The sequence below is a fragment of the Carassius auratus genome, chromosome 17 (genome assembly GCF_003368295.1).
Source record: "Carassius auratus strain Wakin chromosome 17, ASM336829v1, whole genome shotgun sequence".
In the NCBI taxonomy this organism is placed as follows: Eukaryota; Metazoa; Chordata; class Actinopteri; order Cypriniformes; family Cyprinidae; genus Carassius; species Carassius auratus.
In genome coordinates, this window is record NC_039259.1 from 21,643,110 (window position 1) to 21,715,198 (window position 72,089).

At 39.3% G+C, this 72,089-nt stretch overlaps 1 protein-coding gene and 3 long non-coding RNA genes across 5 annotated transcripts in view; 3 read left to right on the forward strand and 1 right to left on the reverse strand.

The window, feature by feature from the left end:
- The first annotated feature begins 17,112 nt into the window (after window positions 1-17,112).
- On the forward strand, window positions 17,113-19,741 carry LOC113117929 (uncharacterized). 2 transcript variants are annotated; one of them, XR_003294236.1, is made up of 2 exons: window positions 17,113-18,540; window positions 19,370-19,741. It is a non-coding gene; the product is annotated as an uncharacterized LOC113117929 (long non-coding RNA). The 2 variants fall into 2 exon arrangements; XR_003294235.1 differs by having other exon boundaries at window positions 17,113-18,451.
- Window positions 19,742-21,590: 1,849 nt separating this feature from the next.
- Window positions 21,591-23,502, reverse strand: LOC113117930 (uncharacterized). The gene is made up of 4 exons (XR_003294237.1): window positions 22,891-23,502; window positions 22,546-22,810; window positions 22,207-22,441; window positions 21,591-22,114 (listed from the first exon to the last, which is right to left on the reverse strand). It is a non-coding gene; the product is annotated as an uncharacterized LOC113117930 (long non-coding RNA).
- Window positions 23,503-43,790: 20,288 nt separating this feature from the next.
- LOC113117595 (uncharacterized) lies at window positions 43,791-48,018 on the forward strand. The gene is made up of 2 exons (XR_003294186.1): window positions 43,791-44,864; window positions 44,994-48,018. It is a non-coding gene; the product is annotated as an uncharacterized LOC113117595 (long non-coding RNA).
- Window positions 48,019-61,546: 13,528 nt separating this feature from the next.
- Window positions 61,547-72,089, forward strand: part of pdcd5 (programmed cell death 5) — a 35,654-nt gene continuing 25,111 nt past the window's right edge. The window contains exon 1 of the mRNA XM_026286376.1: window positions 61,547-61,803. Within this exon, the coding sequence (XP_026142161.1) occupies window positions 61,738-61,803 (66 nt within the window). The 5' untranslated portion in view covers window positions 61,547-61,737. The remainder of the gene's footprint in view (window positions 61,804-72,089) is intronic.

Consider the following 72,089-nt stretch of genomic DNA (forward strand, 5'->3'; position numbering starts at 1 on the left):
GTTGGCTGTGGGAAGAGTAAAAAAGGGTTTGTAACATTTGATGGGCAAGCTAAAAATGAATGGGTAGCCTACTGTGTTACCAGCTTAGCAATTGGTTGCCTGATTTGACAATTCCTCAAGCCTTGTCCACATTATTATGTTGCTGTTGGAAAAGCATTTTTCCTCTCATTTGGTCTCTGGGCTCTTTAGACGGATACGTTTGGAACGCTGTTTTCACCTTGTAGTAAGGACTGTGGAAACAGAGGCTTTTGGAAACGATGAAGCATGTTTAGTCTTGTAAGACGTTGTACCGAAAGACATGATTATAGCAGTAACGTTAAGTCACCCCCCATTTTTGGCATGGAGACAGAAATACATACCCAAAATAAAGAGGTTTCTGCTCATGATTCTTTCTGACTAGATCCATGATCAACATTTGTCCACAAGCTAACACTTTCGACGTTTACCGTTCAGGAATAGGAATCGTTTTCCTGACATAATTACGAAATAACTGTCGCTGAAATGATGTTTTATCTAAATATTGGTCAAATATCAAAGCCAAAGTCTTTAGACTTTCAATTGATGCACGGTTTATCCAGATCGAGTAAGAGAGTGATGTTTAACGTGCTATGAAAGTGAAACGATAATAAACTGGGGCCGTAGGCGATGCTTGCAAGCAAATGGGTTAATAGCAGTTATATGCTATTCGCTTCCAAGTGGTTTCTAAAGATATTTACTTGCCAGTTTTTTTGTTTTGTTTTTTTGTATTACGGTCCTTAAAAGGCGACAGTAATTTTACTCACACTTGCTATACTGCGTCAAAACATGAGGGTAGATGCGTTTTAGATGAATTTTGAGTGATCACGCCGGTGAAAGGTGAAATAGGTCCCTGAATGATTTGGTCCTACAAGAAAACTTTCATGGAGATTAAAATTTTAAATTAAATTAAGCATTTAGCAGACGCTTTTATCCAGAGATTTACAACCAATTTTATTTTTTTTTTAATCATGGAACATAAAACTGTATCGTTTCAGTGAGGTTTAAACGTGCGCGGTAAGGCGAATGTAATGAAACGCTGTATCTGTATTCCAAATCTATGTGCAATCCACACTCCAGATCAGCAGGTGGCGGTAGTAAATGCACCTTTACGCTGGTTTGCCAAAACCGTCATAAAACACTAGTAGAAGAAGACGGAACTGCGTCATGACGTCATTTAACAAACTTTAGCCGCAAACCTGCTTTTAGATGCAACACTTTGGATGTCAACTGCCGTAAAATCCAATGAAGAAAAAGGAGAACCTGTTTTTAGCGTTTTCGCCTGAAAATGTATTGGTTAACGTCGCACGGTCTGCGCCGCTAGAGGAGGCGGCCTCAAACTGCCACTCGTCCGCAACGCCGTGGTTAAAGGCTGAGGCCGTGGTGAGAACTGGGGTTCGGCCCGGGCTGATTGGATTCTTTCTGCTGCAATCCAGAGCTCGGGGAGAGCTCGGTCACGATCGTTGTGTCGAGTGAGGCGAGCTCGGAGCTTGCACGGTCTATTGGCCACGACGTGTGGCTTGGCGAGGAGAGCAGCTGTCGAGATGACGCTTAATGCTGCTCAGTATAAACCAGGTGAGTTTGCAAGTTTACCTAGCATGATGGCTGGTTAGCTTTACTAGCGATTAGCAAGCAAATAATATAATACACATTCATTCATGAATACGAGTGCTATTTTTTAATGTTTAATCTTCAGTGATACTGAACTTGCTCAGCCAGCTGTGTGTCATCATCTTACCCAAACATTGGAGTGTCCGTGCTCAACTTAACTAGCCATAAGGCAGAGTGAACCGAACAATGGTGTAATGATTCAGTTCGACTCCCAAGACAAGACGATGCTCACCCGACTGGCCAATAGGAACGTGGCCCCGCCCATGACACAATTCTCACAGTGAAAGCAAAATCCTGACACGAGAGCAAGAAATTGCATCAAGAGTAAAGAAAAGCGTTTCGAGAGAAACACTTTTTTTAGAGAAAATATTTTCACACTGATAGCAAAAAATATATATTTGAGAGTTTTTTTCAAAGTATTTTGAGAGAGATTTTTTTTCTCAGAAATAATAAAAAAAAATTCAAATGTGTATTTTTTTATGTTCTATGAGAAAATACTTTCTCTCAAACCTTTTTTTAGTCTCAAATATAATTATTTTTTGCTATTGGCATGAAAACTTTTTCTCTCAAATATTCTTTTTTCTCTCATGAAATGTTTTTTTGTTATCAGTGTGATAACTTTTTCTCTCAAACTTTTTTTTCCTCTCAGATCTTTTATTTTCTCGCATGTAATAAAGAACCAAAACTCATTCCATAGAGGAGTTACAAACTTTGGAAGCTGTAAGACAAGATGTCGAAGGGAGAATCAGAACGAACACAGACTGATGCTGTAAATGTGGAACATGCCAACCTATGCCGACAGAACCGAGTGCCTTTGTTGTAATGAATGAGACCAGGTATTGCCATCAATGTCAAGGCTTGATGACAACCAAAATATTTGCATCACTACCACGGAAGATTTCTTTGCCCTAATACATCCGGCAGTTGTCGTTTTTTTTCCCCCATGATGACAAGATCAACTGGAAGAAACGCCCAATGCCGAGTGAACCTAATTGTCAGCTGTCCACCAATTAAGTGATTTTGTTATAATGATCACGAGCAGTGTGTTCATGAAAACACAATAATAACAATAAAGGGGATACACGGAGCCCCTGTTCACGTAATAGTGTCACTACTAAGGTTATATTACATTAGCATGGCACTGTTACAGTATGGCAAATGTTAGTCATCTCAAAACATAACCGAACACTTACCGCAGCAACAGGTGATCCAATCTGTCCTGTCTTTATTATCGATGGGATGGCTGTATCCTTTAGCACATGTTTCATGGTCCGTGTGGCAACTTGCATTTTTTCAAAATAGTTGTCTACAGTAAAATGTTCAGAGCAAACAAAATACTTTGTGATGGTGTTTACAGGTGTGTTTGGATCTATTTCCAGAGCAAGTAGCCATCGATTCACCAGGTCAGCGTTTTGGGTTGGAATTCTATGAAACATCATAGTATTTCCTGGTCTTCCCTGTTTATTGTCACAGCTCTTTACAATACAGCAAAAACCCATGATTGTACATTATAAATGTACTATCTAGTAATTGCTGACTCTATTACTCCAACTCTGAGTGAACACTCTGCTCATCACCACGGCGCATCTCGGGTACTGCGCTAATCACTCTGCCCAAGTAACGTTAGCTGTGCTCCTACGCCTAGTGAGAATATAGTTCCCAGTATTTATACGATTAAAAATGGGCTCTGTCTCATATAGCCTTGTTATTTGTACACGCTGTGACTATACAGATCGCAACATGTAAATAGGAAAATGTTTGCATTATTTTGTCACTTATTGGGATTACTACGCTAACAGTATCCATTTACATCCAGTCTTTGTGCTAAGCTAGGCTAGCGGTGGGTGCGTCAGATAACACTTACAGAACGCACAGAAATGAAAAAGGTATGTATGGACTTAACTCTGGGGGATACTGTGAATAAGCTAAAGTCCCAAAAAGTCGGAGCGTTCCTTTAAGAGAGCTGAAAGTCCGATGCTAGCACTGCTTCAGGAAAGCTATGTTTCCTGCTAACGGAGCATGTCTGCTGGTCTGATTTGATTAAACAGAGAAAAAGCAGGCCACTGTCCTCCCAGTCCAAATGTGGTAGGTACAATCCCTGAAAAGACATGTAAAGTGTTTATGTAGGGCAGTGGTTCTCAAACATTTTTACATCAAGGACCTGGACCACATTTTATAACATTTTGTAACAAACTCCAGAAATACACAAGATATGCAGGTAATCGATTCATGGGTTGAATTCAGGCATATAAAATGAAAACTTTCTAAACTAAATGCCTGGCCTGGCACCAGCCTGGCTGGATTTAAATTTACGATACCCGTGCGAGCCTCAAAGGAGAAACGAAACACATTCCACAACACACACACACATAAGCACACACACACACAAACAAACCTTTCTTAACGCTCTTTACCTTCGTCATTTTATTAATAAGATGTATTTTGAATAGGTTTGTGTATTGCATAAAAATGGTTTATCCTGTGTAAATGGTTGCTGAATTGTAAATTGGAAATGTTTTAAGCATGAATGTTCTCAAAAAGAACCATGGGTTGTAACCCTACCCCTGACCAGCTCATAAAACTTTATGATGCCACTGGGCAACAGGACAGGAAAAAGCCCGTTCACCGGTACCTTTTTCTCAATGTATCCTAAACTATTACTTTTTTCAATGTGGCCTAAATGTATTAAGTATTGCTTTTTGGTGCATTAGATGTTCCCCATATAAAGTATCTGCAGTTTTATCATGTGTTAATCAAACTTTAAATGTGTGTAATTCTGCATTGGAATGTAACTTCATGTTTTGATCATTTATATATGTTATTTTTGGTACCTGTTTAATCGTCATGTTTTGACGGAGGCACTTATATAAAGGAAATTAATGAAAAATGTATTAATCTCTATTTACGAACTTGTTAGAATATCACTGTTGAAATCTGATAAGCCTTAATTTATTAGGGTGGGTGTTTCCACAGAGACGAAGGAACTTTTTCCTTCTTCAGATCGCGGACGTTCATTGGTTGTTCACGCGAACAGAGGCGTGAACCATTTCAGGCCATAAGAGCTGACCCAGGAAGCTCTTGCCTCTCTTCCTCTTCGACACTCTTAGCTCTTCGCTGTTTTTGTTTCTTTTCTTTACTAAGTTTATTCGCCTGTTCGCCTCTCCACACGAGGAAGACGAATTCCGAAACATTGCTTTGTTGGACATTTCAAATACTGCGCGATTCCGCAGCAACCCCCGGAAGACACGACAGAACAGAACCACGCTCACGCTGTTCAAAACGCACAAAACATCACAAGAGACACCTGCAAGTATCATTTTCTATGGTGATTTAAATGCTGCTTAAAGTTTGTCTACGATTTGATTCGTTGTTGTCTTTCAAGGTTTACTGTCTGTGAGTTTGCATAACTGAGCTTAGTCTGTGATCATGCTCTCTCTCTGTCTCACCTCTCTCTCGTCCTTTCTCTCTCATTCATTCTCTCTCTCTCTCTCTCCCTCTCCCTCTCCCTTATTTGGATTCCGTTATGTCTTGTACAAAGTTTACTGTCTGTATTGTCGTATGCGTATTTACTCCGTGTGATTTGTAGTTTGATGTATTATTAGTTCAATTATAACCCAATATATATTCATGATTGCCTCTGAACCGCTCACATTAGTCAATGAAATTTCTGATCTACACGCTGTTTACTTTGAGTAATTAAATTCATCATAATAATAGGATAATGATTTCATGGCCAGAGAATATTTTTCCTTGAATTATAAGAAGTGATAACTTTATTGAAAATTGATTAGTTAATCTTACGGCCGTTTGCTGGACAAACCACTGTTTGATTTGCGGTAATTTACAGTAAGAGTTATCACCATAATTGATATGAAGAATGGAATATTGACATATTAATGAGTAAATTACAGTGCCCTGTAATGAGTTATTGATATATGCAATTTAGCTATTTTTCATCTTCAATAATTTTAATGTTACTGTCATATGAGATATATATATTAATAATATTGCTGATTAATTATTCAAATTCCCTACATATCATTTGAGTTAATAATTATGTACAACCCAGTGCGGCTACAACAATATTAATTCTGAGAATGAATAACATTACTTTCTTTGTCAATGTATGTTCAAATTAATGTCAATGGGATGCATTTTTGGCAAAATTTATAAAGAAATTTGTGGAAAAATAGTCTATTTCTATAAAAAGTCAGAATTAAAAAGTTGTGTGTGTGTGTGTGTATTTATATATACCCCCCCTTGAACCTCCCTAAAGGACCAGAGCCAAACCCATTGCCAAGTTAATTCTTAAAACTGATTGAATATACTTTAATTCAAATAAAATCTTTGCACATACTTCATGCATATAGTTCTTTTTAGCAAGGGTTAAACAAGCAGGTTATGTCCTAATTTTCAGCTTTAAAAAAATGCAGCACCCATGTATGCTGACAGCCTGCTGGTGTGATATGGATGCAGAAAATGAGTTTATAATACCCTCAGTATCAGGGGTTTAGCCATTTACCCAAATCTAGGGCCTTGTAGAATCTCAATAGGCATGCAGTACAAACTTTGGTTCAGTTATACTAAGAACATGTTTGTCTTCCATTCTGCAAAGTTTGGTGAGGCTATGAATAACACTTTAAGATATTAATGCTCAAACATGGTTCACTGATAGTGTTTTAGATGCTATAAAAATGACAATCTCAAGGACTGACAAAAATATTCATATTTTTACAGGCCTTGGTTTTGGGACCCAAATATAATATAGAAAAACTCTTCATCTGAGATGTTGCTGCAACCACTTTCCTGGATTCTGACTGATTTGACATGGAATGAAGCCTCTATATTCTATTAGACACTAGCAGGAGAAGACCAGGGTTGATTTGGAGGTCCAAACACACCCTTGCCATGAAAAACAGGCCGTTGATATGGACGCAGAACAGACTATTTTCTTTAGCGGAAGCAATACAATCGTTTTTAAAATCAATAAACTCATTTTTAAATCAATATTTTGTCAAATTATTTATTCATTTTGTAGGTAGCAATGTAATTAAGTGGGATCATGTATAGCGAGGCGGTTGTTATAGTGAATAACAACCCCTTCAGGCTGATTTTTCACCAGCAATGACTGGAAACTCACCTGTTGGCCGCTCATCGTGTTCCCTCACTCACGCTAGCGTTTCTTCTTCTCTTCTGTTTCCACTAACAGCGCCACCTGCTGTTGTGGAGTGCGAATTACATGACAGTTTACTAGCATGTGTGTGGATCTGAAGGCATTTGCGTGTGGATCAGCAAGGCCAAAAGTCACGTGACAGTTTTTCGTACTTGCAGAATTTTGTTTTGTACTTGAAGGATTTTTTTTTTAATTGAAGGATTTTTTTTTTGTACTTGAAAGATTTTAGTTTGTACTTGGAGGATATTTTTGTCATTGAAGAAATACGTTTCTTTATATATGTAAAATGTACTGTATTTGTTTGATAGCTACGTTTTTTATTTGCAGAACAAAATGCATTCGTTTGTGAGTGATGTTTTGTTAATTGTTTTTGTTTGTGAATCGTTGGGTGTGAGTAAAACACATTTTGTGTGTGTGTGTGTGAGGTTTTGGCATGATTCTCACTCCATACTTGGCACCACCCTTACGCACGTGCCCGCATCATATACCTGGGTGCCGCGTGCTATTTCGCTCAGATTTCATTCCTTCAGGGATGCGAATCATCTGTGCCCTAGGAATCATCTCGCGTTCTCAGTGGTTTGTACGAGCAGTGCTAACTCCTTTTTCGCGGACGCAATTAATTTTTGAAAATGTAAGGAACAGTGTACCAGGTTCATCACAAAGGGAGACTCACATGAAAGGTGCGTAGAATGTTTAGGTTTACATCACACTCAGGCGGCGTTTAGCGGCCTTTCTTCTTGTCCCCACTGTGATGGCCTGTGGCTCAGAGTACTGCGCTCGAGGGTGGAAGTATTTTCTAATGTAGCCCCCGTGTCTAACCCCCGTCATGTCACTTCTGCGACTGCCGAGGCACCGCACGAGGCGATAGCTTGGGGTGACACGTGCGACATGGTTTTTGAGGACAGCGCAGCGCTGGAATTTTCTCCATGTCGCTCGCTCTCCCCTACCCTGGTGTAGGAAAAGAGCTTTATTGAACCAGTCATCTTCTCTAACGAGGATTTTCAGCCCACACCGGAGGCATGCATATTCCATCTCCTTTGGTTGTGGACGTTATGACGACGACATTTTATACACTGGGGTCTGTGGACTTCGCGGCCGACGCTAGCTCTCTCCCTCCTAGTGGACAGGAGAAGTGCGTTTCCCCCTCCTACAGCGAGCTGTTGGATGTGGTTTCTCGCGCGGTGGGTAAACTGAGACTGGATTGGGAGGTTGAGAGGACCAAGGCCCAACCTTCATCTAAGCTGGACGACCGTTTCTTAACCAGTCGTACACCTGTGCAGCCCCGAAGGCCCTTGCCTTTTTCTCCGGACCTCCATCAAGAAGTTTCGAGGTCCTGGAAACAGCCGTACTCGGCGCGTATTATGGCTGCAGATTTTGCCACCATTTCTGATATGGCGAACCATGGCTATGCAGCGATGCCTCCGGTGGAAGAGACTCTCGCTGAACATCTCGCACCTAATTCGGCCGCAGCATGGAAGTCTCGCCCCCTTCTTCCTTCTAAGGCGTGAGTCACGTCCAGCCTCATTGGAAAATCCTTCATGGCCGCTGGCCAGGCGGCTGCTTCGCTCCAATCTATGGCGATCCTTCAGGCCTACCAAGCAGAGCTCGATGAAGGGGAGGGTATCACACCCGAGGCCGTGAAGGAGTTACGACCAGCAACGGATTTGGCGCTACATGCTACCAAACACACTGCTCGAGTGGTGGGCCGTTCCATGGCTGGTTTAATTATGGTCGAGCTTAATTTCACCGATATCAAAGAAAAGGACATGTCTTTTCTTACACGTATGAAAGCGTTGCAGGAAGCGGAAATCTTGGGACCGCTAATGTTGTTGACATCTCGCAATGGGTGTTACGCACAATTCGTCAAGGATACACCATTCAGTTTCGAAAAGGCCCGCCTCCTTTCCATGGAATTCTTCCCACGGTTGTGAAACCGAAGGAAATAGCGGTGCTGCGACAGAAGATGTCAACTCTGCTGAGCAAAGGGGCTATAGAGGACGTACACCCCTCTCAGATGGAGTCAGGGTTTTACAGCCGCTATTTTGTGGTACCAAAAAAGATGGCAGGTTGAGACCCATTCTGGATTTACGCCATTTGAATCTTGCACTCAGGACGAGCAAGTTCAAGATGTTAACGGTAAAGTCTATTTTGTCTCAGATTCAACCAAATGACTGGTTTGTCACGATCGATCTGAAGGATGCATACTTTCATATTCAGATCATCAAGAGACACAGGAAGTTCCTCAAATTCGCTTTAGAGGGCAAACCGTATCAGTACCACATTCTTCCCTTTGGTTTAGCTTTGGCTCCCCGTACTTTTTCAAAATGCATGGACGCAGCTCTGGCCCCGTTGCGGCTCCAAGGCGTTCGCGTTTTGAGCTACTTAGACAATTGGCTGGTGATAGCACAATCGCAGACTCAAGCACACTCTCATCTGGATCTTGTGCTGAATCATTTAAACAACCTGGGCTTACGCACAAATTTGCAGAAGAGTGTTTTGAGTCCCTCTCAATGGATAACCTTTCTGGGAATAGATTTGGACTCTCGCACGATGACAACAAAGCTATCTCTCCCACGCGCTCAGTCGATCGTGTCATGTGTGCATCGCTTCAAAGCGGGTCGCACAGTGACGGTGAGCTTGTGCCTCAGACTTTTAGGTCTAATGGCAGCGGCATCCCCCGTAATCCGTCTCGGATTACTTCACATGCGGCCTTTTCAGTGGTGGATGAAAAGACGGAACATTTCACCCCGTTGTCTTTCTCATCGGACGATTTCGGTGACACGGAGGTGTGTTATGTCAATAAAACTGTGGATGTCAATCTAATTTCTTCTAGCCGGAGTTTGGCTGCGGATTTGCGCTTTCCGACAGATGGTCACGACGGACGCGTCTTTGACGTTTTTTATGTTTTGGACATAAGAATAAAGGCCATGCTGTCACAATACAACGCATGTCCCATTGGCTGGTGGAAGCAATATATTTAGCCTATGAGGCACGCGGACTCACTTCGCCCTTAGGAATTAGAGCTCATTCCATGAGAGCAGTGGCTTCTTCAAGAGCTTTTCTCAGTGGATCCTCTATGGATGATATCTGTGCTGCGGCAGGATGGTCCTCTCCGAGCACTTTTATCAAGTCCTACAGTCTGGATGTGAGGATGGCTCCTAGCACCCGGGTTCTCTCCGCTTGAGCAGATGCTTCCTTGGATCCCAGCTATCAGGTACGTCAGGCGTTATGGTATAGCGTTCCCATACCGGTGACGTCACAGCAGCATCGAAGTGACCTATGAAAGGGAACATCTCGGTTACGTATGTAACCATAGTTCCCTGAATAGGGAACGACATGCTGCGGTCCTGGCCGTTCCATACCTTGATAGCATTCTTCTTTTTCAGTTCATGAAATCTGAGTGAAATAGCACGCGGCACCCAGGTATATGATGTGTGCGCATGCGTAAGGGTGGTGCCAAGCACTATTTGGCCAATAAGATTGGCGGGATGGTGTAGGGCTTCAGACATTTGTCACACCGAGGGGTGTTCCCATACCGGTGACGTCACCGCAGCATCTCATTCCCTATTCAGGGAACCATGGTTACATACGTAACCGAGATGGTGGCAAACATGTCTACATATGATCACCATGGTCAAGACAATAAATTACATAAAGTCGCACCTTTGTAAGATATCAGTAAGCATTAATGGACGCAGCAAACCAGTGTAACTTGGCCTCGGTCTTGGTTATGCTTGGTTATGGTTAAGCTTCTCCACTTTGACGTAAAATATAAAAACAAAAACCGCTCTGGCTCCACCTCTCAGGGCAGGATTGTCCTCTTATCAGTGCTCCACTCGCACCATTGCTATGCGACAGAGCGCTAATCGGAAACACCAGGTGGAGGAATTAGGAAATCCTGCGAAGGCGGAGCATCCACACACTTCGGAGGGCCCTTCGTGCACTTCGGAGACCGGTCTTCGAAGTCCGTGACCTTCGAAGTGCGTACACTCAACTTTGGGACACAGCTTCAACTTGCATTCTCAGACTTGCACTCTCAGACACTTGTGCTTCCGCTAGCGACGTCACTTGCGGTCTTTATTTATTTATTTATTTTTCTGTTTATTGATAACTTTTTGTTTGAATCTTTCAACATTTTACAACAGTAGCCAGGTGGTGAAGACAAGGAAAAAGAAACTAAATTACAATGTCACTTGCAATCGCTACTTGCATTCTCAGACTTGCATTCTCAGACACTTGTGCTTCCGCTAGCGACGTCACTTGCAGTCTTTTTTTTTTTTTTTTTGTTCTATTTATTTATAACTTTTTGTTTGAATCTCTCAACATTTTACAACAGTAGCCAGGGGGTGAAGACAAGAAAAAAGAAACTAAATTACAATGTCACTTGCAATCGCTACTTGCACTCTCCGCTACCTGTGACGTCACTTGCAATCAACACAAATCGTGCATGTTGCCAATGGAGACAAGAGGCTGTGGTGGTGATTAAATGATTAAAACTAAATCAGTAGGCCTACTAGTATAATGTACAGGGTCCTGCAAGAAAAAGACAAGACCGGCAAATCCGTGGCCACAGAACAGCAGAATATGAACGCACAAATCTTTCGTTTAGCGTTTTCCTCCTGTAGAAAAAACAAACACTTAATATGGCATAATGTATTAGAATATGTTAAGTTCAATTAAAAGACCAAATTCGATATATAGTTATTATTTAATGTACTACAAGGCAAGGAGATGGCTATGAACACAATGCGAACTCTTAATGTGGCCTAATAACAGACTAAGATGATAAAGACAATTCAGTAGGCCTAGCCTATATGTCTTGTTGTTGACTCAACGTATATACAGTACAGACCAGCAAATATGAACGTGCATTATGAAATGCATTAAGTGATTTTAAATGGATCAACTCCGTACAGACAAGCAGACGAGTACAGAGTGCGTTAAATTGTACATTAAACGTTTTTCTCCTATAGAAAATCATTATAAATAAAACACATAATGTAGCTTAATGGACAAAGACAATGATATAAATGAGTTGTAGACAGTTTATTCTATATGGAAAAATGCTTAACACGAAACTTTGGACGTTTTGTTTATTCACCACCATAGCTTCTTGTCTCTATTGGCAACAAGCACGATTTGTGTCGAATGCAAGTGTCGCAGGTAGCAGAGAGTGCAAGTAGCGATTGCAAGTGACACTGTAATTTAGTTTATTTTTTCTTGTCTTCGCCACCTGGCTACTGTTATAAAATGTTTGCAATGAATTACAAGCTGAGCAGAGTGGCTTACGAGCACTTCCCAACCTCCCGATCATTTTTAAACATGTCTTAAAAGTTTGTGAGCTATCGGTTTGAATTCGTGACATGTGTGCGGTTGAACGAGCCGAATTGTTGATTTATCTGAAGTTGGCCAATCACGAACTAGGAAAACCACAGAAGAAGAAAGACGAAGACGGCAGCGCCACACCGAATGTGGACTCAGGAGGATAAACTCGCTGAAGTCTGACAGGAACAGCGAGCGCTGTATGATGTTTCTAGCAACGTGGACCATGCTTTTTAGTTCTCTCTCTCGCTCTCTCGCTCTCGCTCTCTTTACAGGGACTCTCCATAGACGTAACGGTATTCTATACTGTATATCCCCATACACTACCTCTATCCATTACAGAAAATGCATGTTTAAAATTTCTATTAAACACCGTATAGTATTTTTTTAAAGCCATTTGGTTTACGAGGGCACAGGAATTGACCTCACAAACCATGTTTTCATTGTAATACCTATTTCAGATATTTATAAACCATATACAAGAACACACACACACAAGGTGACCAAACATCCCGGTTTCCTATTGCTGAAAAATAACATGTACGTGTAGGAAACAGTCATGGCTCGTATCAATATTTTATATGTAGTTATGAGAGAGGGAGAGCAGTTATATTAGGCGCGTTCGACTTGAAGCAGCGCTGCACAGAATGATCACCTGTATGACATCAAAGTACCGCGAGAGCGATTCGTATGCATTGGATATGTGTGCTCTCTTAGTGCTCTCGCAGTACATTTTAATGTCATACCTTCTGTGCGTGCAGCGGTGCTTCAAGTCGAATGCGTCTCTCAACTTTGTGCGATTGCTTCTGGAATTCGCAGGTTGTAAAATCGTGTCGTATATCATCTCGTCTGTACGATTTTCAGATAAACTCACTCGTGCCGTGTGCGTGGACATACGATCTTACGACCATCCAAATTCGCACAGTGTACGCCCGCCTTAAAGCCGGTTCTCTAATCAGCGGTAAATTCCCTCAGGTGCGTGATATCACATAGAGACGTTGGCAGTACACCTGGCAGTACACCTGCAAAGCGTTAGCACTCGTTAGCTTGTCATTAGCGTTTTCTTTTCTCCTCTCCTCTCTCACGCTACAGTTTCCCACAAGTTCATCAAACAACCGCAGTAAGAATATTTCATCAAGCACGGTGAGTAATGGCTTCTCCTGCAATTGTTATTTGCACCTCTTGCCACATGTACAGTTTATCTATCTCTGTCGCTGATGAGGGATTCACATGTGATAAATGCAGGGAAATCGCTAGGCTGACAGAGAAGGTTTCAGAATTAGAGACACGCATCGACTATGCACACGCATAGTCGATATAAAAAATTGGATGACGAGTAATTTCTTACTGCTAAATTCAGAAAAAACAGAGGTGTTAATCATAGGGCCTAAAAACTCTGCTTGTAATAACCTAGAACACTGTCTAAGACTTGATGGTTGCTCTGTCAATTCTTCGTCATCAGTTAGGAACCTAGGTGTGCTACTTGATCGCAATCTTTCCTTAGAAAGCCACGTTTCTAGCATTTGTAAAACTGCATTTTTCCATCTCAAAAATATATCTAAATTACGGCCTATGCTCTCAATGTCAAATGCAGAAATGTTAATCCATGCATTTATGACTTCAAGGTTAGACTATTGTAATGCTTTATTGGGTGGTTGTTCTGCACGCTTGGTAAACAAACTACAGCTAGTCCAAAATGCAGCAGCAAGAGTTCTTACTAGAACCAGGAAGTATGACCATATTAGCCAGGTCCTGTCCACACTGCACTAGCTCCCTATCAAACATCGTATAGATTTTAAAATATTGCTTATTACTTATAAAGCCCTGAATGGTTTAGCACCTCAGTATTTGAATGAGCTCCTTTTACATTATACTCCTCTACGTCTGCATTATTTGCATTATTGAGACACTGTTTTCCAAATGAATGTTGTTCAGTGCTTTGACGCAATGTATTTTGTTTAAAGCACTATATAAATAAAGGTGATTGACTACACAGAGCCATTGTTAACTGAGAAGCAGCGCAAATCCATGTTCATTTTCAGCGTTTATTTGCACATCTTCTTGGTTAACAATGGCTCTGTGTAGTAACAGCAGCTCTATGTGAAATCATGCACCTGAGGGAATTTACCGCTGATTAGAGAACCGGCTTTACTGACGTGATGCATTGGCCGATCGTGATCGGAGCAGCCCTATAATGACTTTTTTACATTTGTCAGCTACCTTTTCAATATGATTATGCCATGTAAGCTTAGAATCAAAATGTATACCTAAAAATCTCATACAATTTACTCTTTCTAAAGCTCTACCTTACATTTGAAATTTAAACCTTTCTTCAATTTTTTTTTAAATGAGAAAAATACTACTGTAGTTTTCTCAACAGAGAACCTGAATCCCCATTTCCCAGCCCATTCTTCAACAGAGTCGATAGCTTTTTGCTAATTTTTAAAAGTGATTTGAACATTTTTACCCTTTTTCCAAAGAGAGCCGTCATCTGCAAACAATGATTTACCTATGCTATAATCAAGTGTATCATATATATCATTTATCATAATAGAGAACAGAATTGGTGAAATAACACTTCCTTGGGGTACACCATTTTCCACAAATACGCAATCAGAGAAGCTACTGTTTATCCTCACCTGAATTTGTCTATTGCTTAAAAAATCCTTAATCGAGTAATACATTTTCCCGTCTATTCCAATCCTTCGGATTTTAATTAACACACCATCCTTCCAAAGCATATCATACATTTTTTTCCACATCATAAAATATAGCAGCAACTACTTCTTTACACACTTGGGCCTTCCTTATATCACTCTCAATTTTAATAAATGGGTCCATCGTTGACATTCCTTTCCTGAAGCCGCTTTGGAACGGCGTTATTAAATTTCAAGACTCAACATAAAAAGTAATTCTCTCCACAATCATTCTCTCCATTACCTTACCCAGGTGGGATGACAAAGCAATTGGCCTATAGCTTGAAGCCACAGTAGAATCTTTCCCCAGCTTTCTAATTGGAATAATAACAGCCATCTTCCAGCTCTTTGGAATTTTCCCTTGATCCCACACCTTATTAAATAACTCCAACACAGTATTAAGAGCCTCGTTACTAAGATGTTTCAACATTGCATAACTTATTCTATTTTTTCCCGTAGTTGTTATCTTCGCCTTGCTAATAGCCTTTTTTAGTTCACTCACTGAAAAACTTCATAGCTTGCGTTCAAGCTATCATCTTGATCCTCTATCAATCAATCAATCACCTTTATTTATATAGTGCTTTAAACAAAATACATTGCGTCAAAGCACTGAACAACATTCATTTGGAAAACAGTGTCTCAATAATGCAAAATGATAGTTAAAGGCAGTTCATCATTGAATTCAGTTATGTCATCTCTGTTCAGTTGAAATAGTGTCTGTTTTTATTTGCAATCAAGTCAATGATATCGCTGTAGATGAAGTGACCCCAACTAAGCAAGCCAGAGGCGACAGCGGCAAGGAACCGAAACTCCATCGGTGACAGAATGGAGAAAAAAACCTTGGGAGAAACCAGGCTCAGTTGGGGGGTCAGTTCTCCTCTGACCAGACGAAAACCAGTAGTTCAATTCCAGGCTGCAGCAAAGTCAGATTGTGCAGAAGAATCATCTGTTTCCTGTGGTCTTGTCCTGGTGCTCCTCTGAGACAAGGTCTTTACAGGGGATCTGTATCTGGGGCTATAGTTGTCCTGGTCTCCGCTGTCTTTCAGGGCAGTAGAGGTCCTTTCTAGGTGCTGATCCACCATCTGGTCTGGATACGTACTGGATCCGGGTGACTGCAGTGACCCTCTGATCTGGACACAGACTGGATCTCGTGGCCACGGTGACCTCGGAACAAGAGAGAAACAGACAAATATTAGCGTAGATGCCATTCTTCTAATGATGTAGAAGGTACGGTGTTATGTGAAGTGTTTCCTCTACATTTGTAGTATATACATTTGTACATTTGTAGTATCCTCTACATTTTCTAAAAGATATTGATACTGTCTTTTTGTTGCTGCTCTTTTATGTCTTTCATCATCAGTTAAGTTAGCAATAACTTTGACCATAAACGCTGCTTTATCTTCATCCTTCACTGCCACTGTGTCACCATTCTTAAGGACTGGATAACTCCAAGATTGCCACACCCAACACATTTTTTTTAACAACTCTCCATACCTCATTTATGGAGGTTTGCCTTCCTATAGTGTTACAATACTTTATCCAGTAATCATTTTTAACTTCCCTTATTACTTTCCTCACCTTAGCCTGCTCTCTTTTATATTCCAGATACTTTTGAAAGCTTAAGCTATTTTTAAAATCTTTAAACGCTTTATTTCTACTGTTTATTGTTTGTGTGCATTCATCTGTCCACCAGGGTACCAATTTCCGCTTCTTACTTCCAGGCCTCGACTCAGCAATAGAAGCTTTTGCAGCCTCCACCATAGCTATACTAACATTTTCTGTAAATTCATCCACATCATCTATCACCTCAAATTGACCTATATTCCTATCACTTATAAATGTAAACATTGTCGAATCAGCTTTATTAAAATTCCATCTCTCAGAGAAACACTAGGTCACATTGCAGCTCCTGCTACCTATCCTACACATAATCAGATAGTGGTCACTTCCAATCGTTGACTCACTATAGACTTCCCATATTATTTGACCTGCAAGAGACTGAGAAACTAAAGTCAGATCTAATACAGACTGCACCCTCATCCCAATACGAGTAGGTGACCCATCATTTAAACAAACCAACCCTTTCCGATCCATAAGCTCTTCTTAAACCAAGCCATTGTGATCCATTTTATCCCCTCCCCACAGGGAACTATCTGCGTTAAAATCTCCTAGCCATAATATTTTGCCAACTTCTTGCCCTTCAACCATCTCTAGTGCTTCAATATCAAGTCTTTTACAGGGATTATAAAAGTTTACAACATTTAAACTACCATTATCACACCAAACATCAGTAACTAAATACTCTAATCCTTTACCCTTACCTAAAACTCTGTAGGGAACCCCCACACTAAAAGTAGCACACCCACCCCCACTACTATCACTCTTATCATTTTGCTCACACACATAGCTGTCTGTCCAATCCTGAACAATAGAAGTTCAGCCCTAACCCCGATTAGATTTGAGGGAGAAAGGGACCGACCGCCGAGGCCCAGAGGGGACACCACTGGAATCAGAAAAGAACCTGGGTGGCAACAGAACTCTCGGGTAAGAGACAGTTCATAATCTTCTAAAATGTGGATTTTCAGAAATAAGAATTGGGCAGGGGAAGTCGGATCTGTTAGAGACGTCTGAGAGATTATAGGCGCACCGAAGGAATAGACACAGAGAAGGAAACCAGCAAATATGGGAAAGTCTCAGCGCAAGCTTGTTGAATATGATACACCGGTATATTGGCAAATGAAAAAGGTATATGGCCAAAAATGTATGTAAGATATGGGGAAATTAAATAAATACCATGGTTTTCCAAAAGAGGGAACGTTGAGTGTTAAGAAATTAAAAGCTGTGAAGGAATCAGTAGAAGAGGGAAGCGAGAGACAAAAAGGGTGTTGTCCGAGACGTGTGAGAAATGTGAACGAACTGTGAATTGTTGGATAGCAGAAGCAGATAGGAGAGAAAGAAGAGTGATGCAGAAAGAATTAGCAAGTAGAAAGGAGGAAAATAAAGTTGAAGAATGCGAAGAAAATTTAAATGCCTCACATAGACCTACTAACCGCTCTGATGTTTGTGTTTCTAAACATGTAACTCCGCCCTGTGCACACTTTCCTGTGGTCGAGCTGAAAGCCGTGAAACTGGACCCTGACCTTGACTGCTCTCCGCCAAGAAGACCAACAGCACAGTGGCTAGATCCAGAATGGAGAAAAGAAACAGTGGAAGACCCAGGAATCATTCCTGAAACCCCCAAACAAAGAAATCGAAGAGGAAATAGTGCGCAGAGCACCCCCGACAAAGAAAATAAAAACAAGACAAACAGCGAAAGAAGAAAAAAGTTTCTGGTCCCGACGGGCCTATTATGGACTTTAGACCATGGACTATAGCTGTGTCCCAAAGTTGAGTGTATGCACTTCGAAGGCCACGGACCTCGAAGACCGGTCTCCAAAGTGCGCGAATGGCACTCCGAAGTGCGTGAGATGCTCTGCCTTCGCAGGATTTCCTAATTCCGCCACCAGGTGTTTCCGATTAGCGCTCTGTCGCATAGCAACGGTGCGAGAGAGCTGACGAGAGGACAATCCTGTCAGGATAGGTGGAGCCAGAACTGCTAATTTTTGCTTTTATGTTTTACGTCAAAGTGGAGAAGGTGATGTACCTCAGGCTTAGCCAAGACCGAGGCCAGATAAATTACACTGGTTTACTGCGTCCTTTGTTTGATTACAACTTTAAATGCAGGTACTGATTCGGAGCTTACTTGAATAATGTAATGATACATATGAAAAACTACAAAATACTACAACACACACATAGCAGTTAAAATGCTGACTGATATCTTACAAAGGTGCGATTTTATGTAGTTTATTGTCTTGACCAAGGTGATCATATGTAGACCGGTTTGCAACCCAGATTTTTTAAGGTAGTTAACCATGAAAATAAAACGGAATAAACTGATTATAATTGTTTTTTATAATTGTTTAAGCATAGTACAGCTTAATATTCAATGGCATCTGTGACAGCTGACAGTGCTCTGTTTGACCGGTCCCAGTCCTGCAAATGCAGTCTTTCATATAGTTAGCAATAATGTATTAATATTCTCACAAGAAATGTTGTTACTTTAATTTTGTAAGAAAGTACATTCTTAAAGTATACTCGTACAAATATAAAGTACTACGTTTTTTTTTCTTTCTCACAGGACAGCGGCACTACAAAAATATGGTCTTTTACAGCATGATGCATTGTTGTAGATTAAACTACCCAACCGTTTTACTCTCAATAACTTAAATGTATTAGAGTATGCAAAATAATACTTTTACTTAAAGGACAGTTCAGCCAAAAATGAAAATTCTGTAATCATTTATTTACACTTAAGTTGTTCCAGATTTGGAATTTTTATTTCTGGGTGAACTGTCCCTTTAGCAAAGGTTTCAAATATGACAACTAGTAGTTTTTCCCCAATATGGTATTAGTAGTTATTATAGTTTACTAAAGTATCTCAATATTTTGTGTACTAATTATGTTGTCATAGTTCTAAACAATTTCTCTTTTCCTTCCTTCCCTAAATCAGACCAGACCCCTGTACTGAAGGATAGAGCTGAATGTACCAGCACTGGACAGGTTTTAAAGGTTTTGTGCTGAGCAGTGAGGCCCTGACAGAGCTGCTGGATCTTCTGGGAAGTGAACGCCAACAGTGATGGGTGCCACAATCCAGACCCTGGTGTTTCTGATCTGTTTGCCAGTGGTACATCATAAAGATGCTCTCCAGAGAGTTTGACATGTGCCTCGTTCCACTGTCACCCCATTATCCTCCGAGTAGCTGAGGACCATTCACCAAGAGACTGACCGCCTGAAGACCCCAGAACACATGGAGGCAGTGCTGGGCTCAACTGATGTTGTTTTTCTGATGTTAAACCTAAGCTATGCAGTAAATTGTTGTAAATAGTACTTTCAGTTATGTATAGAACAATTTGTTTTAATGTGTAAAAATAAATTACAAGACAAAAAAATAAACACATAACAGATTGTTTTGTGGAAAAAATAAGCTGCAATAAAAAAAATTTGCAATGTACATGAGTACTTCTCTTTTATTTACACGTGAATATGAAAAACAAAAATACAAAATGTACAGAGAGTACCCAGGCTTATTTATGAATAAATTTCACACTAAAAAAGAAAAATGTATACAACTTATGCATTTCATTTTTAACTTGCATCACAAAAATAAACTAGAGAAATTAGGTTATTCCATTGACAATATGACATTAAAAGGGGGGGTGAAATGCTCGTTTTCACTCAATCTCCTATTAATCTTGAGTACCTATAGAGTAGTACTGCATCCTTCATATCTCCAAAAATTCTTTAGTTTTATTATATTTATAAGAGAAAGATAGTCTGTACCATTTTTTTACGGAAAAACACGAGCGGCTGGAGGCGTGACGTGTGGGCGGAGCTAAAGAATCACGAGCGCGCGTAAGCTTTTGCGTTGAGAGCGTCTGGAAGCTGTGACATTACCGTGAGGAAAAAAACATCTTCCAAAACAAACCATGGCTAACAGTCAGATTCAGCCGTATATTTATTATCCAGAATCAGATCCCGAGGCTGAAATTGAACAAGAGCAGCAGCAGCAACGACTACAGCAGGACGTCTCTATGTATTATGTATTGAAACTGTATATATTTGCTTAGCGGTTTTGGAAAATGACTAAGTTCCACTTTATGTCATCTTCTTTTTTTTTTTTGAAAGGTGTACATGTGGGAAGTGCAGTTTGATGCCAACATCGCATGTTGTTTACTTGAGGTGCTTACGCACCGATAGTTAAGTTAACAGCACAGAGATATTTGAAGCAGTTTTACTCACCGCCTGCGGTTCCAACACATGATCGTGACCCTTTTTTGTTGGGACTGCATCATCCTTAAGAAATAAACAATATGCAAATCCGGCATCAAACTGGGCCTTGTTTGTAAAACAAGCATCTTTGAAATGCAGGGAACAAACAAAAACACTCGCACAACTTCGTTGATGCTCTGTAAAAATAAACGTAATCCACTGGTCCCTTAATGCTTTTTGTTTTTTTGTTTTTTTTTTGTAATTATGCAGGGTTGTCTTGCCCTGGCAACCAAAAACACACTTCAGTGTGACATTTCGCTCTCTCGCTCTGGTCAGTGAATGTCTCTGCTCTGCTCTGCTCTACAGGCACGCGCGCGCTCTTCCGGGAGAAGTGCCTTTAGGACCCATATAAGGAAATTCCGCTCCATCTAACGTTAAACAGACCCATACTAGAAAAAACTTTCTGAAACTTGTGACACATAATTGGGGATTCTGCCTACCCTTTGTTGCCTCAACTTATGAAGCCTTACAGAGACAATGGCCACTTGTCTGCTAGGCAAAAATATTTTAACAGAAAGCTCAATGCAGCTCGCGTGGTCATTGAGCATGCATTTGGCATTCTAAAATCTAAGTTTAGGAGGCTCCATTACCTGCAAACGAGAAGCATTTCTAATATCAGCTCAGCAGTCTCAGCCTGCTGCATTTTGCATAATCTTTGTTTATAGCCCAGTGATCAAGTTGTTGTGGTAGGTGATGGTGTTGATGATGAACCCCAGCAACCCCACAACACTAATGTATGTCATTATAGAGACCAGATTTGTGGCCAGATCTAACTTGTATGTTTATACTTAACATACAAAACAAAAGATGAAAATTAAATATTTGAATGTTCAGAAATATTCAACAAATGATAAAACAAACAAACCGATTTTGTGTTGAAATAAAAAAAATATATTTTATTGAACAAAATTAGTTTGTCATTAGAAATTGTTATTTGGGAAAAAAAAAAACATATGACATTTTGGGGAAAGGTGTAAATCAAAAGAGATAACATCTTTAGATTATAATTTTATTGGGGTTCATGTGGGTTCTGTAATAGATGCATAATTTGCTCCTCCACAATTGATCCCAAGCTGGTCACCATCTTTTTTTTTTGAAGGACCTTCTCCGCCTCTCCTTAAGTCGCCGCCATCTCTCCAGATCTGGCCTTACCAGGGACTCAAGCACAGCAGTCCTTCTCTCTGCATGCTCTTCATAAGCGTCCAGGAATTGTAAGTGGTCGTCTTTGCCTTCTTGTGATGTTTGCATTTTGTATGGTAGCAGTTCCTGGCTGTTCATCCATACTAGCACCTACCGGCTGGTCTTGAAGAGAAGACGTTGTGGGCCTGCTTGTGGAAGAGGTCTCTTCCAAACCCAGAGGTATGGAGTGAATGGTGCCAGGTGGTGCAGTACCGATCCCCGATGACCCAAATAACTCATCCATTAGCTGGTGGGGGTGGATGTAAAATGAAAATGACCATTGTTTCAGTCTTGTAACACATGACAATGTTATTTCGGAAACAAAGTAAAGCAACTTACTGTATAGTACTCCCAGGTGATCTTCCCTTCCCCAGTTGCACGGCGCCTGTCTTTCACTCTCTTATAAGTAGTTAACATGTTTGCTAACATGAATTTTCTCACTTGACAAGTTGTAGCCCTTTAGTGAGAATAAGTTTTGTATTTTTTTTATAGAATGCCATTTTGTTCCGAAAATAAAGGTGCTGGTGAGTTTTTGTAAGGTCCAGTAGAAATAGTGTCATTGTATGTGTTATTTCTGTAAAATGGAGGGGATAAGGAGAGAAATAGATCAACAAAGAAAATTATGTAATTTAACAACAGTATTGCCATTGATCTTCCTTACAGTATTTGATGCAATACCTTGAGATTCATGCCTGTCTGACTGGAAGGAAGGGGATGAAGGTTGAATGGATGCTGAAGGGTTTCCACACACTGCACCAGGTTGCAGAGTGGAAGGTGGTGGGTCCTTGACAGTGGAGGTAAGTAGTACAGGGGGCCTAGTGGTAGTAATGGGGCACTGGATGGTGGTTTCACAAAACTGAGGTTTAGGGGTGCTGGCGACCTAATGGAGGTAGTGGGACATGGAATAGGAGGTTGGAGAAGCTTTGCAGCACAAGCTGGAGAGCTGTTTGGAGATTGTAGATGTGGTCAGTGTCACTCAAGAATTATTTCCTGTATATTCTTGTTCATTAAGTAAATGTGTACCTTTTGTTTCAACAGCTTTCTCCATGACATAGGAAAGGAACATTTGATCTGGGGGAATAAATGATAAATAAAACACTTGCACAAATCATTGGTGACTTGTAATTATTTCACAGTCATGTGGTTTACTTACCATTTTGCATTCTTTCAGCGATGTCCTTGGAAACCGTTAGCATGACAACATTGCCTTTGCTGTCTAACACATTAATGGTTACGTTGTCTATTTTGTTGTGTGTTACACAGGGTTATGCAGGTTCTTTATATATCCTAAGAAACAATGGCACCATACCCCACACCTTTTCCATTCATTATTACTTATAGTTAGCAACAATTGCAATTACCATTTTAAGTCCACTTTCAGTTTTGGCTCAACATTTGTACCATTGTTTTCATGATTTAGTGATTAAGTAACTCTATGTATTAATGGTATTAACACGCGCTTAAGATGTGTGTATAAGTGGTGTTTTGGAAGGGTGTCTTCCAAAACAAGGTAACATATTGGATATATACTTTAGCAGTATGACATGGGTGTTTCTGCTAATACAAAATGATAAAAGTAACCTATTAAAAAATTCCCTGGTGGGTATGTGTTTTTAAGAAGGTTTCAGCAACAAGATTTACAGTACCCTCCAGCTGAGCTCTTTTTAACATTTTAAACAACACCAATGATTTTCATATACAGAAAAGCACAATTCTGTTGGATTTATATTGTGATTTAGACCAACTATTTGAAAGTGAACAGAATGTTGTCAAGTTGTTAAGTTGAAGTTACAGCAAGTTGTTAGCAGTTTGCTAACCACATGCAGGTGAAGTATAAACACAGCAAAATAAACTAGAGAATATGAAGAAACCAAACAAATGGAGGAACATAATGTATTATGTATCATTTGTATAGGAGCATACATTTATGACCACATTAGATTGTATGTTTTTAAGATTAACATTTTAGTTATTAAAAATGCTCATTTGAATAGGTTATGTTGCAGAATACTGTAAAAGGTCTGTATAAAAAAGAAAGTCATGCAAAATTAACATACACAAACTCTATATTAACAATAAAGTAAATACAGTAAAACAATATTTAATATATATGATTTATAAGATGAAGACGACATAAAAACGTATTGAACTGTTTTAAAAGTCCATATGAGAATTTCTTAAACTGAAGTCCCCGACTCACAATAAACTTGAAATGCACGTCATCGGTGTCATCCGTGAATACAGCCAATCGTGGATCAGTTGTGTCATCATCAGAAACTGTGCAGCCGCTCTTCAGAAGCTGCGCTGGCTGAGTTCTCCGGCTACTCTCGAATAGCTCTCGCGGTACTTTGATGGCACACGTCACAGTCACGTGGTATCAGCGCTGTATCAAGTCGGACAAAATTTCTAACCGGCATGCACTGCTTCAAGTTGTTACGGTTTACGCTGCCAGAAGAAACACAGAGCAGAGGATAAATGAAATAAGGCTTTTAATATATCCAACACGTGGAGCACAGAGGTAGACACACGTAAATAGCAAGTGAGTAGACCCGACAAAACAGAACTGAAAGGACAAGGCTTATGTACCTGGGATAATGGGGAAACACAGGTGGATGGAATCACTAAATTAACAGGGAAATGGAATACATGGGGAATTGAATAGACACACCTGGGAACTAATCAAACCAAACACGGAAGACAGAAACTGGGTCACAGGGGCAAAAACACACTAAATGAGTCCAGGTATGTAACAGTACTCCCCCCTCCCGGTAGGTGCGTCCTCGCACCGTAGAAACAACCGAGGGAGGCGTGGGTGGGAACTTGGGAGGAGGTTCCGGTGGAGGACAGACTCCCAGGAGGAGGCCAGCAGACAGGGCCTTAACGCGCCAAGGTGGAGCTGGAGACTGGCAGTCCAGCGGCAAACCATCGCGCCCAGATGGTGCGGACTGAGGGTGAGCTGCGGGACTGACTGGCACCAGCAGGGATGACGAGGAACTGGCTGGTCTAGGAGGAGGAGGAGAGAGAGGAAGGATGAGAGGAAAGACAAGAGGATCAGGGTTGGACGGAGCCAGCGGAAGTGGAGCAGATGGACCGGCAGGTCCAGGAGGAGGTGGGAGAGGGAGGCCGGGAGGGAACACAGGATACACAGAAGATTCAGAGCTGGGCGGAACCAGCGGAGACACAGGAAACTCGGGGCTGGGCGGAACCAACTGAGACACAGAAAATTCAGGGCTGGGCGGAACCAGTTGAGAAACAGAAAATTCATAGTTGGGCAAAACCAGCGGAGAAACAGAAAATTCAGGGCTGGGTGGAACCAGCGGAGAAACAGAAAACTCAGGGCTGGGCGGAACCAGTGGAGAAAAAGAAAATTCATGGCTGGGCGGAACCAGCGGAGAAACAGAAAATTCATGGCTGGGCGGAACCAGTGGAGAAACAGAAAACTCAGGGCTGGGCGGAACCAGCGGAGAAACAGAAAATTCATGGCTGGATGGAACCAGCGGAAATGGAGCAGAGGAAATGACTGGAGGAGGTAGGAGTGGGAGATTGAGAGGGTATACAGGGGAATCAGGTCTGGACGGAACCAGCGGAGAAACAGGAATATTAGGGATTACCTCCATAGACCAGTCCATTAGATCCAAAAGTTGCTCCATGTTACCCGAGACCGGATGTAGCTCACCCACAGTTGTGGATGTGTGGGCAGGGCTTTCCTCCATGCCCTCGATCTCCACTAGGACTCCCACGATGCACGGTGTTGCCGGCTCACACACCTGGTCAGTCGCGCTCTCGAGATCCTGCTCCATGTCACTGGATGGCTCGGGCTCTGCGGCTGCAGTGGGCTCTGGCTCCGTGTGGTGGGATGGTGGCTGGCTGGTCTCTGGGTCGGGAGTGGGACTGGCGAGATCCTCTATGGGGCAGAAAGTGAGAGGTGAGCCATTTCTCGCCAGAGTCCACTCCACAAATGCGGCGAATTCCTCCCGAGGACCATCTTCGGGCGACAACGCACTGCACTTGGAGTTCAGGCTGGTGTTGTAGAAGGTGCAGAGCACGTAGTCCGGGTAGCTGATGGCATTAGCTAACAGAAGAAACCGTCTGGTATGGTCCTCGAGAGAACGTCCTTCCTGCTCCTGCTTCCTGCGAAGGAGGAATTCGGGGCTATAGAGGGGTTCCATCGACACTACGAAATGAAAAGACTGTGAAAAAACTAAAACAAAACGGAGTGAAAAACACAGTTTTAGACTCTCTTTTTGGGTCGGGTCTTCTGTTACGGTTTACGCTGCCAGAAGAAACACGGAGCAGAGGATAAATGAAATAAGGCTTTTAATATATCCAACACGTGGAGCACAGAGGTAGACACACGTAAATAGCAAGTGAGTAGACCCGACAAAACAGAACTGAAAGGACAAGGCTTATGTACCTGGGATAATGGGGAAACACAGGTGGATGGAATCACTAAATTAACAGGGACATGGAACACATGGGGAATAGAATAGACACACCTGGGAACTAATCAAACCAAACACGGAAGACAGAAACTGGGTCACAGGGGCAAAAACACACTAAATGAGTCCAGGTACGTAACACACATCAGCCGACGATCGGTTTGCGCAGAGCTGCGTGAAGTCGAACAAGCCTTTTGGGACAGCTTACGTCTTGACGCTGTGACGCACTCGCACTTCACATCCGCACTTCGGAGTCCACACACTTCAGATCCAGTCGGCAAGATGGCGAACTGAGCACACATACTTTGTTGTGACTCTGATCATTAGTCCCAAATTTTTGCATTGAATGACCTTCAGGTTTAGTTTATTTAGTTGATTCGGCTGCATGTGTAATTAAGGTGCATAACTGCACACTGTTGGGTGGTTTTTTAGGACTCTTTAAGCAAAAGATATGCCGAAACCGAAGACAGCTGCAGCAGGTGATGATTCTTTGGGTGCACACGCATTAATGTCTCATGACTATCAGTGAGTATAAGGAGACCGCTGGAATCTACACCTACTAAAATTCCAGTACCTCAAAAAAAAGTAAAAGGGGATGGTCAGCCTGAGGTTTCCAACGCCGCCATTCTTGACACCATAAATAATCTGACAGCCATGATGGAGACGCTTTCGGGACGCAACTAAAGCAGAATACGGTAATGATTGCTGAACTGGCAAAAGGTGTTGAATTTAATGCAAAGGAGATCAAAGACTGCAAATCTGCGTCGAGTAACCTTGGAAAAGAAGTGTCTAAGATGGCAAAGGATAATGCGGAGCTTAAGGAGCGGGTTCAGGAACTGGAGCGTTATAAGCGACGCTGGAATCTCAAGCTTCGCGGTTTAAAAGAGAAAACAGAAGAAAGAATACGGGACGAGGTACTTGGTATCATGGTGAAGATCAAGCCACAGTGGTCCACAAAATTCGAAAGTATGGTGGATTCGGTACATCGCGTAGGAAAGTTGGATATGGGGCGAAACCGACAGGTGGTTATCCAATTCACAATGAGGCACTACAGAGATGAGTTCTGGCGTCTTACGAAGAATTGCTCAGTATGTAAAGATCTGAGCATCAGTTTCGCCGAGCACATCCTTCCAGTCGACAGGGAGGCAAGAGCACTACTGTGGCCGCAGATAAAGCAGGCAAGAGAAGCAGGTCACCGAGCTTATTTTAGAGGTCCATATGGCTACATCGACGGCAAAAGAATCTCTACTACTTAAGATTTTCGCGGCAGTCCTATGTCTTTAATAAGGAACTTAAGAAGGACTCTATAATGTCTGTTTAAGGGACGTTAAGCATTTCTTTCACAGCAAAGTTAATTCGTTCCAATTTACTTTATTCTTGTTCAAATGTTCTCTTTAAAATCAGATTTCTGTTTTTCTTCTTTCAACGTTAGGGGTCTTCGAGATAGCGTGAAACGCAAAGCTCTTTTCTTATTCTGTAAAGGTAAAAAGGCACACTGTTATATGTTGCAAGAAACTCACTCAAGTGTTTTAGATGAGAAATTTTGGACTAATCAGTCATGGAACTAATCGTTCAGCGGGAGTTGCCATTTTGTTTTATAATTGCCCCGGAAAAGTAATTGTATATAAATCCAGTGACAATGGTCACTGGCTCATTTGTGTGCTTTCCATTGATGACATGTTTACTATAATAGGGAACATATATGGTTACAATAATACTAATCAAAACAGGGAAATGCTATCAGAAGTTTCTGAAGTTATAATGGGCCTGAAACTTGCATATTCCACAGACAATATTATATTAGGAGGGGATTTTAACATGGTGCAGGATGATTGGTTCGACCGTTTTCCATCTAAATTTAAAAGCCATCACTATAATCCTATTTTATGTAATTTTTGTAATTCTTTTGACCTGTTTGACTTGGTTAAAACCAGATGGGTCAAGCAAATCAAGATTGGACTTCTGGATTATCTCATTCCACATTAAGGAACATATTTTAGATTGTTTCGTATCCTCCACACCAATTTCTGATCATTGCATGATTGGTTTAAATTTAAAGTCTCTGACTGCACGGCGTCGTAATAAGGGATATTGGAAATTTAACACCAATCTTCTTAATTCGGAGGCCTTTTGTCAAGGAGTTAAAAATATTGTTACAGAAGTGACTGAAGATTCTTCATTCTCCTCAAATATTAGTTAAATGGGAATATTTGAAATTTAGAGTTCGTAGTTATTCTATTTCCTTTGGTAAACAGCTAAAAAAATCGACCCATTTAGAAGAAGTTAATCTTATTAGAGAGATAAGTGAATGTTGCAGTAATAGTCAGTCTACTGATTCAGATAGAACAAAGCTTTTATTCTTACAATCCAAACTTGATACTATCTATGTTGAAAAGGTGAAAGGTGCTTATATTCGTTCAAGGGCCAAATGGATAGAAGAGGGGGAGAGAAATTCAGTGTACTTCTGCAGATTGGAAAAGAGCAGGCAGGAGAAAAATAATATACAATCCTTAATTATCGATGGCAATGAATCTTCGAACGCTCATGATATTGCACAAAAAATATTTTCCTTTTATAGTAACTTATATAAATCGAAATTTTCTAAAATTAATGCAGATACATTTTTTGAGAGTATTAAGCCATTTATTCCACAAATCAGTTCAGAGTTTAAAGAGATTTGTGATGCAAAAATCTTGTTACAGGAGTTGGAGAATGCTTTGCAATCTTTACCCTCTGACAAATCTCCTGGCTCCGATGGTTTAATGGCCAACTTTTACAAAAATTTTTGGGATTCTATAAAATGTATTTTATTCAAGGCTTTAACAGAGGTTACTGAATGTCTTTCACTTTCCCATACTATGAAGCAAGGGGTTATAATTCTCATTCCTAAACCAGGCTAAGATCCTAAATTTTTTGATAATTTGCGGCCCATTACATTATTAAATAATGATTATAAATTGTTAGCACACATTTATTCTAATCGTTTGAAAACCGGATTATCACAGATTATAAGTAATACGCAGTCAGGGTTTTTGTGGGGTAGATCGATTCATAATAATTTACGTTTGGTCCTTGATTTGATTGATTATATAGACAAAATTAACGCTGACGGTATCATGTTTTTTCTTGATTTCTACAAAGCGTTCGACACAGTCGAACACCCTTTTATCTTTGCAGATTTAGAATTGTATGGGTTTGGGAAACAATTTAGAAGTATAATTGGTAGTTTATATCGGGATACAAATTGTTCTGTTTCATTGACTTAAGGGACCACTCCACGCTTTAATATAAGTCGAGGTATTAAACAAGGCTGTCCAATTTCGCCTTTACTTTTTATTTTGGCTGCTGAAATGCTTGCTCTTGCAATTAAAAATTTTAACATTGAGCATTTGAAGGTTTTTGATGATTCCATAGTGATCAGTCAATTAGCTGATGACACAGTCTTATTTCTAAAGAATTCTGATCAGGTTCCAAAAACTCTCAAAGTTATTAATAATTTTTCTAATGCCTCAGGCTTATGTCTTAATCTAAGTAAATGTGAAATATTTTGACATTGAAAGAATCTCAGCTCACACAAATTTGCAATGTACCAGTTAAATCTAGGATCAAATATCTTGGTATTCTAATTACCAAAGATAAAGAACTAAGTGAATCACTTAATATATCTAATAGAATTGATGAAGGTAAGGCCAGATTGGATAGATGGATGCAGAGAGATATTTCTATATTTGGAAGAATTTATTGACAAAAGTGGAATCTCTATCTAGATGTATTTACCCTGCAGGATCCCTTCCCATTTCTAATAAGAAAATTAAGTTAATTAATCAAATGAATTTTAATTACATTTGGAAGAGGAAAGCTCATTATGTTAAAAAAGGGACACTAGTGAAGGATTACAAAGAAGGGGGTTTGCAGGCCATAGACTTTGACTGTATGAATGGAACTTCTCAAAAATTTTCTAACAAATAATGACAGTTTCTGGTTCTGCGCCCCTAGAAATATCTTTGAAAGTGTTGGTGGAATAGAATTCTTATTACGATGTGATTTTTCAAAGCCAAAACTTCCTCTCAAATTATCAGAATATCACACACAGGTTCTTTTATATTGGAAGATGATTTATAAACATAATTTTTCCCCACATAATTCACCTATTTGGAATAATAGGTACATTTTATTTAGGAATAAGTCACTTTTTATAAGTGATTGGTGGAAAAGAGGTGTCTGGGCTGTTGTTCATCTGCTAGGGAAAGATGGTTATATTTTTGGATCACAGTACTTTCTGTGAAAAATATAGTATACATTGTGATGGCAAGCAATATAACAGAGTATTGAACTGTATTCCAAAGGCCTTTGTAATGTTGGTAAGTAACACATTGCCTAATGTAACCGAAGCTCTTCATTTACCTTCTTTGATAATAAATGGGCAAGATTTCATTAGTAACCGCCTGCCAAATAAGTTAATAAGGACTTTATTGACCCAAGATAAATTTCCAAATCAAGCTAGTCAATAATCTTTTTTTAATCTTCTTGTTAATAATCTTTTTCCCAAGAGCTCTATTGTTAAATTAAGAACCATGTATATCTCCTTCCCTATACCCCCCAAAGTACACTTTAAAATTTTTAATGATGTCTACCCATCTTTAGAGTTTCTTAGATATAGATTCAATATTGATCACAATAATTGTACCTTTTGTGATGTTGATATTGAAACAATTTAATCTATTAGAAGACCCTATTGTATAATTCCTTTTTTTTATGTTTTATTATTATTCCGTTTTCTTATTTCTTCATTTTTTGTTTTGGTGCTCTGTTCTTGTGAATCTCATTACTATCTTGTACTGCCTTATTGTATATCTGTTTTTTGCAATAAGAAAAAAAAAAAAAAAACACTTCAGTTTGGGACACCCTTCGTCGCACTCCTGTGCATGCACTTTGGGACACAGCATGAGAGTGGTTTGGGACACAGCATGAGAGTGCAAGTCTGCAGCCAGACCCTCTTGTGCTATTTTTTGTGTTGTGTCATTAGTTGTTTATTTGTTTTATATATATATAATGCTTTATTGACAACAACAGGTAGCATGTACAGTGCCATATCTTGTATAACAAAAATATTTACCATTCCTTAACAAAAAAGAACAAACTAGAACACACACACACACCAAAAAAAAAAAAAAAAAAAACGATGAGAGGGTACATAAGCATCATTTTACAAACAGATCTACATTATATATATAACAGTGCCATAGGATATTACAATGCAATTTAAGTACAGAAAATATACTTTTCAGGTCAGCCCCATTCATTACTACATTTTATTTTTTATATTAAGTGAAAATGTTAAAAAAGGAGCATATATTAATCGTTTTAATTGCTTTAATCGAGCGCAGCGTCAGTTCAGTCAGGCCACGGAGGCAAGGCTGTGAACAGCTGATGTGGTCAGCTGTCAAATCGCTCCAATCACCACATCTCTCCTATTAGACACGGGACATATATATGGAGTGAGTTTTGGTTCTTTATTACATGCGAGAAAATAAAAGATCTGAGAGAAAAAAAAAAGTTTGAGAGAAAAAGTTATCACACTGATAGCAAAAAAACATTTCATGAGAGAAAAAAGAATATTCGAGAGAAAAGGTTTTCATGCCAATAGCAAAAAAAAAAAAAATATTTGAGACAAAAAAAGTTTTTGTATTTTGTATTTTCTCATAGAACATAAAAAAATATACATTTGAAATTTTTTACATTATTTCTGAGAAAAAAAATCTCTCTCAAAGTACTTTGAAAAAAACTCTCAAATATATATTTTTTGCTATCAGTGTGAAAATATTTTGTCTAAAAAAAAAGTGTTTCTCTCGAAACGCTTTTCTTTGCTCTTGATGCAATTTCTTGCTCTCGTGTCAGGATTTTGCTTTCACTGTGAGAATTGTGTCATGGGCGGGGCCACGTTCCTATTGGCCAGTCGGGTGAGCATCGTCTTGTCTTTGGAGTCGAACTGAATCATTACACCATTGTTCGGTTCACCTGCATAGAGGCCGCCTCTGCCTTATGGCTAGTTAAGTTGAGCATGGACATATGACACTCCAATGTTTGGGTAAGATGATGACACACAGCTGGCTGAGCAAGTTCAGTATCACTGAAGATTAAACATTAAAAAATAGCACTCATATTCATGAATGAATGTCTATTATATTATTTGCTTGCTAATCGCTAGTAAAGCTAACCAGCCATCATGCTAGGTAAACTTGCAAACTCACCTGGTTTATACTATGTTTAAATCAAATGCCAAATTAATGTTTTGATTTAGATAGTTTCACGCCTTATTTAGTGAGTAGTGAGCAGTGATTGATATACCGTTTGAAAGTGTCCCACCTAGTTTTGTTTAAAATGGTCTTTGTATGGTTGTTGCACTACATGTTTAGCTACACTGCATGTATAGCTCACAAACTCAGCTACACGGGGCTTATTCTAAATATGTTTTACCATCTAGCCGAGGTCTAGAGCTGACAAGGTAAATTGCAGGTCTAGAACTAACTCTTACATTAGCAACCCACAAATATGTTTGTGCCTGTACTGTCATGGTAATTATTTTTTCTTTTAAATCTTTCAAACGGTTTATAAATCACTGTCTAACGTTAGCTAGTTGTAGGGTTGCCACCTTCCATGCATACTAACGTTAGTTGAAAGTTGTACGGGAGGTTGTATGAACAAGCAGTTACTCTTCAGGTGCTTTGAGGCTAGCAAGTGCAAAGGTAGAAACTATAGCTCACTACTCGCTAAATAAGGCGTGAAACTATCTAAATCAAAACATTAATTTGGCATTTGATTTAAACATAGTATAAACCAGGTGAGTTTGCAAGTTTACCTAGCATGATGGCTGGTTAGCTTTACTAGCGATTAGCAAGCAAATAATATAATACACATTTATTCATGAATATGAGTGCTATTTTTTAATGTTTAATCTTCAGTGATACTGAACTTGTTCAGCCAGCTGTGTGTCATCATCTTACCCAAACATTGGAGTGTCATATGTCCATGCTCAACTTAACTAGCCATAAGGCAGAGGCGGCCTCTATGCAGGTGAACCGAACAATGGTGTAATGATTCAGTTCGACTCCAAAGACAAGACGATGCTCACCCGACTGGCCAATAAGAACGTGGCCCCGCCCATGACACAATTCTCACAGTGAAAGCAAAATCCTGACACGAGAGCAAGAAATTGCATCAAGAGCAAAGAAAAGTGTTTCGAGAAAAACACTTTTTTTTTTTTTGAGAAAATATTTTCACACTGATAGCAAAAAATATATATTTGAGTTTTTTTTCAAAGTATTTTGAGAGAGATTTTTTTTCTCATAAATAATTTAAAAAATTTCAAATGTATATTTTTTTATGTTCTATGAGAAAATACTTTCTCTCAAAACTTTTTTTAGTCTCAAATATTATTATTTTTTGCTATTGGCATGAAAACTTTTTCTCTCAAATATTATTTTTTCCCTCATGAAATGTTTTTTTGCTATCAGTGTGAACTTTTTCTCTCAAACTTTGTTTTTTCTCTCAGATCTTTTATTTTCTCGCATGCAATAAAGACACATTTCTAACTCCATACATATATATACCTGTACGTGCCACTACTGCTCTCGGTAAGTATGCTCAACGACTCGCAAAGATTCTCAACGACTCGCAAGGCTCGAACTGCTCACGAGAACCTTTGCTCAGGAACTATCAGACGGCGAATCTATCTCCATACAAAGCGTCAAATCAGGTTTTGCAGGATTTCCACAGAATATCTCACCAGATTTCAGTCGCGAATTTACGCGAATTCGCCGTGTTGTTTGTCAAGCAGCAGACTGAATTTATACAAGTAAGCTTGATATAGACTTTCGCACGCGATTCATCGTCAGTGTGTATTAATACGACCAAATCACAACCTACCCGAGATCTGCTCCTCGCTGGAAGAAGCTATATATTCAACAAACCAAAGCATCCACGAACAACTGACCATTTCCACTATAATTCATCTTTGGACGTCTTCACGAAGCTAAGCAAAGTATTTCATATTTACAAACTAGTGCTATTTGGCGAACATGCTTCAGACATTGTTTATTGAAAGGCTATTGTTCAGTTACGTTGTGAGGCATGCTATCATATTACCACACCGGTAACACAGTTAATATACCCACGAGCCTCGTTAATCTTTGGTCAATGCTGTCGATATTAACGGCTGCTGCTTCAGGGATGCTTCATCAAACTTCTCTGACAACTACAACACACTGGGTTTAATCCGCGATTTGCTGTTGCTCAACACCATGAAGTGCTTTATACTACATGTACAGATAGTAATTCTGCTCATATAAATGCTAAAACGTATGCTGTTGCCTAAATTAAAGTCTGACCATATAAAAAAAAAAAAAAAAAAAAAAAAAAAAAAAAGGCCTTCCTGCTTTACAGGTGCATGCTGATTTTCAGCTGTTTAAAGCGCACCCTTCGCTACTCCTATTTCCGACTGCCGGCGATCCCGCCCCACTCCACAAACTAAGAAGATATTTGTTTAAAGCTATCAAGATATGGGACTGCTTGCTTGTGAGGTTTATATATTGTCCAAAATCACGTGCTAGTCCTGCTGTGCATCGGAGGGATTAATGCTTTTGCCGGCTCAACTGCGAGCCTCCGCTGACTGAGCGCGCACCTGATCAAACGCTTGGCTAAACTCTTTGGCTCACACGCGTCACATTCGCCGTCGTGATCATAGTACGGGTGTCGAATCCTCGAAAATGCTGAAAATTAATGCAGTGTTTTCAGGGTTAATTGTATAAGCGCTTGGATTCAATAATTGCCTGTAAATGCGCATATTTGAGTTAATATTTGCTCTTATGGGTAACCATGGTTCATTTTATAAGCAGCTCCGCTCGAGTCTGCACCTGTGGCTGTGGTTGCTCTATTACGCAAAAATAAATAAATAAATAAATATTCCCTGCTCAGTTAAACTACATTCTAAGACCGCAATGCATACAATCATATGCAGGGTAGGTATTATTGCCATTTTATAATCACACACGGTGTTGAATGCTACAGTCGTGTCAGATCATGTCACTGGACTGGACTCTCTCGAACATCGTCATCACAACAGCGGAATAATGTAAACAAGAATTAATTGTGGCTAGTCCGTGAAATGCAGTGGAATCGTCAGTCATCATCAATCAGGGAAATGTGCAAGTCTGTAAATTAAATCCCGAATGGATTAACCATTTGTTATGCTACAAAAATCACATATCGAAGGACGTATGCACATGTTGTGTCATTCTCCCACAAACATTAATCGTTTTTGGGACAAAATCCAAGGACATCATTATTGTAAGGACATCGGGAATCATTAGTGAGAATTACTGGCTGCATCCGATCTTGAGCAGCTGACTCAATGAGCATCAGGTGTGTTCGAAAATGCAAACCAATAGCAAATCTGACTGAAGCAGTGCATACGGGGGAAAATTGTCTGACTAAGACTGCGCCGACGCACATGACCGTCACGCGTGCCATCAAGTATCGCGAGAGTGTTCGAGAGCAGTCGGCTGATTCAGCCTACACTTCTCCCGAGTGACAGCTGGAGCGCCTATGATAATACAGCTGTTCACGATTGGCCAGACTCACCACATGACTACGTTCACGTGTGTTTCAGGGTTTATTCAACATTTCAGTCCAAAAAATGGCCGCAAATCTGCGTTTAGAAGGTAAGAGCGTTCATGTAGTCAGCTGTTGTATTGAGTCACGTCATCCAAAAAAAAAAAAAAAAAAAAAAATAATAATAATAAAAAAAAATAATCAAGTGACCTTATTCTTGAAATATATGGCACCGTATTAAGTAGTGTTGAGTATCTGTGCCCACAAATGTTCTGAAACGCCTGCGTATTTGACAATCTGGATTTTATTACTTCATATTGATAAGTATGTGATTATAGACATGTCTGTTTCTCCTCATGAACCGTTTTTGGACAGGCTTCTGAAGCAGAGTAATGTTTTTAGCTGATCTACAGCTAAATATCGTTGGTTATAACCAGTGGATATTTGTACAACGTACATTCAATAATAATAAAATACGACACTGACCGCAAGGGAAAAAGGAGAATGAGGAGGAGGATGAGAAGAATGAGGAGGAGGATGAGAAGGAGATGAAGAATGAAGAGGAGGATGAGGAGGAGGAAATGAAGAATGAGGAGGATAATAAGGATAAGGAAGAGGATGAGGAGATGGAAAATGAGGAGGATAATAAGGATGAGGAGGAGGATGAGAAGAAGGAAATAAGGAAGGAGAAGAATGAGGAGAAGAAGGAGATGGAGGATGAAAAGAATGAGGAAGCGAATTAGAAGGAATGGAGAATGAGAAGAATGAGGAAGGAACTGCTGCTTAGAGAAAACCCACACTGCTACGTTAAAAAAAAAAAAAAAAAAAAAAAAAAGGGGGACTGCTGTTTTGTTAATGGAGACGGAGAAGGCAAAGTTGAATGAGAAGGAGATTAAAAAAAATAAAAAAAATTTAAAGGAAAAGGGGCTGCTGTTTTCTTGCCGCGATACCTGAGGGGGCCGCTGTTATCCCTCAAGTGAGGGACGAACTCCCCCTCAGAAGAAAGGGACCTGCTGTTCTCTCCAGCTGAAGAGAGCACCCTTTGCTGCTATGGCTGCAGGAGACTGCTGTTCATCCTTCAGCAGAGGATGAACACCCCTGCTACTTAAAATAAGAGGGGACTTGCTATTCTCTCCCTCGCTTTAGACATGAGAACATGCCTCTCCTACCATAGGCTGCTTAAGGACTTCTCCATAACATTATCTTTCTCTTTTGCAGGAAGCAAACAAGGAAACGCTACTCTCCTACCACTCATACCAAGCTCAGGGACATGCTGCTCGTTTGCGGTTCTCCCGCTGGAGAAAATACCCTCGCTGCCATTACCAGCTACCTTAATTATAGAGAGGCCGCTATTTTCTGCCTCATAAGAAGGGAGATACCCCTTCGCTAGCCAGTAGGTTACATTTAAGGATATCTCAATAACACTGTCTTTTCTCTTTGCAGGACTGGAACAAGGTTGGTTTTGGGGGTTCTTCTTCAGGCCGTAATACTCTCATTATGTTTTGGGGGTTAATGTTAAAGCTCTTGTATGTTCAATTATTCTGGGAGCAAGAACCCCCATAAGGAACCATACCGCCAAAGATAAATTGTGTTCAATAAACTCAAGTAAACTTGCCAAAGTGGTTCCTGTCTGAAATCGAGCGCAGCGTCAGTTCAGTCAGGCCACGGAGGCAAGGCTGTGAACAGCTGATGTGGTCAGCTGTCAAATCGCTCCAATCACCACATCTCTCCTATTAGACACGGGACATATATATACGTGCCACTACTGCTCGGTAAGTATGCTCAACGACTCGCAACCCTCCCTCCCTCCCTCCCCATTATATGCATGAGCACATTACTGGGCACCTTCTGGCTGTTGTCTTGTTTGTTTCAGATCACTAAGGCTTCCAAAAATCTCAGCTGGCATGGACCTCTTTGCGGAGAGACACCCATCTTCATAACCAGGCTACAGGATAGACGTACCACTGCCACATCTACATGATTATCACCGTTTGCTTTAAAGACTTTATTAAAGTCTTAATTATTATGTATTTCTAAATTCATGGTTCCGGGGGGTTAATGTTAAAGCTCTTGTATGTTCAATTATTCTGGGAGCAAGAACCCCCATAAGGAACCATACAGCCAAAGATAAATTGTGTTCAATAAACTCAAGTAAACTTGCCAAAGTGGTTCCTGTCTGAACTATTTTTAGATTTAGACATTACATCTATGTACATTTTAATCTCCTTTTCAAGCACCATAAAAAGAGGTTTGCCTTTTGTAAACTTGCATTTCTGAATGTGAAATTTACATACAAATAAAATAAAATGTATAATAAAACCAGCGTCCTTTAAAGAGCGATCCTCTATATAAAAACCCATAATCACGTTTATAAGATAAAGAAAATGTTCTTAAAATATTATTAGCAATGAAACCCTCCACATTATTCCAAAAATACTGGGTAAATTGGCAATACCAAAACAAATGTGAAATTGTTTCAGTGGAGCATTCACAAAAAGAACATTTTAAATCAATATTAATTTAAAATTTTTGTAAGAATACCTTTGTGGGATAAACTCTATGAATTAATTTATATGAGATTTCTTTAACCTTATTTGTAAGGAGGAATTTTTGAGGTAATGACCAAACCTTAGTCCAATTTACATTATTAAAGAAACTGTTCCAGTACAATATAACATAATAACATAAGGCGTAGAGATAATCTCTCTTAAATAAGGATCTAATTTTATAATTGTTAGGCTTTAACCCAGAGAAACAGATATGTGCCGACAGAGGTATGTTCAGGGGCCTCATTTATAAACGTTGCGTATACGCACAAAAGAAGGCGTACGCCACTCTCTACGCAATAATTGATATTTATAAAAAGCAAACTTGACGGGAAAATGTGCGGTCCTTCACGCAAGCTCTGACCCAGGCGTACGCACAAAAACGGGTGAAATGAGAAATGGCGACACCGTCGGCAGATGGAAGAAACACGTGAAAGTGAAAATGACAATACTGCCTCTCATAAATAACATGACTTCACAAAGCAAGTCTTACAATTAACAGCCTACACGAACACCCGTTTGATCGATCAGCAGTGAAACAAACAAACAAAATCAAACGAAAATTACAACAGAAATTCAAATGAACACATTTGCAAAAAGAAAAGTGAAATATGTTCTGCAATATTGGCATGTTGTGCAATTCATCCTCATAAATAATATAGTTAACAGAACGAAATAATGTACAAAACTGATATTCTAGTCAATGTGTCCGTCTGGCGGAGCAGATATAGTTGCAATTAGAAAGACAGATAGATAGATAATTAAGGAGATAAATACATTGCGCCAAAGCACTGAACAACATTCATTTGGAAAACAGTGTCTCAATAATGCAAAATGATAGTTAAAGGCAGTTCATCATTGAATTCAGTTATGTAATCTCTGTTCAGTTGAAATAGTGTCTGTTTTAATTTGCAATCAAGTCAATGATATCGCTGTAGATGAAGTGACCCCAACTAAGCAAGCCAGAGGCGACAGCGGCAAGGAACCGAAACTCCATCGGTGACAGAATGGAGAAAAAAACCTTGGGAGAAACCAGGCTCAGTTGGGGGGCCAGTTCTCCTCTGACCAGACGAAACCAATAGTTCAATTCCAGGCTGCAGCAAAGTCAGATTGTGCAGAAGAATCATCTGTTTCCTGTGGTCTTGTCCTGGTGCTCCTCTGAGACAAGGTCTTTACAGGGGATCTGTATTTGGGGCTCTAGTTGTCCTGGTCTCCGCTGTCTTTCAGGGCAGTAGAGGTCCTTTCTAGGTGCTGATCCACCATCTGGTCTGGATACGTACTGGATCCGGGTGACTGCAGTGACCCTCTGATCTGGACACAGACTGGATCTGGTGGCCACGGTGACCTCGGAACAAGAGAGAAACAGACAAATATTAGCGTAGATGCCATTCTTCTAATGATGTAGAAAGTACGGTGTTATGTGAAGTGTTCCGGTTCCAGTTTACCTAATTAATGCAGCCTAAAAATCCTTTAACGGATTTGGATATTAAAAGCATATTAGTATGTTATGTGTATGCCAGGTTAAAGAGATGGGTCTTTAATCTAGATTTAAACTGCAAGAGTGTGTCTGCCTCCCGAACAATGTTAGGTAGGTTATTCCAGAGTTTAGGCGCCAAATAGGAAAAGGATCTGCCGCCCGCAGTTGATTTTGATATTCTAGGTATTATCAAATTGCCTGAGTTTTGAGAACGTAGCGGACGTAGAGGAGTATAATGTAAAAGGAGCTCATTCAAATACTGAGGTGCTAAACCATTCAGGGCTTTATAAGTAATAAGCAATATTTTAAAATCTATACGATGTTTGATAGGGAGCCAGTGCAGTGTGGACAGGACCGGGCTAATATGGTCATACTTCCTGGTTCTAGTAAGAACTCTTGCTGCTGCATTTTGGACTAGCTGTAGTTTGTTTACCAAGCGTGCAGAACAACCACCCAATAAAGCATTACAATAGTCTAACCTTGAAGTCATAAATGCATGGATTAACATTTCTGCATTTGACATTGAGAGCATAGGCCGTAATTTAGATATATTTTTGAGATGGAAAAATGCAGTTTTACAAATGCTAGAAACGTGGCTTTCTAAGGAAAGATTGCGATCAAGTAGCACACCTAGGTTCCTAACTGATGACGAAGAATTGACAGAGCAACCATCAAGTCTTAGACAGTGTTCTAGGTTATTACAAGTAGAGTTTTTAGGCCCTATGATTAACACCTCTGTTTTTTCTGAATTTAGCAGTAAGAAATTACTCGTCATCCAATTTTTTATATCGACTATGCATTCCATTAGTTTTTCAAATTGGTGTGTTTCACCGGGCTGCAAGGAAATATAGAGCTGCGTATCATCAGCATAACAGTGAAAGCTAACACCATGTTTCCTGATGATATCTCCCAAGGGTAACATATAAAGCGTGAAGAGTAGCGGCCCTAGAACTGAGCCTTGAGGTACTCCATACTGCACTTGTGATCGATATGATACATCTTCATTCACTGCTACGAACTGATGGCGGTCATATAAGTACGATTTAAACCATGCTAATGCACTTCCACTGATGCCAACAAAGTGTTCAAGTCTATGCAAAAGAATGTTGTGGTCAATTGTGTCAAACGCAGCACTAAGATCCAATAAAACTAATTGAGAGATACACCCACGATCAGATGATAAGAGCAGATCATTTGTAACTCTAAGGAGAGCAGTTTCAGTACTATGATACGGTCTAAATCCTGACTGGAAATCCTCACATATACCATTTTTCTCTAAGAAGGAATATAATTGTGAGGATACCACCTTTTCTAGTATCTTGGACAGAAAAGGGAGATTCGAGATTGGTCTATAATTAACTAGTTCTCTGGGGTCAAGTTGTGGCTTTTTTATGAGAGGCTTAATAACAGCCAGTTTGAAGGTTTTGGGGACATATCCTAATGACAATGAGGAATTAATAATAGTCAGAAGAGGACCTGTGACTTCTGGAAGCACCTCTTTTAAGAGCTTAGATGGTATAGGGTCTAACATACATGTTGTAAGTTTAGATGATTTAACAAGTTTATACAATTCTTCCTCTCCTATAGTAGAGAATGAGTGGAACTGTTCCTCAGGGGGTCTATAGTGCACTGTCTGATGCGAAACTGTAGCTGACGGCTGAATGGTTGCAATTTTATCTCTAATAGTATCGATTTTAGAAGTAAAGTAGTTCATAAAGTCATTACTGCTGTGGTGTTGGGAAATGTCAACACTTGTTGAGGCTTTATTTTTCGTTAATTTAGCCACTGTATTGAATAAATACCTGGGGTTATGTTTGTTTTCTTCTAAAAGAGAAGAAAAGTAATCAGATCTAGCAGTTTTTAATGCTTTTCTGTAGGATATGCTAATTTCCCGCCAAGCAATACGAAATACCTCTAGTTTTGTTTTCCTCCAGCTGCGCTCCATTTTTCGGGCTGCTCTCTTTAGGGTGCGAGTATGCTCATTATACCATGGTGTCAAACTGTTTTCCTTAACCTTTCTTAAGCGTAAAGGAGCAACTGTATTTAAAGTGCTAGAAAAGAGAGAGTCCATAGTTTCTGTTACATCATCAAGTTGTTCTGAGGTTTTGGATATGCTAAGGATTTTGGATACATCAGGAAGATAACTTAAAAAGCAGTCTTTTGTGGTAGAAGTGATGGTTCTTCGATACTTGTAACAAGAAGTAGAATTTACAATTTTGGCCATATGAAGTTTACACAGAACTAAATAATGATCTGAGATATCATCACTTGGCTGAATAATTTCAACACTATCAACATCAATTCCATGTGACAGTATTAAATCTAGAGTATGATTTCGACAATGAGTAGGTCCTGAAACGTGTTGTCTAACACCAATAGAGTTCAGAATGTCTATAAATGCTGATCCCAATGCATCTTTTTCATTATCGACATGGATATTAAAATCACCAACTATTAAGACTTTATCTGCAGCCAGAACTAACTCGGATGTAAAATCACCAAACTCTTTAATAAAGTCTGTATGGTGCCCTGGTGGCCTGTATACAGTAGCCAGTACAAACATAACAGGGGATTTATCATTAACATTGGTTTCTCTGGATAATGTTATATGAAGCACCATTACTTCAAACGAGTTATACTTGAAGCCTGCCCTCTGAGAAATCCTGAAAACGTTATTATAAATTGAAGCAACTCCTCCCCCTTGGCCTTTTAGACGCGGCTCGTGTTTATAACAATAATCTTGGGGGGTGGACTCATTTAAAATAATGTAATCATCAGGTTTTAGCCAGGTTTCTGTCAAGCAGAGCACATCTATATTATGATCAGTTATCATATTATTTACAAAAAGTGTTTTCGTAGAAATGGATCTGATATTCAATAAGCCAATCTTTATCATTTGTTTATCCATATTGCATTTGTTTTTTATTTGTTGAACCTCAATTAAATTGTTAACCTTAACTTGGTTTGGACGTTTTTTGTATTTTCTAGTTCGTGGAACAGACACAGTCTCTATAGTGTGATATCTAGGTGAAAGAGTCTCTATGTGCTGAGAATTAACTGACCTCTGTGACGGGAGGCAGCTAGCAGACGGTCGGTTTAGCCAGTCTGTCTGCTTCCTGACCTGGGCCCCAGTTAGTCAAGTATAAACACTAAGACTATTTGCCATATTTCTAGACAGAAGAGTGGTGCCACCCCAGGAGGGATGAAGACCATCTCTTTTAAACAGGTCAGGTCTGCCCCAAAAGCTCGTCCAGTTGTCTATATAACCTATGTTATTCTGTGGGCACCACTTAGACATCCAGCCATTGAGTGATGACAATCTGCTATGCATCTCGTCACCACGGTAAGCAGGGAGGGGACCAGAGCATATTACAGTGTCTGACATCGTGCTTGCAAGTTCACACACCTCTTTAAAGTTATTTTTAGTGATCTCCGACTGGCGAAGTCGAACATCATTAGCGCCGGCATGAATAACAATCTTACTGTATTTACGTTTAGCATTAGCCAGCACTTTTAAATTTGCCAAGATGTCAGGCGCTCTGGCTCCCGGTAAACATTTGACTATGGTGGCTGGTGTCTCTATATTCACGTTCCGTACAATAGAATCGCCAATAACTAGAGCACTTTCATCAGGTTTCTCAGTGGGTGCATCACTGAGTGGGGAGAACCTGTTTAATGTTTTGATCGGAACAGAAGAGCGGTGTTTTGACCCACGACTACGCTGCCTCACCGTCACCCAGTTGCCCTGCTGCAGGGGCTCTGCTGGAACCGGACAATGTACAGGAATCCCTGAGCTAGACGCATCCAAAGCCATATCTAGAGCCCTAACATTCTTACTGTCCTCAATTAAAGTTTGGATGCGTGTCTCTAATTCTGAAATCTTCTCTGTCAGCCTAACTGTTTCCCTGCATTTATCACATGTGAATCCCTCATCAGCGACAGAGATAGAGATAGACGCACAATGGCTGATCTTGCGCTTTTAGAAGATGTGGCAAATGGAAGAATTCGGAGTGAACGCATCTTTAGACAGCAAGAAGACTTGCTGGCAAACGAGGACGAGTGGCTTATGAGCTGGTTCCGACTTCCTCGAGCCGTCCTGTTGGACCTCTGCGGGCTTTTGGGCCCGGTGTTACAGAGGAGCACTCGGAGGAACCACGCCGTGCCAGTCCCACTTCAAGTCCTAACAACACTAGGATTCCTGGCGACTGGCACTTTTCAGAGGGAATTGGCTGACAGGTCAGGAATATCTCAGCCGACCCTTAGCCGGGTAATGCCAGACGTGTTAAAAGGCATAATAGCTTTGTCCCATGATTCCATTAAGTTTCCATACACGGCGGGTGAACAGGCAAACAAGAAAGCTCAATTTGCAGCTATGTATGGTTTCCCAAATGTCATCGGTGCTATTGACCGCACTCATGTTGCCATAAGGGCACCGAACGTTAATTAAAATACTTTCATTAATAGAATGGCTTCTAGGTACGTTTGATTATAGACATTCACATTTTAATGTACTTCAATGTCTTAACCCTTTCACTATCCTTGCAGGGGACAGTGGATATCCCCTCAAACAGTGGCTGCTTACGCCTTTCCTCAACCCACATAGTGCAGAGGAAAGGCACTACAACATGTGCCACAGTCGAGCTCGCGCTATAGTGGAGCGCACCATCGGCCTGTTTAAGGGCAGATGGCGCTGCCTCGACTGCACTGGAGGGAGGTTATTGTACACGCCTGAAAAGGTGTGCCAAATCGTGCTGGCATGTGCTGTGCTACACAATGTGGCACAGCTTAAAAACGTGCCTCTACCCCCTGGCGCCGATTGCTGTGTTGGCCCCGACCCTGAACCCCATCCCCACGCATTTGAGCCAAATGCTGCTGCTGTGCGCCAGCGTTTGGAAGTGATGCGTCGCTTGTAAAGAACAACAAAAGGTGTGGAAAATGTTATTTATTCAAGAATTCCCTCATCGTGCAGTTTATTTCAGTCAGGCCAGTCTTGATTTCACCCAACTCCTTGGCCACCCCTCTGATTGAACTAATGACTTCCCTCTGCATTTCAAGGACTGCATCGGTGAGGACACGTCCACTGCTGGAGGGTTGAGAGCCGCGTGCCGTGGAGACGCTGGGTCCAGACGGCTGCTCAGCTGCAGCATCGTAACCACTGGCCCCGCTGGAACACCCAGCAACTGAAATAAAATTGTTCTATATTAATAAACTGTAATTGTGTAGCCTGCATACATGTGACTTGACTGCATTCATTTTACTTATTTCTCTTACCTGTGTCACCCGGTGCATCTGGCGCGTCAGTGTCCCCCTCCGCCTCAGTCACCACTCCACTTAATAGGGATTCCCCAATAATTGCCGCCAGTCTCTCATCAAGAGGGGTCAGCTCCGGTGTCCCCTTTCCGCCTACCCGTGGCAGACACACTCTGGCGATGGAGCGCAAGATTTTTTTTTGCCTCGACTTTGATGTCCGACCATTTCTTTTTTATTTCGGCCACAGTCCGAGGTTGTGAGGCTACAGCATTTACAGCGTCTGCCACCGTTTGCCACTCAAGTGCCTTTTTGGCATTAGTAATGCCCACACTGTGCCCTCCAAACAACATTTTTCTCCTCTTTTCCACCTCGCCAACGATAACTTCTACTTCACATTGAGTGAAGTTACGTTTTTTTGATTTCCTCTCTGTGTTTGCCATGATTTCGCAATCAATGAATATTAACTTGTGGGCGTTTCACGGACTATTTATGGGCAACTATGGGCGTGTCATTAAGCCGCAAAAGCTGCGCTACATTTAGAATTGATTGTGATTTATTAAGGGAAAAATCCGTAGGACGTGCGTGCGCACGGTTTTATAAATCCGAATATTTCTGTGCGTACGCACGTCCTATGTTTCATCCGTACGCCACTTCTGACGCAAATCCTACGCAAAGTTTTATAAATGAGGCCCCAGGTCTAGGAGGACAGACAGATAGTGTGAATGTATATATACTGCTTTTGAACAGCATAAGAATACCTGCAGGTATGGCCTTAGTAAGCACCTTGAATTCTATTAATGTAATAGGTATTTTGTATCTTGAAATAAAGTCTGCAAGTGAAAATAAATTCCCTTCATTATTAAATAGCTGATTCACTAACAACAATCCAATACTAAACCAATTATGAAAAAATAAAGACTTCTTTATATTCAAAATATTAGCATTGTTCCAAATAAAAAAACTATGAGGGGAGAAATTGTGTTTATAGATAAGATTCCAGGTAGCAAGTACTTGTTGATAAAATTTAGAAAGTTTGACTGAAAGTTTTTCAATTTTATAATTACACATCAAAAGAAATTCTAAGCCACCCACATGAGAAAATATAAACCGAGGAATTATATTCCAAATAAATGAAGAGTTTTTAAGATATTGTCTTATCCAATTTATTTTAAAGTTACTGTTTAGAGAGCTAAAATCAATAAAATTCAACCCACCTTTATCATGTGTATTAAGTATTACTGATTTTTTAATATAATGTATTTTGTTTTTCCACAGGAATTTTGTCAACATACTGTCAATTAGTTTACATGTGTGTTTGTCAACAGAGATTGATTTGAGTGGCATACGATAAACGAGAAATGCCCTCTGCTTTAGTAAGTAGAACTCTGCCTTTGTGTGATAAATCTCTTTGCAACCAATGGTTCAATACCTTACGTGTCTTTTCAATAATTGGAAGAAAATTGAAAGGGCATCTAATTTTATCATCTTTGATTATTTTAACTCCCAAATAAGTAACACTCTCTCTCACAGGAATATTACAAATTAAAGATTCCAAACAATGACCAACTGGTAGTAACTCACATTTGTTAATGTTAAGCGAAGGCCAGAGGCTTTGGAAAGGGGCTCAAGAGTCTCTAATGCTACCGCAACCTGAGAGGCATCCTTCAAAAACAAAACGGTATCATCCGCTAATTGACTTATTACCACTTCAGTGTCATCAACAGTTATTCCTTTTAAAGGGCTTTCTCTGATATGCAAATTTAGAAGTTCGGTAGCTATCAGAAACAGATAAGGGGAGATTGGGCATCCCTGCCTGACTCCACGAATCAGGGTAAATCTAGGAGAGGTTCCACTGCTGAGTTTGATAGAGCTATTGCAATTTGTATAGAGCATTTTAATACATCTACAAAAGAAGTCACCAAATCCCACCTTACGAAGAGTCTGGAGCAAAAATTCATGCTCCAGGCAATCAAAAGATTTATAATAGTCTAAGAAGAGAATAAGAGTATCATTAGAGAGAAATTCAGTGTAATCTAGAATGTCTAAAACCAGACGTATATTATTAAAGATGTGTCTTTTTTGTAGAAAGCCAGATTGACATTCATCAATTAAACTATTTAAAATACATTTTAATCTTTTTGATAAAACCAAAGCAATAATTTTATAATCGTTATTTAGCAACGTAATTGGCCACCAATTATCAATTAACAAGGGATCTTTATTTGGTTTTGAAATTAAAGTTATAAGTCCTTGACACAAAGTCGGAGGAAGCAGGGCTCTTTCTATACTCTCTTTGAAAACTTTGAGCAAAAAAGGGGATAAAAGTTTTGTTACATTTTGCTGTATTTGACTGAGCAGTAGTTTGGGTGGTTCGCCAATGTACTAGATTTCTCTAATACATAAAATAAGTAAGCTTGACCAAAGTTCTTGTGGGGAGAAGAATTTATGAAAGGTAGCAGTGTAGCAGTTCTTCAGCAGTGATGTTAGCATGTCATCCTTCAAACAGTCTTAACCCAAAGTACTGTTTGTGAGAACAGACCTTTATACCTGTTAACAAATGTGCTATAAACAATACGATAACACCCCATGGAGAGACAATGATAGTGAAACCTTTTGATGACTTGAAAGGATCTCCCATGGAGAGCCCATTCATTGACCTGATGTTGACCTAAGAGGCTGATTATATGGGCCAGTTGTTTCACACTGTTGTGAACAGAGTACAGTTGCCTACAGTTGATTCCAAATACATTCAACCAAAGTTAATTAAAAACAAATAATCTTTCAATCCCCCCTTTGATCATTTTTGATCACACATAATAGAAAGATCATACAAAACAGTTATAATTTTAGTAGTCATGTACACGTGCTGTATACAGGTTCCTTCTTGCAATACTTTTCAATAATCATGAATACAGAATGCTGCATACAGGCTCCATTACTTAAGATGACAGAATAAGAGTTCATGGTGAGGTTTGCATTATCTTGAATGCCTAAGTTCTTTTTTTATTTTAATGTTGCGATCTTGTGGAAGTGACGGCTGTTGTTGTGTTCTGTGGATGTTAAGGCATGTTTATCTAGGTGGCCAGTGCAGTTTGGTCCAAGCGTTGGATGTCTTTGCTCATCCTCTGAAACGCTGGGACACCTACAATCACACCAGAGAAAAGGGAAACAAATCTTTCCAAAGAAATAGTTTAAACAAAATATGCCTAATAACCAATAAAACTGTCCCTATTTAATGTTGGCAGGACACTACAGTGTTTATCAGTGGTGAAATGTTCATGTCTTCATCCTCAGGCGACAAGCTAGAGCCTAAAAACCCTAGTCCCACCATATCTGGACTCTGAAAAACACTACTGCCATCTATCCCTCATCTCTAGGCAAATTCACATCAATCCACTCATTGTTTCCCTGTGCCTTAACTGCTGTGTCAGTTACTAAAAGATCCTCAATTGGTCTTTCCCATCTGTATTCTTGTTGCGACACATCAGTTTTTTTTATCTTTACCCATTTGTTGGGCACTATACCATGGCTCCCTTTTGGAGGTGCCAAACGTGATTCTTGGCATTGTGTACTGCCAGACTGAGTCTTCCATCAGTTTGGACAAGGCTGTCAGATGTTAGATTTTCAGTGGACATGGGCCGGCCTGTGACATTTTCCTCGTGGTTTTCCTTAAGGCATCGGTTGTCATCATGTTTTTTTTACATCTTCCATTAACAATGATGATTGTTTCCTGGCCAATTCAATTTGAATCTGTTTACTTTGTAGAACAGTTTGTAAGTCTTGATGAAGTTGTCTTAATGCCGCTGCATGTTCACCTCTCTCCTTTACGGCTTGTTTAGCAGCACTGTCTACTAGGACATCCTCTTTGGCTTCAGTTGTTGAGGTTTCATGGAGTCCATCAGCTTTTGGATAAGATGTCACTAGCTGGTGCTGCAGAGAGAGGTTCTTCAGTTTCCCTGTGGCTCCACAGCATTTAGCAGAGTCTGTTTTTGTTTGGCTGTCAGCTGCTGAAACCTCTTCAACAGGTTGTCATCATCACTTTGATGTCTCAAACTCAGCTTACAATCACGAATCCAGTGTCCATCCTCATTGCAATTTCTACATCTTCCCTGAGTTTTCTCTCTTGAGTGTCTCTGATATTCACTCATTATCCTGTTGTTGTATGACAAGGTTTTGGATTGTAAAACTCTGAGATCGACTTCCTATGTTCTTTCAATATTTGCTGACCATTCTACAATCTGCATAAATGTTGTTCCAGTGCTGTTCCAGTCATCATACCTGATTTTAAGAGTTTTAGAAACCTCAGGTGTCAGTCCATTCACAAATGTGGTTTTAAGAGGCATGCTAGTGTCTTCACAGAGTTCTTCAATGTTCCATCCAAGTTTGTCTGAAGCGTTCTTCAAACTCTGCAACACTTTCTCCTGTCTTCTGCACACAAGAGGTAATTTTAGCCCAATTAACCTCTGCAGGTTTCATTTCAAATAAGAAGGTTTGAATCGCTTCCCATCTAGCTTCAATGTTTTCTTGAGATTCACCAATCCTTCTTTCAACACATTCTGTAAGTCGTTGTTGGTCATTGTCTCTTAAGTTCACATTAGCAATCATCAATCACTGTCCAGTGGATGTAAATTGTAGATTTTCTGCAAGCGTTGAAGAAATTGCCATACTTTCCGTGGTTGCTTGTACACATCTGGCAATTCTTTTGACCATTTGTCAACTTGCTCTGGAGTAGCTGGCTGGTATGTTCTGTATGGAACATATTTCTTTATTACCTTTTTACTGTGCGAGTTCGTCGTTCACCATCTTCCTCATACTCCTCTTCATTTTCAGTTTCAACTTCAGTTCTTCTGTTCTTAATAATTACAGGAGCAAGTCTAACCTTCAGTTTGTCCTTTGTAATTTCAGTATGTGTGTTGATATCTGCATCACTGTTATCAGAGCTGCTTGAAGCTTTTGATTCCAGTCGTTTGGAGAGCAAAGTTAACAACTTGTCATTCTGATGTAACAGTCTTTCTTTGTCCTTCTTTACAGTCTGTAATTGTTCAGCCAGTGCTCGAACCTTTGCTTTCTCTGCTTTGTTCTTATGTTGTAATTTGTCAATTTCACATCTCTGTAGATGCTGTTGAATTTGTTTGAGCAAAATTACAGACAAGCCATCTCTGTTGGTGTTCGTCCTTAAGCGCTGCACCTTTCCATAAGCCCTTTTAATGTCCGGCAAAGCCCATAGTCCACTCTCTGAGTACTTGATGCTGTACTTCTGGCAGATGTCATCATGGCACTTCCTCAGTCCCAGCCTTTTGTCCAGATATGCATTCAGATTCTCCAACATCTGATCAATGGTAACATTTGGAGGTTCTGTCCCATGTCTTTCTGATGTTGGCCTCAATGCATGACTATTGCCATTGTTTTGTGCAGACTCAGCCATGGCGAATACAGGAAAAGTGCCCTCAGAGGTGTGAAAACAGAACAAAAGGTCTTAGAACTGTTAAAGGTACTTATTCAGATTTAAATTCACAGCAGTCTGTTAGACTGAACATTTTCAGTTACACAGACAAATCATTAGTTTAAAAGCTCAGATTAGTTTTCAATCTTCCATTTAAAACAAAACATTTACATTCAGGCTAATTTTCCTTGTTTAATGTCTGAATTGAGTTCTTGCTCAGAATGCTGAATTACTTTTTCTAATTTGTCCCTTAGACAATTTACATTATATTTTTTCCTGTATTTTTATGGAAGGCAAACAAACTTATAGTTTCATGGTTTTATGCCATCATCTTCTAACTCGGTTTGAACATTAATTTCAATTTACATTAGTGGCTACTGAATTAGCACCCAGTCAAGAATTCCTAATTCTTGCAGCAACATCAGTCCCACTCTATGACTCCTACAGTCTCTGGAGAAATGGACTAAATTGTTTTTTTTTTTTTAAACACAATTCCTACAAACAAAAAGAGAACGGACCAAGCTTCTGCTTCTACAATCTCTTTATGAACAGATTAAATTGTTTCCTAAACAATTCCTACAGAAATAAAGAGAACGGACCAAGCTTCTGCTTCTACAATCTCTTTATGAACAGACTAAATTGTTTCCTAAACAATTCCTACAGATACAAAGAGAAAGTACAAAGCCCTTGCTTCTACAGTCCCTTGATTACTGGACTAAATTGTTTCTTTCGCACAATTCCTACAGACATAAAGAGAACGGACCAAGCCTATGCTTCAACAATCTCTTTATGAACGGACTAAATTGTTTCTTAAACAATTCCTACAGACATAAAGAGAAAGGACCAAGCCTCTGCTTCTACAGTCTCTTGATGAACGGACTAAATTGTTTCTTAAACAATTCCTACAGACATAAAGAGAAAGGACCAAGCCTCTGCTTCTACAGTCTCTTGATGAACGGACTAAATTGTTTCTTAAACAATTCCTACAGACTCCAGAGAACAGGATTAAGCCTATTGAGAATGAGGAGTCACGTGCCGATCTGGGTTGATTTGGGAGGGGTCTGAGCCGGTCGGCCCTGATGGCAGGATACGCTATCGGTTGCCAGGGGAAATACCTTCAGAACTTCACAGAGGCGCGACTAAACATTTCAGAGATCTTTAATTTTTGTGCATTTATTTTGTCGTCGGAACAGATCGAGACGGATCTACGAATATGAGAAAGAAAAGGAAGAAAGTAAAGCAATGCAAAAACATAAGGTGAAAGAAAGAGGACCTTACAGGAACAAGCTCACACCAAGCGCAAAACAGTGGTGTTTGGAGAAGCTCTCAGGCATCCGAAATATCGACCCATATGAGCTCCCTGCAGCGGCACAGAGACCTGAACAATTAACCTCAGTGCTCACATATGGATATTGGGAATTATATTGTTTACGATGTAAGTCATCTCGCATTCACGCTGTTAATGGCTTTAATCTAACCCGGACATTTACATCTCGCAATCACACATTTAACTACCCTAGCCAACCCAGAACTGGTTTGTCCACTTTGCAGCCCCCAACACAAAACCTGGTACAGTATGTGTCATTGGTCTAAAATCAAATTATAACTAAACATACACAGCTTTAGCCTACATCAAAACATTGAACATCTCGTTACAATTTAGTGTTTACGAAACAGTTGCAGTTAATTACTTTGTCATTTTGGTCAAGAAGTGCATTCTAAATGCAATGTAATTACAATACGCTAAAACGCATGTGAATAAACTTACTTTGGCCAGTACAACACTGTTTTCATCACCTGCTGTAGATGGACCCAGCCACAGCAGAAGCCTCGTAAACTTTCCAAAGACTTGTGGCTTTTAAACTCCTGCATTGTGTAGCAACTTAAACCAAAAACAATATAATTCCCAATGTCCATATGTGTGCATGGAGGTAACTGGTCCAGGTCTCTGTGCTGCTGCAGGGAGCTCGTATGGGTCGCTATTTTGTATGCTTGAGAGCTTCTCCAAATACCGCTGTTTTGTGCTTGGTGTAACCTAAAAAAACTGTATTCCATTGTTCCTATGTTTTCCATATGTATCGTGAGAGGTACTGGAGCAGTTTGTAACGCAGCAGTAACTTCCTGGCATGGTAAAACAGTGCAGAATTGCGAGAACCTCCTCTACTACCGAGTTAAAAACACATGTAAACAATCCTGTTTCGCCGCCGGTATCCTGCCAACATGGCGGAGACCGTGATATCGAGGGAGGGGCTTTGTGCTATGACGACAACTTCTCATTCTCAATAATTACAAATCTATGGCTACTACAGTCTCATGAGACTGGACTAAACCTCTTTCTTGAATGATTCTTATAGACTCAAGAGGACTGGACTAAGCTATAAACACTTTTTCTATAGCTCCTACAGTCTCAGGAGAATTAACTAAATCATTTAAAAGGTTCCTACAGACTCAAGAGAAAGGCCTAAGCCAAACATTTCTTAAACAGTGCTACACTGGTTATTATGGTCACACTACATACATCAAATGATCTGCTTACTTATGACAAAGTGTTATTTAAGTTCTTTTAGAGAGCTGATAGTTTCACTCACCAAATTAGAATTTTGAGACTGGATCAAGTTGATTCAAATAACTTATGTCCTCAGACGCGGTCTGTTGATCTTTAACAAAAAAACTGTAGAATCTCCAAAACTCTTTTGTTCACTTCTTTTTGCAATTGGTGAGTTCTCTTCTTGTCAGTCTCTCCTGGCTGGCTCCGCCAAATTGTTAGATTTTGCTGTATTTGACTGAGCAGTAGTTTGGGTGGCTCGCCAATGTACTAGATTTCTCTAATACATAAAATAAGTAAGCTGACCAAAGTTCTTGTGGGGAGAAGAATTTATGAAAGGTAGCAGTGTAGCAGTTCTTCAGCAGTGATGTTAGCATGTCATCCTTCAAACAGTCTTAACCCAAAGTACTGTCTGTGAGAATAGACCTTTATACCTGTTAACAAATGTGCTATAAACAATATGATAACACCGCATGGAGAGACAACGATAGTGAAACCTTTTGATGACTTGAAAGGATCTCCCATGGCCAGTTGTTTCACACTATTGTGAACAGAGTACAGTTGCCTACAGTTGATTCCAAATACATTCAACCAAAGTTAATTAAAAACAAATAATCTTTCAGTTTGCTAAAAGCTTTATAGAACTCAGGCGTTAACCCATCTGTTCCCGAAGACTTATTATTTTTCAAATAATTAATTGCATCAATAATTTCTTGTAAACTAAGAGGGGCTTCACATATATTGGACTCTTCATTATTAATCTGCTTCATATTATGTAAGGACTCTAAAAACTCAGATGTAGATTGTTGACAGAAATTTGAAGCATACAAATTACTATAAAATTCAGAACAAAAATTTGCAATAATCTTAGGGTCCTCCACAATATTATCTTTAATCCTCAATTTTTCAATATGATTATTTCTAGCTTGTTGCCTCTCAAGTCTAAAAAAATAAGCAGAACTCTTTTCGCCTGTAAATCTCCTCTAGTTTGAGCTTCTGTTCAATAAATTCTGCTTTATCAAATTCTGATAGTTTTTCCACTCTTTTGGATAATAAAGTAGATATTTTAAATAAAATGTTATCCTCTTCAGCTTTCCTCTTCACTGGAGTACCTCCTAAATAAATTCCTACTTCAAATTTGAGAAGTTCCCAATTGCTACAATTTTTTTTTTTTCAATTTTTGCTTTATTCCAATAAGTCAAAATATTTTTTTCTATGGCAGTGATTACTTCTTTATGTTGAAGTACTGTTTTATTTCATTTCTAGTATCCAGACTTTTGAATTAAATTTACAGAAGAACTAAAGGGGATACTTATTGAAATAGCCTTGTGATCTGAGAATGGAGATGGTAATATATCAGTAACAATATTAACTACTGTATATCCTTAGATGTAAGCCAAAAATCAATCCTGGACTGACTAGATAAAGAATTATTACTCCAAGTAAAGCATTGTTTCGATGGGTGAGATTTTCTCCATGTATCAATTAAGGAAAATTTCTCCATAAATGTAATTACGTAATCTGGACTTGTATTTCCAGCCTGAGGAGGCCACCTATCTAACCTGCTGTCCAGGACGACATTGAAATCACCTCCAAAGATCAGATAAGAATTAGGATATTTGGCTAACATACGAGTCACCCGATCACTTAATCTGTCAAAAAAAGCATTATTTTCTTTTCGTAAGTTGAAACCATATACATTAAGAACAATAAGGTTGAATTTAAAATTTCAAGGACAAGTAAAATGTAATGTCCAGACGTATCACACTCAGAGCTTATTATTTTCCTTTTAAAGCGATTTTTCAAGATACAAACCCCAGCAGAGTGAGTAGTTCCATGAGCTAACCATAAATCTAGTCCCCATTGTGACCTCTAAAGATGTACATCTTGACTAAAAAAAAAATCTGAATTAAAGCGCTTCAGATACAAAAAAATGGCTTTCCTCTGAACAATGTTACGTAACTCTCTACAATTAAGAGAAACAATAGATAACGACATAAACCAAAACTCTATAGAAAATACACAGATAAACCCAGAAGATTCCTATAAAAACAATTATAGCAAATCTTAGACGGTTGCAACAGGTGTATACCGGGATGAGAACAGCAATCCCTTTTTAATGCAAAGAATGTTTTTTTTTGTTTTTTTTTAATTGCCTCTTTTTGTGTACAAATCAAAATATTTTAACTGGAGTCTCAGTCTCAATCAAGTTTTTAACCAGTATAAGGAGAAGAGTATCTCCCTATTTAAAGCAGAGAAGAAAAAATAATAATTTTGTATTATCGCCCCATTAATAAAATTACAAAACAAAACACTTGATCTGGAGTCTCAGTCTTACTTGAGACTTTAAACAGAAAGAATGAGAGTACTTTTGCACTGAAAGAGGCCATAAACATCTATTTTCTTCCAGTTTCATTCACCTTAAGGCTGGTTCACATGGCAGGATAATTAGGCCGATTTTAGCCCCGATTCACCCCTTACGACAATCTTAGGATGCTCCGATTATCGTAAAATAATCTGATCAAATATTCCTGCCGTGTGTGGTGTGTTAAGACTGCTCTCCTCTGCTCGGAAGGACGTTGGGACCGCTCCGATCTCAAATCGGGGATATCCAACATGTTGGATTTATTGAACATCAGGTGTGGCGCATGCGCGAGCGGCGACACGGTCTCTTTGCGCGTCCTTAGCTGTGTTTGTTTGTAAATTTTATTAATTGTTTTACAATCCATCAATATTGACGGTTAAATTTTTATTAGATGAATGTTCAGGGCTCAGAATGAAGACGAACTCAGTTATCTTGTTGGTGATTTTGATCACTTATGCTGCCGGTTACAATCAATGCATGCATATTGACCAGGGATCGCGAATCACCTACACACGGGACTTTCTGCTAAATTTTAAATCCCCTGCAATGCGATTTCATCCCTATGACACATCGTTGTTACCACCGGAATGTGTCAGGGGTAGCAAGAACGCCAAAGCAAGAAAACGTGGCAGGAAAGGAGGAATCCGGGAACGAGTGAAAAGACAGCCCTACAGACAATCACTTCCAACTGTCATGTTCGGCAATGTCCAAAGCCTAAGGAATAAGGCAGATGAGTTGCGGGCCTGCACTCAGTATCTCACCGAATACCGGCAATCCTGCCTTATCTGCCTGACAGAAAGCTGGCTCACTGAGACAGACTCCGACTCATCGGTCGAACTAGAGGGCTACACGCTGGTGAGGATGGACCGTAATCAGAACTCCGGGAAAAGGAAAGGTGGAGGTGTGTGCGTGTTTGTTAACAATACATATTGTAACCCTGGTCATATTACGATGAAGCATCAGATCTGTACGAAGGACATTGAACTTTTAGCGCTTTCCTTAAGGCCTCATTATTTGCCTAGAGAAATACACCAAATCAGACTGTTTGTTGTGTATATTGCGCCCTCGGCCGACACATTGGCCGCTGCCACTACGATTCATGAACTTGTAACTAAAACGGAGGAAGAGGCCCCCGATGCAGCTAATTTTTTGTTGGGTGACTTTAATTTATGCAGTTTAAAGGAACATTTACCTACGTACCAACAATATGTTACCTGTTCAACACGCAATAAAGCTTGCCTTGATCATTGTTATGGAAATATCGAGGATGCGTTTTATTCTAAGGCCCTGCCCGGTTTAGGGAATTCGGACCATAATATGATTAAACTGATGCCAAAATATGTGTCCCGCCTACGGCGTGAAAAATCAAAAAAGGTGGAGGTTAAATGCTGGACTGCTGTTGCGACTGAGGCACTTCAGGATTGCCTGGAGAGCACAGATTGGAATGTAGTGACCGATGGGACTGACAATGTCAATGAAGCAGTGTTTGCTATATCGGGGTATGTACAATTCTGTGAGGACGTAATCATCCCCCGAAAGACTATTAAGATGTATCCTAATAATAAGCCCTGGGTTACCCCAGAGTTAAAGCAACTCCTTAATGAGAAAAAGAGAGTGTTTAAATCAGGAGGAAGTAGAGAAGAGAAAAAGACAGTGCAGAAAAAGATTAAAAGCAAAATCAATGAGTGCAAAGCAGCATATAAACATAAGTTAGAAAACTTTTTTAAAGGTGACGCTAGGAGAGCTTGGCAGGGAGTCCAATCTATCACAGGATATAAGTCCAAGAAGCATCCGTTGGTAGCAGAGAATAATTTTAATATGGCAAATGAATTAAATGATTTTTATTGTAGATTTGATATACATGATTTTAAAGTTGAACAGAATGAGATCATTACAGCAGTAAGAGACATGAAGAGTATAGATTTTGATATCCCCATGGATGAGGTCAAATTCTATTTTAGACGTGTAAATCCTCGTAAAGCATGTGGACCTGATGGTATTAGCTGCAGGACATTAAAGGTGTGTGCTGATCAGTTGGCACAGCCCTTCCATAGGTTGTTTCAGCTGTCATTAGATACAGGCGTTATTCCCAGCCTATGGAAACAATCCTTAATAGTGCCTGTGCCAAAAAACAATAGACCTAAGGAATTTAATGATCTGCGCCCTGTTGACCTTACCTCTGCAGTTATGAAATGTTTTGAAAAAATAATTTTAAAACAACTTCTCCAAGAGGTTTCACCCCTTTTAGACCCGAATCAATTTGCTTATCGTGCAGAGAGGTGTTGAGGATGCACTATTATCTTTGATTAACAGCACTCATGAGCACCTTGAACATGCTCAAAGCCTGGTCAAGATTGTGTTCATTGATTTCAGTAGTGCTTTTAATACGATCCAACCCCACCTACTGGTGAGAAAATTAGTGCATTTGGGAGTAAATCCCCAAATTATTTTATGGATCTATGACTTCTTGACAGATCGTAGTCAGCAGGTCAGATTTAATTCAAGCATATCATCCTCAAAAATTATAAATACAGGGGCACCACAAGGGTGTGTTCTGTCGCCTATCCTATATACATTATACACTAATAATTGTCAAGCTTCCTCTTCAGCTCACATTTATTTTAAATATGCTGACGACACAGCATTGGTTGGTTTTTTAAAGTCGGACATATCTTCTGTGAGTGGTTTTCAGAGGGAATTGCAGGGTTTCACTCAGTGGTGTACTGAACATTTTCTGGAAATCAATGTGAAGAAAACAAAAGAGATGGTTATAAATTTTAGCAAAAATAGAATGATAGTTCCCCCCTCTAATATTAATGGTGAATTAGTGGAGAGGGTTTCAACTTATAAATACTTGGGAGTTGAAATTGATTCTAAATTAACTTTTAATGAATGTGCACTAAACAAAATTAAGAAAATGCACCAGCGGATGTACTTCCTTAGGAAATTATATAATTTTAGATTAGAAAAACACATTCTTGTAATGGTTTATAAAAGCCTACTTCAGAGTGTTTTGTCCTTTGGCCTCATCTGTGTGTTTGGTAACATGCATGTTAAGGACCAAAAGAAACTGCAGCGCATGATTAAGATGGCCAGCAGGATCATCGGAATTGACCAGGTGTCGGTAGCTCAGCTGTACAATGAGCTTATTTCAAAAAAGACTGACCAAATCCTTAATGACCCTACTCACCCTCTATATCATAAATTTATTAGAAGTAATAGGTCAACTGGTAGAATTTTACAACAGAGAATTAGAACAGAAAAGTACAATAAATCATTTGTCCCCATAGCGATCAGATTGTATAATGATCACGCACATCGCAAGCTATCATAGTTTTAGTTATTTGATAATATTATAAAATTTTTACGTCAAATGTTGGATTGTAATTTTCATTCTTGTAGTACTGTTATTTTTTGTATAGATTGTGTTTTATGTGTTGTGTTTGTTTTTTGGAGAATATGTTGTGATAAGGGCGTGTAATGAATGAATGACCATATGAATTTCCCCTTGTGGGACAATAAAGTTCACCTTATTTGGCCCGATTTCTTCTAATGTGTGGTGTCCCCCGAGGACAAACGATCACGCAGCCTGTGGACTGTGGCGTGTAGCCAATCAGAAAGTGAGGTGACGAGGCGGAGAGGAAGTACCGGGAAACAAAATCAAAACAGCCGGCGGCATGGCGCACCAGAAAGTACAGTGGATGTCGGAGATGGAGGACCAACTCGTCGACCTGTGGCAACACCGTGAATGTTTGTACAACGTTTCGTGTAAAGCATATCATAACCGAAATGACAAGGAGGGGAATTGGGCAGAAATTGCTGCTGCACTTGAAATACCAGGTAATGTTTATCTACAGTAACGTTACCCATCGCTAGCATGACCACAACATTTCTATGAGATAAAACAACAAATTACCTCCATATCTTGATGTAGCAAGTATAGTCCATGCTCGCGTTGTTTCCACCTCTTTGACCATCGCCTTTTCTTGTTTTTCCTATGTTTTTTTCCCGTTAAAAACAAAGAACAAACTATGGCCACTGCATCCTCTTTGTCCGCCATGATTGTTTACTCTGAAGTCACATTTGATCTCGAGGGATTTTGCGAGATTTCCCATCTGACCTGTGATCCTCAGGTGGTTGTTCTTCAGAAAGTCTGCATCTTTGGCAGCACGCCAGACAGCATCCCTGAAAAAACGTGATGTGAACTGAAATATAATACTTCTCGGAGTGCTGCTTCCAGGTTTGATACGACCGAGGCGATGTGCAACATCCACGACGTCCGGCAGTTTATCTTTATACTGCGGCAAGAGACACTGGCATTTTTTAATGACCTCATGACGAACATCTTCTCCATTTGTCTCTTGAATCCCTTGAATTCTTAGATTCCATCTGCGGGAATAGCCCTCCAACAACGTTAGACGTCTTTCATGCTCCTCGGCACACTTTTCAGCTTGTCTCAGTTGAGGTTTCATGGCATTGACGTCTGCGCAGATAAACTCAATCGTTTTCTTTAACTCTGTGATTTGTTTTGTGTTGCCACTGACTTCTGTTTTCATTTCATTTATTACCTGTGAATTTCTTTCCACAAACTTCTCTAGAGTGTCCGACCTATCCTTCACCAGCCGAGAAAGGTCCGAGATCTGCGAGAGGATGACTGAAGTATCTTTCTCCAAAAATTTGCGTTGTTTGGGGGCTGGCGATTTACAGGGAGTTTCGGGGAGACACGGAAATTCCTCCTCCACCAGCATAAATTCTTCTGGATCATTACCTTGTTTAAAATAGTCATGCAAGTTGTCTTCAATCAAGTCGCTAGAGGAGACTTTAATCGCACTTTCAGTCGCCTGCAAACTGCTGCTTTTTTTACTAGCCATGTTAGCATGTACAGTCGGTTCGGACTTTCCAGCTTTCTTTCCAGAACTCTTCCTTTTCTCTGAGCCCCCTATTGTGGTCTTTGGTGAATCACTATAATATCAGTTTGAGTTAACTTTCAAAATTTTCTTTGCAGTAACGTTATGAAGGTCCATTTAAGGGATTAGGATTGCGAGCTCATCGAAACGCATGCGTTCAAGGAGCCATCTTGAAAGTCCCCCTCCACAAATAGTATTTTTAAAATTAAATTTCAAAAATATTTATTTTACTCTATAATTTACCCTTAATGTATTCTTAATTTTTTGTCTATTTTGTATTATTCCAACCTTGATATTACATATTCTTCTTGCTATTATTAATCTATTGTTTAGTTATTTATTATGGTATTATTCATATTATACATATAATTTGTGCTATTATAAATCTATTATATCACATATGTTATTGTTCCTTTGTACTCGCTTTTCATATTATTCACTTTACTTCATGTTGTACTGTATACTTTTTAATATCACTTTTACTATATTTTTACTGTGCTCTGTATCAGTGCATAATATTTTAATTTTCACTGGATCCATGAAGGCTCATCATTTTCATGTGTTATTATTTGTTGTGGAGTTTATCTATGGAGTGCTATCAAAATGAAAAACAGATTACAAGTGTGACACTTTTTGATTTGTATGTACTTGTTTTATTAAATTTTCTCAATGATGTTAAGTGTTTAAAAATGTATTATTCTGACTTGAGACACAAGAAAGAAAGAAAAAGAAAGAAAGAAAATGTTTGGGATTGAACACAGAGATAAGAATATAACAACTAATTGAATGTACATTTAAATTACATTACCTGCATATGTCACAGTTATACTAAATTAACAGTAGAATTGTAAACCGAAAAAATCTACGAAATCAACAAGTGAGACAAATGTGAGTTTTCACAATTCCTTACAATTAATACTTTTCCAAACCTAATTTTTTTTTAACTGCACGTAGATCACAAACCTCTGAAATCGGTTGATAAATGTGAACGTCTTGCCCTCACTAACATGGCGGACTCGTTGACACATCGCAGCAGCGGCTCAAAACGGCCAATGAGGCGTAGGTATTTATATGTCTATGGGTTGTACACTCGATCTGATCCAAACTCCGGAGCAGAAGGGGGAGGTAATGCATCAATTACCTCGATGCCAACCGCCGTTAAACTGGAAACGAGAAAAAGTAGCTCCACTCGCTCGCTTTATCTCTCCATGCATGCAGAAGCAGAACACGCACACGAAGCGTGTCGTATTTTTCTTTGGGTGATTGTTGTGTAACGTTATTTAAAAATCATGGCTGATGAAGAATTGGAAGCCATTAGGCGTCAACGTATGGCAGAACTGCAGGCGAAACATGGGGTAAGAGTACCGGAGAAAGACACGAGCAAAATATCGTAATATCGCAATTTTTAGACGAGACGTTGTATTGAACTGTACATGTAAGGCCCTTAATTATGAATCAAATCTATCCTCATCATTCAGGTTCATTGTTGTCTGAACCGCCCTAAAATCAATCTAAATGTATAAGTTACAAACTGTGCTTAACCAGTGAGCCGAGAACAAACCTTAGCCACTGAGCTAATCAAGTTAAAATATTACAGGCTATTGTTTTTTTTACATTAATGGATTTCATTAGGCTCCAGAGTTTCATAACATGGTTCAGTTAGAGTTATTTTCACGATTGCAGCATTTAAAGAGTAAACGGAACTGAATCTAGCTGAAATGTTTATCCTAAAAGTATATTAATCTATAAATACGCAAAACTGCCTTTTCTGCAATGTTAAGGGGTTAAGTAATATGCTTAAAGGGTTAGTTCGCCCAATTTGCAAAATGATGTAATTATAACTTACCCTCATGTTGTTCCAACCAAACCCGTGAGACCTCCGTTTATTTTTGGAACACAGTTTAAGATATTTTAGATTTAGTCCGAGAGCTCTTAGTCCCTCCATTGAAGCTGTGTGTAACGTTAGAGTATAGCTACTGTCCATGTCCAGAAAGGTAAGAAAAACATAATCAAAATAGTCCATGTGACATCAGAGGGTCAGTTAGAATTTTTTTGAAGCATCAAATACATTTTGGTCCAAAAATAGCAAAAACTACGACTTTATTCAGCATTGTCTTCTCTTCCGTGTCTGTTGTAAGACAAAACAAAGCAGTTTGTCATATCCGGTTCGTGAACGAATCATTCGATGTAAACGGATCTTTTTGAACCAGTTCACCAAATCGATACTTTGATGTTTTTCTTACCTTTCTGGACATGGACAGTATAGAGCTTGGGAAACTACGTCACTGCGGATTGCATTATGGGTAGTCGCGACCATTTTTGAGGACACGCTTATCAGTGAAAGTGAAAGTGACATGACATACAGATCAAGTGTAAGATTACATATAAAGAAAAACTCAACAAGGAAGCAAAGATGCGGTATTTAGAAAAAAATCAAGACAATCAACGAACTCAATCTGCACGAACACACAGAGTGGTCGGATGATCTTAAAGAGCTGCCGCTCGTAACCTTCCCCAATGTGTTTTCTAACCTTGTTTGTAGTGTCAGAGCATACACCTCTGATCAGTTTAAAAATGATAAATCTCTCGAGTCTCACCTGCAATTTACAAATGGATGGGTGCAGAACCTACACATTTTCCGCGTCAACGAGCGAGTTACACGGCCCCTTTACTTTTTAATATGCGTTATTGTAAACTGTACAAATTAACCTCAGTGCGTTATGATGCACAAAAAAAGAGATACAGAATTGATCAATTTTGCCGTTTATTACTGTAACAGGTGGTATGCAATATGCATAACTCTTGATAATGCAGGAGATGTGGTTCATGCATAGGTAACATTTAATGTAACGTTAAGTCTGTCAAATCGATTAATCCAATCCAAAAAAAAGTTGTTTATATAACGTACATTTCTGTATATTTCTATATATATATATATATATATATATATATATATATATATATATATATATATATATATATATATATATAGGGGTGGGTGATATCTCGATATTTAAAATATATCGAGATATTTTTTAAACACGATATGGATTTTGACATATCGTATATATCGATATATTGTTTATATTCTGATTCCGCCACTTTGCTTGTTTGCCTTCCCTGTGCTGTGCTCGCCCCCGCTCGCTCGCCCCCCGCCTCCTTGCTTTTGTCCCCTCTTACCTTGCGTGTAGAGAACTAGTCAAAAAAAAAAACAAAGACAACTGGCTCCATTATATGGAGATACTTCAGTTTTAAGGCGTAGGGCGAACGGCAGGCAGATGTCTACTGTAGGGCCTAATGAAACGCGGACGGAATCGCGGAATCCAGTCATAAAAATGGAATTTACAGTTTAACGCGGAATGTCACGGAATTGGTCAAATTTTAAATGAATTAATCAAAAGTCGGTCATGCACTTACATCAAATCGCGAAATGGACTAATATCTGCAAATATTAACCCGTAAAAGTCTATTTAAATATGAATCCTGCATGTTCTGCGTGTCTGTGTCAACGAATGGAGCAGAAGCGCGTCTTCATTCATTAAACACGGAAGCTCGCATAACGCTCGCGCTGATTTCATTGTCTTTCCTCTCTCTAAATAAAGACGTGAACACATGAGGAACATCTCCAGAACTGCACTAGAGAGTCACTTCATGAGCATCTGACCGTTTGATTTGAGTAAGACTAGCTCATATCACATCATAGACTGTGGTATCACATACACAGAACTGTAAAGGTAAACCCGTCAAAATAAAAGTATTTGACAGAAATCTATTACTATTGTACAGCAGAATGTAGATAGCCCACTACTACTACTATTAAAATGAAACGAACATAATTTTATAAGGAATAATCACACAACATTTCTCCCATGTTTTATTTTTAATAGTAAATCCCCTTTGTTTACCAAAAAATAAAGTTTGCTTAATTTTAAATAATTAAAAGATAAATTAAATGAATGTTTTATGCCTTCATGTGATAATCAGAAAAATGTAAATACACAGAATTTCTGAAGGGAAAAAAAACATTTCACATAAGGCTATTTTAAGAATTGTTTTTAACTAATTAAGTTGTTTTTATGCATTTAAATAATTGCACATGCTAAAACACAGAATTAGGTAACAATAAAACATATGGTGAAGAAAAAAATAAAATGTTTCATAGGCCCCTTAACATGTAATATTTGCCATATTTGTTTTTGCAGTAGTTTTTTGGGGGTTATTTTTCCTGTAAAGATATCGAGATATATATCGTATATCGAGATATAGCAAAATATATCGAGATATATTTTTTGCTCCATATCGCCCAGCCCTATATATATATATATATATATATATATATATATATATATATATATATATATATATATATATATATATATATATATATATATATATATATATATATATATATAAATATATAAATGCACATACATACGTGTGTATATATCAGACCAAAGGGACAATCCTTCTTTTCCTTCTTACTGCTGCTAACCAAGCTATGTGACACCGCTTTGTTAACTCGGAGACCTGAGATCAAGGTGCGGTTTTCCAGCGGGAAAGCTGAAAAATCACACTCCATTCAAATTATTTTTCCATGCCGGTCATGAGTACGAGTATGGCAGTTAATTACACAACAAGGTTTTACCATTGTAACTTATTTTTTAGCTGTAGAGAGCAAACAAAACAGTCTATTATCAATACAATACATACAGCAGCGTCTGTGTCCTAAAGTCCCAGAATGCATTGCGTTGCTGACGTCATGATCCCAGACTCTATACCATACACACAGTTTCAATGGAGGGACTGAGAGCTTTCGGACTAAATCTAAAATATCTTAAACTGTGTTCCGAAGATAAATGGAGGTCTTACTGGTTTGGAACGAGTTATTAATGACATAATTTTCATTTTTGGGTGAACTATCCCTTTAAGAAGCAATAAGAACACTTCTCAAATATAATCATTTGTTAATAAGTAACGTAAGAATGAAATCTAATATTAAGTTCTGTAGTGATTGCTAGTAATAAATAGTAAATTCCAAATAAATTTCATGGACAATTTACTGTTGAATAGTTCTCGCTCTCCTCTGGTCAATTTGTGTGCGCGGGCGTGCTTTTCCAGTAGAAATGCTCATAAGGACTTCCGTTCTTGTCTAACGTCATTAGATCCTTGATCGAAAAAAAAAACAGCTGAAACTTGCACCAACCTGGAAGTAAGATTTTTGGCACAGAAATGTGTATGTAATTCTTCTAAATTATTTTTTAAAACTTTGACCATGTTTAGCCTTGAGAATCCAGCTCTTTTACACTTTTAACAATTCTGAATTAGGGCTGTGCGATATGAAAAAAAAAAAAAAAACCTATCACGATTTTTTGATAAATTTTGCGATTTCGATTTTAATCACGATTTTGACACACACAGGCATGCTTACAGTCATAAATGCATTCAGTATAAATTTGAAACGTATTTCCAAAAGAAAACCAATGAGAGCTTTATCAAAGACATAAGACAAAATAATCACTAAGTAAAGATGTCAAACAAAATAAAAATCTAGACATATGGCAAAAAATTATAAATTATATTTATGAATGAAAGTGTGAAAGTTCTGACACAAAACTAAGTTGTAATGTATCCTCATGCTTTTTTTAAAGGGGGGTGAAATGCTCGTTTTCACTCAATATCATGTTAATCTTGAGTACCTATAGACTAGTACTGCATCCTTCATAACTCATAACTCATAAATAAAAAGTATTTAGTTTTATTATATTCATAAGAGAAAGATAGTCTGTACCGATTTTTCCCAGAAAAACACGAGCGCCTGGAGGCGTGACGTCTGGGCGGAGCTAAAGAATCACGAGCGCCAGTTGCGTTGATGGGAGGCGGACGCACTAACAAGGAGGCAGAGATATTTTAAGCAGTTTTACTCACCGCCTGTGGTTCCAACACACAATCGTGACCCTTTTTCGTTGGGATTGCCTCATCCTTAACCCCTTTACGTGCAAACATCGCAGACGGCCCCAGTTTATTATTGTTTCACTTTCACAGCACATTAAACATCACTGTCTTCATCTGGACAAACTGTGCATCAATTGAAAGTTTAAAGACTCTAGCTTCGATATTTGACCAATATTTTGATAAAACATTGTTGCAGTGACAGATATTTAGTGATTTATGTCAGGAGTGCAAAATAATAAATCCGTATTATGCCACATTTTGAATAGAAATTCACCACTCACTCATATTCAGTCACGTCAGCAGCGGTTTATTTGTGTTCACATAGACTCACTGAACAGCGTCAATAAGGATTTTTAGACCAAAGATGCATATCTGCGGAGATATATGGATATATTTACTGATGTTTACTTCATATTTCTTCAGACAGAATCGTCATTTCTATTCATTTTCCACGGATTTCCGCGATCTGATGATAAACAGCCTCTCCCAGCGATCTGTGTATGTGTTTGCTGTGCCGTCAGCTCGTCCTGTGTGTCACTCAGACTCCGATTGGGCCTTCCCAATGTCAATCTTAGAGTGTCATATCTGGACACCGCCCCATCGTGTCACATGCTTCCTGCACACTTCCTGGTAGTTACCTGGCCAAAACAACACTGAAACACCTCTGTACACACAAAATATCCGAATAATAAACCCGCGATTACGATAGTAAAGCTTGATATGAGAATTTCTTGAGATCTGGGGCGTTTTTATAAAAAAAATCGAAAATGTACATCGGAAATGCTAACTTGTGCAGCGATGAAAAAGGCTACAAATAACATATTTTTACAACAGTAAACGACCAAATTCCACCCCTGATCGCTAAAGGAAGTTATTATAAACACTCGATCGGGGTTTAAAGTGAGTTTTGAGTAAAAGTGTACTAATAATTTCATAAATTTTCAGATGTAGCTTGATGCTAACGTTAGCACCAATGCTACTAATAGCAGGTGCTTTTCTTCTTCATAATGCATTTTTGTCTCAATAATTCACGTAAGGTCGTAAGAAAATGTTTTGTTGTATTTTTATAGTAAGACTTGATAAATGAGGGCTAAATGCAAAGAGAGACTGAAGTGAGATCGTTGCTTTGTTGCTTTGTAAAGCCTGAAAAACCACAATCAAGGCTAATAAAGGTGGAATAAAAACAAAAGAATAATGATAAAAGAATAATGCGGATAATGTGTCATACCTGGCGGAGGTGTGAAAGACTCGTTTTGTGAGAACAATAGAATAATGAATCGGGCAGCTTTCAACAGTGAAACATACACAAAGAGCACAGGAATGTTTACATGTGAGATCTTACAGGGATGAAAAGGGCCATAAATCAATCTGATTAGCCTTCTCTAAAAACACACATGACATGGCCTTAGAAAATATTTCATAAAATTCACAGTTTTACAGATTTGATTATGAAATTTTTTATGAAGTTTTGGAAGACTTGTGGCCTTAGCTACACTGTGTTTTCAAACTCATTTCCTACATCAATTCAAAAAAATACATTTAAAACATATGTTTTTTATATTTTTATTTTTGTTTTTATGTTTGAGCTTATATATCTCTATTATCATAACAGTCTGAGTGATTCTGATTCCTGAACAGTAAACTTTAAAGTGTCAGCTTTGTGAACAAAGGTTGATTATGTATCTAGTCAGAAAGAATCATGAGCAGAAACCTTTTTATTTTGGGTTTGTAATTTCGGTCTCCATGCCAAAAAAGGGGGGTTACTAGTAAGGGGTTAAGAAATAAACGATACGCAAATCCGTCGTCAAACTGGGCTTTGTTTGTAAAACAAGCATTTTAGAAATGCAGGGAACAAACACCAAAACTTGCACAACTCCGTTGATGCTCTGTAAAAATAAACTCCATCCACTGGTCCCTTAATGCTGTTTTTTCTTTGGTAATCTGTGCAGGGTTGTCTTGCCCTGGCAACCAAAAACACACTCCTTTTGTGACATTTCGTGACGCTCTCGCTCTGATCAGTGATTGTCTGTGCACAGCCTCTCTCTGCTCTGCTATACGGGAGTGCGCGCTCTTCCGGCAAATGTGCCCTCAGGACCCATATAAGGAAATTCCGCTCCATCTAACGTCACACAGAGCCATACTCGAAAAAAACTTTCCGAAACTTGTGACAAACCGGAAGGAGTATTTTTGGAACAGAAATACTCCTTCAAATGTACAACTTAATTTTTGAAACTTTGTCCATGTTTAGCATGGGAATCCAACTCTTTAACAGTGTAAAAAACTCAGTATGCATGAAATAGCATTTCACCCCCCCTTTAAATTGGTAACGTTATACGGAAATCCTTGGCCTTTTCAGGTGGGTATACTGCATATACCTGCGTATCACGTAGACTTAGCAGACGCGTTTTCATGAGAGTTTATGTTTGACACTAGGCTAACGTGACATTAGTTTTGCTTAAGGTAGATTGATAAGGCTAATTATATATGCATGCCACTTTCTGAAACAACCTTACACAGTTTTGATAACGTTAATAATGAACACAATGTTAACGTAGCCTACTGTGATGATATGCCGACTGCACACATACACGTGCTTAGTCTTGGGATTTCCACAACTTCCCTTGATCATAACTTCAATTCAAAATTTGTTAGTTTATTGGAGGTACAGAAAACGACACAGCAACTCTTCGGCATGATTGTCCAGTGTATTTAAATTGGCGCCAAGGCAATGTTTTCCCCCACAGGCTAAATTCACATCTAGTGACGGGGCGTTCACGGGGGTGTTCCCAGACCAACCGTCTGTATGTATTGGCCATAGAGCTCACTGTAGCGGTGCCTCAGGTGTTATATTGGGCAAGACATATATTTATTGCCCAAGGTTCACACGTACTCCGTCTGCAATGCGTATAAGTAAGTTATGAGTACACAGTTCAGAAGCAGCAGTGAGAGCGCATTATTGTAACGCGAAAGCACATTAAAATAATGCACGAGCGCTAATCTATCCGCTCGCATGCAGATTTGGTTCAAATAACATACTGCGGGAGGTTGGGGCCGTGGGAAATCGTGCTATAAAGTGATTAAGAAATCAGTCAAATCGCGATTTTACTTCGATTTCAATTAATCGCACAGCCCTACTCTGAATACACAAAACACCATTGTACCACCCTTTAAATTTTCCGTTCTCTTTGGAGTGTTACATTCTCTTGGTGCATTAAGAAGATCTGTAAAGTTTCAAAGCCTAAAGTCCTAAATCCAAAGGAGATATTCTTTATAAAATGAAACAATCAACCACGCCTACCTAAAACGGCTCGTTCTAACATTCCCCCACATGTCTACATCACTATGTGGGAAGATTTGCATAACGCTGCCCAAAATGTCCATGCAAAGAAAGAAGGCGTAACTTTTATTTTCGCTGTTTCTGCTGGTTCCATGTCGGGGAGACATTGTTTTGTTGAAAAACCGAAGCTACTTTGTTTGGCCTTCTAAAAGAGGTCACAAGAGGCTGTGCAATTAATCGCATTCGATTGTCATGTGCATCTCGTCAGTCAAGCCGGTCCCATGATTAGTAGTAAATCACCATCACCTGCTTTCACACTGAATGGCATTAACAGAGCCGTAGTTCACGGACTAGCTAGGCGATATTACCTAATTGTCAGTCAACTACAGCTCTGTGTTGTGAATGCCACAAAAGCCGCGTTTCCACCGCAGGAACTTTACCCAGGAACTAGGGACTTGGTCCGGTACTTGGTGTGTTTCCACCGCAGGAACCAGGAACTAAATAAAAGTTCCGGGTAAAAAAATGCCCCTCAGAAAGTCCCTGCTGGCGAGGTGGTACTTTTTTAAAGTTCCGGAACTTTCGGGGGCGGGACTTTGGCGCTAAACATGCTGATTGGTTGAGTTAACGCAGTATTGGTTGAGTTCAACCACCATTTATTCGGATCAACATTTTCAAAATATTATTGTTATTGTGTCATGAAATGTAATTTTAAAAGTATTTCAGGCGAGAATGTAGTTGTTTGAAACTCAAATCTGTTGTTTATTTATAAAGACAGCGCCTATTTAAAAATGTGTTTCGCCGATCTCGAAGACGGTGAGCTCCACTCGATCAGCGGAAGCTCAGTCCTCATGTATCCGCAGAGAGCAGCCTCTCCTGGGATAGACCTTCTGATATGCGCCGCTGGCTCTGATGTGTCTTTAGTGGTTAAACATAACATATAATTCAGCTGCGGGGTAAATCTAACAGGTTTTCTTTGGTCTGTATTCAATTTATCTATATGTTAAAATAAAAAAATAAAAAGGCAAGTCTATATAATATTTCTTTCATTGTAATGGCTGTATAACGTTACACTTATCCCTGAACTAAGTACATTTCTGCAGCTGTTATTATGTTTAAATGAAAATGAAAGGAGGCAGTGGTATTTTATATCCTATTTCGTGTTATTGTAAATATACTGAGGGGAAAATTGCAGTAGCCAAAGCGATCTGAGTTCACGCAGCATTGGTTGAGTTCAACCCCCATTTATTCGGATAATTTTCAAATATTACTGTTATTGTGTCATGAAATGTAATTTTAAAAGTATTTCAGGTGAGAATGTAGTTGTTTAAAACTCAAATCTATGGTTTATTTATAAAGACAGCGCCTATTTAAAAATGTGTTTCGCCGATCTCGTAGACGGTGAGCTCCACTCGATCAGCGGAAGCTCAGTCCTCATGTATCCGCCGAGAGTAGCCTCTCCTGGGATAGACCTTCTGATGTGTGCCGCTGGCTCTGATGTGTCTTTAGTGGTTAAACATAACATATAATTCAGCTGCGGGGTAAATCTAACAGGTTTTCTTTGGTCTGTATTCAATTTATCTATATGTTAAAATGAAAATAAAAAAGGCAAATTTATATAATATTTCTTTCATTGTAATGGCTGTATAACGTTACACTTATCCCTGAACTAAGTACATTTCTGCAGTTGTTATTATGCTTAAATGAAAACGAAAGGAGGCAGTGGTATTTGATATCATATTTCGTTTTATTGTAAATATACAGTAAGGAAAATTGCAGTAGCCATGACGAGCAGACTGAAGTTATCAAGTACGCTGCTGTTTATTGATTTACCGGACTTGCGTCGTCGCGGACATCACACTCCTGAGACGAATGCACAAAGTCTGAACCAACTACCGAGGATGCACGTCCAAAATCAGCGTACTTTTTTTTTTTTTTTTTAATCAGCGGTACTTTGTATTGAGAAACGCGCAGACCTACGTCACCAGTCTATTTGCCTAATCTACCCGGTACTTTACACCGCGGTGGAAACGCAGAAAGCAACAGGTCTGGGGGGAAAAAAGTTCCTGGGAAAAAAAGTTCCTGGTACAAATGTTCCGGGTAATTTCGGTGGAAACGCGGCATTAATTCGTGTTAGGAAGTAGGGGTGTAACGGTGCGCAAAAATCACGGTTCGGTACATACCTCGGTTTTAAAGTCACGGTTCAGTTCATTTTCGGTACAGTAAGGGAAGGAAAGCAAACATTAAACTGCAGGTTGTTTATTACTATAAACTTAACAATTTGTTTAAACTTTTTTAAAAATACTTTTTAATAATATATATATATATATATATATATATATATATATATATATATATATATATATATATATATATATATATAAAATAAAAAAAGAATAAGAAATAAAATACTGC